Below are 72,089 nucleotides of genomic sequence, written 5' to 3'. Positions count from 1 at the left end.
GTCTAGGAGGCAAAGTTTACCTCAATTGATCGTCGTGCCTTCGGACGGATTAGTAGGGGGTTTTCCCCCATCGGGTATTTAAAATAGGCATTTCTACTTCGAGGGAGTTTTCTAGCGCGGACCCAGTTAAGACAATGTATGCTAAACCTCCCACTGTCGAATCGTGCCACGAATTTCTCAAACGAAATTCACCTTTTAGAAAAAAAACACTTACACCATTCTTGCATTTAATACCCTCTAAATAATAATTACAGCTTTAAAGTGTTTCTCTAATTCCCCATTTTACTCTTAAATCTAATATTATTTGTTTACATAATAATTAATCTACAAAAATGTTATAAGAGTCTTCCGACTACATAGCTAATGAATTCATATATCCATATAAAATAAATCATAGAGATTATAATAACAGTATATTTATTCCTATATGATAACACTAAAATATTATATAATAAACCATCTGTAGGAATAACTAATCGAAAGAAAAAATCCTCTTACCTCCTGAACAAAATAAGTCACCTTGACCCATAAGTCCATAACAACTAAAAAGTCAAAATTGACTCCTTATTAACGTTCTATTGCAAGTGAGTTCTATCCAGGTTTGATACTTTAGGCCTGTGATTACCCACCAGGATTTTGTCTTGGCTTTCGTGGAGCTTTTACCGGGTTGGGGGGGGGGGATCGGGTAGGTTCACGGTATCCAGTCCGGATACCTGGGATTCGACCCTTGTTGTTCTAAAAAAAAACACCAGATTTGACAAAATACCAAATCCATCATCTAGCAACAACCCAAAAATTGACACATATGAGTTGCTGTTCTGAATCAGACTTCATACCAACTTCGGGAATGTCTTGGTTGGAATTAGCAGGGATTCGTTCGATATAATTCGACATCTATATTCTGAAACTGATCCAAAGATTCAACTTCAGGAATTTCTTGGTTAGTATTAGCATGGAATTGGTTGATACTTCGACATCAATATTCTGAAATTGATCCTAAGGTTCAGCTTCGGGAATGTCTTGGTTGGTATTAGCAGGGATTCGCTCGATATCTTCGACATCAATATATTGAAATTGATTCAAATGTTCAATATTCGTAGTTGGTTCGATAGGTCCAACACTTAGAATTTGTTCGACGGGTTCCATATTTAGTACCCTATCACTATACTCTGTAAATAAGTCCCACATGCTACAGAAGCAAGATATGATCTCTACCAATAAACTAAAACAGGATTGTAACATTCTTTAATCGATACATGGTGTAATATTTAAAAGATACGTGTACCTTTTAAATCTATATCCTAATAATATAATTTCCTTAATCTAATCAAATAACTATTAATTATCAAATTCGAAATCTAATAATACCATGGTTGTACATGGAAAGTTGAATGCTAATATATCTCTTATATTATATGTTTTACTTTTTGTAGATGTAGATGGTAATTATTTTCTGTAAAATCAATAATTAATAACTTTAATAACCTTCTTATTTTCTTTTACGTATCATCTAAAGTTGCATACTTGCATGCCCCTTTTAATTGTAAGTTATAACTATATTTGACGAATGAATTTTTTAATGTTAAGATTTAATAAATGTTTTTAGATAGCTTAACTTTTAGATGTATTTATGAATTTGTGATTGTTTATTCTATATTAGGATTTTTAATGTGATAATGTAGGTTTCTTTAATATATGATTAGTTTTGTTTTTAGGGACTTTGAATCTCTGTTTAGTTTTCATACAATTCGAAGTTATTCGATCTATTGTGGTAATATTAATGTTGTGAATGTTCGTTACTTTTGATTGTTAGTTAAAATATATATACATGTCACTTAATGATCACAAACTTATGATAAAAACATACGAGTAATTTTTAGATAAATATTGTCAATAAAGGAAAAGTTATGCATTAAAACCCTTATATAAACCACTCATGCAAATTCTGAAAACTTTTTTTTAGAGCATATCTCCAACAGAACATCCCCTATCTTTATGTATAATAAAATATGTGGCATATTTATATTTTTTTTCAAAAAATTTTTATTTTATTTATGATGTCATATATAATGTTGAATATTTTTAAAGATAAATTGTTCATTAAATACTTATTTTAAAATTCTATTTTTATTTAAAAATATATTTATGTTTTGTTAATGCAATAAGTACCCATATATCTAGAATCCCTTATAAAGTATATTGGACTCCTTATTTTAGAAATTCAACAATCTATTCAATATCCTCATATTGCCCCTAATTCACACGTTACCTCTAATTTTATATCTCTAAACACAATCAGACAAACACCTTACCAAGATCTAACACACAGTCACTTTTTTCTCTCCTTCATATTTACACACGCATATTGATTCCCCCATTGTTTTGTATTATTATTACCGTTTAACCGTCGCAACGCGCGGACACCAACCCTCGTATATATAAACCAAGTTACAATATGTCAATAACAAAAATTACATATATTTTTTTTTTATAATTTTTTTGCTTTTAAAAGTTTTAGTTAAAATACCCGAGTTAAACCCAGGTTTATTAGCTAGTTGCATCATCCGTATCTAACTATATATACTTTAATTATAAAAAGGTAAGTTTCAATAAAAAGAATTACAAATATAATATAGTGTCAAGAAAAAGAGTAACATAAAAACTATATAAAACTAAAACCTAATATAATCAGTGATCAATAATGTAACTTCGTGCATGTATTTATAATCATACTTGAAAGTATTAACGTATATGTTTTTATAAAGATTATTCTATATAAATAATAAAGTTTAGATAAACCGTGCATCATGCACGGGTATTGATACTAGTTATTATTATATATAACAATTTAGGTCCGCTTAACTACAGTAACATTTTTGATTTTTCCATTTCTACCACAAAACTTTTCACCTTTTTATTTTTACACACAATCTTTGCTCTCTTTCCTGTGCGTAGTCTCTTCGGTTTTTCTTCTTTCTTCATATAACAACTTTCATCACGCACCACCTAAACAACCACCACCGCAAACACAAGCAAAAACGCAGCTAAAAACTATAAAGAAAGAAAAAAGCTTGGCGTGACTATTTGTTACTCCTGTTTTAACAATTCAGATGGAGGGTATTTTTGTAAGTTCACAAGCAAGCCGGCTACAACATAGCTTCAGCTACCACCCGCCGTTGACTTGACAACCCCTGCAAACTTCTAGAACCTGTTGGGGATATACAGTCAATAACGAACAAAACCGGATATATTTTTCAATCTCCGAAGGCGTGTGATCACTATCAGATTGAATCAATTTGGTGGTTCAACCCAAATTACTCAATCGGATACAATCAGAGATTAGAGAACGTTTTGTATGTTTGTGTTTGAGAGAAGTATATGAAAATGGGAGAGAATTCAATTTGAATTTGTGATTACAGAATGAATGATGCCAGACCCGTAACTGCCTTTATGTAGTTAAATTGAACTTTGCCAATTTGGCAAAATAAGTCCCTCAAGTTCTGAAAATTAATTGTTTATTTAATTTTCTGAGCCAGGGGCTCTGCCCCTTGGACCCCGCTTCGCCCCTAAGATCATAATAAATTCATATAAGTGTACACTCCGCACCACCATACTTATACGATATATTATTATGACTTAAATAAACAATTAACCCAATTACACTAAAATACCAACAATCCCCCCCTATTTTAGTGTAATCCTTGATTAACTAAAAAGTATCTCAAACATTCAAACTTTTGCATAAATGAAATGTCGCGACGATTGAATTTCACATTAGTACATTACACATTCCATATATTCAAATACCAAGGTGTCGCTAAGGATTGAACCCTGGGAACTCATTTTGAATACACGAAGATAATATACACAAAAGTTTACATACATAGTAGTTTTATCATGACATATGTTTTACTAGCCTATGTCCCTATCCTTCATAAGCATGTCAAAGCCATGTCCCAGCTTCTTGAAACGGCTAAACTTCATGCTCACATAGGTAGCTCTTTTAATCTTGCACCTGCATATGCAATTTTTCAAAAGAGCTATTAAAAATATAAACATTCAACCTCTTTAACTTGCAGGTCTGAACACATACCTTGGGATGTATACTCTAATGTGTTCCAATTTCTAAATATTAAGCCTTCCACATTGAATTCAGCATCTATTGTCATACTTTATGGGAATTGGGTATCTTAAAATCAGAGATTTTTGGCGTACTTTAATCCCATCCCCATAGCCGACTTATGCACGAGATCTCTACTTAACCCTTTGGTCAAATGATCGGCTAAATTCTGATGTGTTTTCACAAACACCGCCGATATCACACCTTTCGTGATTAATTCACGTACCATGTTGTGTCTAACACCCAAGTGTCTAGACTTACCATTATATACTTGACTATATGCCTTAGCCAACGTGGCTTGGCTATCATATCTGATAGATATAGATGATATCGGTTTAGGCCACAATGGAATTTCATAAATTAAATTCCTTAGCCATTCAGCTTCTTTACCAAATGCTGCTAATGCCACAAACTTAGATTCCATTGTTGAATTAGTGATGCAAGTTTGTTTCTTCGATGCCCAACAAATGGCACCACCTCCAAGTAAGAATACCCAGCCACTAGTAGAAGAGTGATCTTCCACATTGTTAATCCAACTTGAATCTGAATAACCTTCAAGCACATAATTGTTGGGTTATATAACTATTTATCACAACAAATCACAAAGCACGCAACGGAAGACAAGATCTATGCAGTTTAATTAATTAACCAAAGTATAGAATATGTACCTTATAATGGAGAGATTAAAACAAGAACAAGGTTTAAATTAACCTCTCTACGAATGCACACTCAACGTTGGAACGTATGTATGCTAGTACTTGATCACGAACTCACAAACCCGTTATGTATCTCCCTTAATTCGAAATCCCCATGAACCGGAATCAATATATGGTTGCTGTAAACAAACCCAAGTGTAATTAATGCTATGAAGAGCATTAAATGTATATATGATTCACATTCATGTAAATATGTCGAATGACATAAAAAACCAAATACCCCTTTGAGGGTTCGGCCGAAAAGAAAAAGGGAAGAAAGAGAGGATTTCTTATGTGTATTGATATCTAAACCCTTTGAATTAAGCCCTCTATATATAGGGAATAATTAGGGTTTTTAATATTGGTGACCAAGTAATCTCAAGGCCAAAAAGCCTTGTAATTTTTGGCCCCCATGTTTAGGGAATTAGAGTCCAACACTAATTTCCTAATTTCACATTTAATCCTCCTTCCAATTAATTTAATTACAATTAATCCTTTAACTTATTTAAATTAATTATTTCGTGATCAAATTAATTAATAAATTACATTTAATATATTAATTAATTTATAGTTACATTCACGTTGAGGTGTGACCCCGTAGGCTTAAATACTTTTCGGACATACGTTCATTTTACGTGATCATATTCTAACAGCTCCCACTTGAGCTCGTAACGAATGAAGGTAATAACATTGGTAAGCGTCTAGCAACACGCCAATGCTCCCAAAAACATTTAAGTATAGTTTTAAATGGTTAAGGCATTTATTATCCCTTTTTTCTGATACCTATGTTAAATATGAATATGGATCGAGATCATTTCATAATTTAACGATTATGTTTCTGTAACATCCCAAGATTTTTAAGGTAAAAGAAATTAACCCCTTTTTATAGTTTTAACATTAAATTAATTTCCTAGTATTTTATTTTTGGATATGGGGTTAAATTAGTTGGAACTTTAGTGGTTAGCGGGTATTTTAATACCAAGAAAGTCAAATGGGACGTGGCATCTCCAAAGAGTGCCAGCCCTCTTTTTCTTTTGAGTCACCTCCCACTTCACTCATTCTTTTTCTTCTTCTTCTTCTTCTTCTTCTTCTTCTTCACTTCATCCCATTCTTCTTGCTTTCACTAAATCAAGTTTAATCTTCCAAGCCCAAGGTAGAAATCAAAATAATAATCATCATTAACAACTCTTATCAAACAAGATTAAAAGTTAGGGTTTGTGGATTTGTGGTGGAGGTGGCCGAAATTTAAGAGGAAAAAGGGGAAGAAATTGTGTATTGAAAACCCTAAGCAATTGTCTCCTTTGTTGAGGTAAGGAATTTCCCCAATTTAGCTTTATCTTTTCTTTTGAAATTAGGGTTCATGAAGGAACCCAAATTTGGGGTTTTACTAGAAATTGGATTGTGGTTAATTTTTCCCCAATTCCTTAGTTAACCTAGTTGTCATTGAGTTATATAATGTGTTTGATTATGAAATTAATAAGTTGTTGTGATAATTTGGGTTAATGAGAAAAGATGAGTTTTTCTAGTTATTGAAATAATGATGAAAATGGTAAAATGAGCTATCTAGTGTTATTGTATGAATGAAAGTAACTCAACGACAAATGGGTTGGGTTTTGGGTTTAGAAAAGGCTAGTAATTGAGTATGACTAGGTTAAGCTAGTCAAATTGTGAGTGAAAGCTTATGCATTTTATGATATGATCATAGGTTGAGCTTGTTGAGCATTGTTGTTTAGCTTTGTTGTCTTTGTTGCGGAGGAGGTGAGTACACTTGCATACCTTTGTGTATACGTTGGGTCAATTACCATGAGATGTGAATGTTCCAAGCATGGTAATTGATTTGGCGTTTAGCCCATGTGGGGCATAGTTTATGAGGCCTAAGAACCTCCGGGGCCTAAGAACCCCGATAGTTGATCGATTGAGGCCTAAGAACCTCCGGTGGCCTAAGAACCCCGATAGATGATCATGATTATGTTGTTTAGCTTATGTGGATCCATATATGTATTTGTTAGTGTGCAAAGTGAGTATGTAAATGTGACACGACGGTGTCATAGGTTACATGTGAGAGTCTTTGCACTTGCCTTCTTTCGTATTCATAAATGTATGCAAGCATATTCACTAAGCCTTTGCTTATATTTTAGTTGTTTACCCTTTTATAGGTAGTTCCAGAAGAAGGAACTAGAATTGTGGATTGAAAAGAGTTGATTTGAGCCTGAAGTTGGACTTAGCAAGTTCTTGAAGGTAATTAGGTCATTTGCGGATGAATGACGATTTTTTTGGTAGATACTTAGAAGTCCCACGCCTTTTGGCTTTTGGTACATTGTTTGTTGTTGGTCATACTTTTATTAAACTTGTGTCTATGATCAGGTGTAAAGATTTCAATTAGTTGTGAAGTTGCAATTTTTGGTCGAAACGGTGTCAAAATGGGTAAATGACCCGTTTGAGGGGATCCATGATTTGTGAACATGTTGATGATGTGAATTTGTTTAAAATGTATCTTTATGTGTCTTGAAAGTCTTAGGAAGGTGTTGTATCAAGTTCATGTTGATATGGGAAGGTTGCCATTTGGTTTATGTGTTAAAATGGTTTTGGTTTGCTGATCAGGTAGCCCACTGCGGCGCAGTGGGGCTTTTTCCCATTATGTTCCGAGGATTCCCACTGCGGCGCAGTGGGGAGTTCTCGACCCACTGCGGCGCAGTGGGATATAAAAAAAAAATCTTGTATTTTCAGTTTATCGAGTCCAGTCCTTTCAAGTTGGTATCAGAGGCAAGGTTTAAGGGATTTAGGTTTACCCTCGATAGGAGAGTGCCTAGACTTAAACCTTAGTTGAGACTCGACCTTAGGTATCCGAAATTTTATATGGGACCGAAAGATGCGTTTGATGATGCTAGTTTATCCACTTGCTAGTATTTAAAGCACAATAAGAAACCGACCTTATTGTGGTTGAAGTACTAACAATTTATAAACTAACGGCATCAAACCTTTTGACGGTTTAGTATAAAACTATAGGCTTGGTTTTAGTTCGAGAGTGTAGAGATAGGTTACGAAATTAAATATGTTTATTCAATCTTATTATAGTATGGCTGATCAACGTAACAACGACGATGGGCACCATAGTCAAAATGAAGATGAAGGACCCTTATTTGCCGAGGACAGTATGGATATCTCAGACCAAATTGGGAGAGCCTTAGAAAAGTACACTCCTATTTTACTCAGAAGGTTGAACGCTACATTAGAAGGAGCAGTGAATAATCACATTGCTCAAATGATTAAAGAAGAAGTTGCAATCTTCTAAACATAATATTTAATAAAATCATTTGTATAGTCTTAGCAACACAAGAGAGCTCGGTAGCTCCATTTGAACGCACAAAGAAGCGCAAGGACAAAGGTATGCGATGAACGCGATTTAAAAACCCGCCCTTTTAGAAGGCTAGCGCACTCCGGCTTATACCTCTCTTAGAGTTTGTTCAAATGGGTGAGCCGGTGTATCTCAAGGTTGTAGGACTCCAGTTTTATTAAAAAATCTCTTATTTCGATATTGCTTAGTCAAGTTTATCTTTTCTCAAAACCAATTTTACATCACAATTTATATCTCAATAAATATGCAAAATCATAAACTATAAGTGTTAAACATGCAACGAGTTATGGTAGACACCTAAACATGTCACTATGGTTTATTCATGTCTAATCCGGCTCCCCCTTCAAAGAAGAGGACCACATACATCAAGTTGTCTTGATTGCGTAAGCCTTAAACATGTACATCACAAACACTTATCATATAATCACATAGTTTTCTTTCTGGAAATTCCAGTAGCTTCACGACCTGTTTAGACCTGTTTCTGATCCGATTCAGATTTCTACCAGAACTACAAAGTTTTAGCCCTATGTGTTGAGCATCTAGAGTTCAAAGAAAGACCTCTAACTCATTACGGATTAAAAGATATGAATTTTTTAGTAAACTGACGCAAAACAGAAAGTTTATACGAAAAATTCACATTGTCACACAATTAATTATACAATTATCTAGCATAATTAACCCTAATGATCAAGATTTCATATCAATATATCTAAGTAAGAATCATGAATGATTTTCATGAAAAATTCATGATTTTTACTTCTTTTTAACAATTAAAATTAAAGGTACAACACATAATTACATACAATTTATCATATAAACATGTAATTAATCAAAACTTGGATTAGGAACCCTAAAAAAAACTTTTTTTTTATTTTCTGGAAAATTTCGAACCATATATATATATTAAATAAAACTTTTTTTCATATTTAAATAATGTAATTAAATTACAAAATCAATTTAAATATATACATATATATATAGGCGAAAAATTCAATAATCAAGAACCCTAGCCCCCTTCAAGTTTTGATCTTTTGGTAATCAAAAAACATACATAGTAGGCTCGTGATACCACTGTTTGGTTATATAACTATTTATCACAACAAATCACAAAGCACGTAACGTAAGACAAGATCTATGCAGTTTAATTAATTAACCAAAGTATAGAATATGTACCTTATAATGGAGAGATTAAAACAAGAACAAGGTTTAATTAACCTCTCTACGATTGCACACTCAACGTTAGAACGTACGTATGCTAGTACTTGATCACGAACTCACAAACCCGTTGTGTATCTCTCTTAATTCGAAATCCCCATGAACCGGAATCAATATATGGTTGCCGTAAACAAACCCAAGTGTAATTAATGCTATGAAGAGCATTAAATGTATATATGATTCACATTCATGTGAATATGTCGAATGACATAAAAAACCAAATACCCCTTTGAGGGTTCGGCCGAAAAGAAAAAGGGAAGAAAGAGAGGATTTCTTATGTGTATTGATATTTAAACTCTTTGAAATAAGCCCTCTATATATTGGGAATAATTAGGGTTTTTAATCTTGGTGACCAAGTAATCTCAAGGCCAAAAAGCCTTGTAATTTTCGGCCCCCATGTTTAGGGAATTAGAGCCCAACACTAATTTCCTAATTTCACATTTAATCATCCTTCCAATTAATTTAAATACAATTAATCCTTTAACTTATTTAAATTAATTATTTCGTGATCAAATTAATTAATAAATTACATTTAATATATTAGTTAATTTATAGTTACATTCACGTTGAGGTGTGACCCCGTAGGCTTAAATACTTTTCGGACATACGTTCATTTTACGTGATCATATTCTAACAATAATGAAATCCATAATAAGTCAAACCATAATGCATAGTTCCTTTCAAATACTTAAATACTCGCTGAATCGCTTGCCAATGAATCAGACTTGGATTATGAGTGTATCTACTCAATTTCCCAACAGCAAAGCCTATATCAGGCCTAGTACTTGTCATGGCATACATGAGAGATCCAATAGCCTTTAAATATTCAAGTTGATTCACAGCACCACCCTTATTAGGAAAAAGTTTGACGCTAGGGTCCATTGGAGTACCTAATAGAGAACAATCCTTGACATTGAATTTCTCCAACATCTTCTCAATATAATGAGATTGAGAAATAGAAATTCCATGTTCCCCACGTATGATCTTAATCCCAAGAATCACATAAACCTCCCCCATGTCTTTCATATCAAACTTTGATGACGAAAATTCCTTAGTTTTATCAACTTGATTTTGGTCATTACTAAAAATCAACATGTCATCAACATACAAGCAAATGATCACTCCTTTACCTGAAGAATCAAATCTGATATAGACACATTTGTCTGCTTGGTTTAATGCAAAACATTTAGACAACACAACCTTATCAAACTTTTGATGCCACTGTTTAGGGGCTTGCTTCAAACCATAAAGAGATTTCACCAATTTACAAACCTTATGCTCATTACCAGGCATGACAAAACCTTCAGGTTGTTTCATGTAAATCTCTTCATCCAATTCACCATTCGGAAAAGCAGTCTTCACATCCATTTGGTGATTCAAAAGATTATGTATAGCGGTAAGTTCTAACAATAATCTAATGGTGGTAATCCTAGCAACAAGAGCATATGTGTCAAAGAAATCAATATCTTTCTTTTGCCTAAAGCCTTGGATAACCAATCTAGCTTTATACTTGTCTATGCTACCATCCACCTTCATATTCCTTTTGAAGATCCATTTACTACCCAATGGTTCACACCCAGGTGGTAAATCAGCCAATTTCCAAGTCTTATTGTGCATTATAGAGTCAATTTCATCCTGAATTGCCTCTTTCCAAAATGCAGCATCCCTTGAAGCCATAGCTTCACTATAAGTCTTTGGATCATCATCAACATTAAAACAATATTGAAAGTGAAAGTGAATTTCATTCCTTGATCCTTCAACCAAATATAGTTGGAAATCATCACCATAAGACTTGGGTTTTCTTACCCTTTCACTCCTCCTAGGCTCAGGAGGTGTCTCAATCACTTGGTCAGATGTACCAGTGTTACTAGAACTTGCAATCATGTATGCAGGTTTTGGCAAAGAAGTGAATCTATCCTCATTGCCAAAATCAGCATCCCTTGACTTTACAATAGAGTGCACAGATACATAGTCATTAGGTTATATGACATAGAACCTATAGCAGACCGAATTCTCAAGATAGCCAATGAAAATACAGTCTATATCTCTTTGACCAATGTTATTATAGTCAGTCTCACCACAGCTCTACAACCCAAACTCTGAGATAACTCAGTGTTGGAATCTTTTTATGCCAAAGCTCATAAGGGGTCATCTTACTCTTTTTATTAGGAACTTTATTCAAAAGATAACAGGTTGTCAACATAGCCTCACCCAAAAATCCCCCGCTTAGGCCAGAATAGCAAAACATGGAATTAACCATCTCTTTTAGTGTCCTATTCTTTCTATCAAATACACCATTTTACTATGGTGTATATGGAGCAGTGGTTTGATGTACTATTCCAGTGGATTGGAAGTACACTGGATCATAATACTCACCTCCCCTATCAGTGTGAAGAGTTTTAATCTTCACACCATGATAAAGCTCTACCTCTTCCTTATAAATCTTAAATTTATCAAAAGCTTCATCTTTTGTATGACACAAGTAAACATAGCAATATCTAGTAGCATCATCAATAAAAGTAACCACATACTTTTTATTGCCAAGTGATGGAGTTGAATGAAAATCACACAAGTCACTATGCAAGGTTCAGTAGCAACATTGTCCATCTTCAATAAAGATCCTATTCCTTTAATAGGTTCAGTAGCAACATTGTCCATCTTCAATAAAGATCCATCTTCAATTGGTTTAAAGTCCTTGAACCATCGAAGATCCTTGCAAACATGACATGTTACTCCTGAATCTGTCCACCACGAAGTGTCATCATCCTGCACATAAAATGTTTCATAGATTATTGATACATAATAAGTCTCAATAGAATGATCACATGGTACCAAAAACGAACTAGCTTGGTTTTCTGGATCCTTGGATCCACTTGTACCAGCCTCGTTTTTGCCTTTTCCTTTACCCTTATCAGACCTGCATTAACACTTCAAGTCTTCCGGTTTTCCACACTTCCAACAGGCCAGTTTTGGTTTCTTATCAGAACCTTTGTTGTTATTGCCTTGAGATTTTCGTTTCCCTTTACCAGCCTTGGAGGATTCACCCTCCTCCATCATGTTCACAAGAGAACCAGCCATGGTTTTAGTACCACTAATAGATGCCTTTTCCATATCACGTATGGATTGTTCAATTTGGAAGCAACTTCCAAGTTGAACCATATTCATCTCCTCTTTCTTATGTTTCAGATTATTTTTAAAATCTTTCCAAGAGGGGGGCAGTTTATCAATCACACTACAAACAGAAATAGATTCATCCATTTTCATATCGTATTGTGTCAACTGTCCTAGCATCCTTTGCAATTCATGATATTGTTCCATGACAGGCCTAGTATCTACCATCTTATAATTCATAAAATTACTAACAATGAATTTCTTACTAGACACATCTTCTGCCATGTATTTGGCTTCAAGGGAATCCCATAATTCTTTTGCAGACTCTACGTTTTGATAAACATCAAACAAGGAATTAGACATACCATTAAGAATATGACCACGACAGATGTAGTCAAAGTTTTCCCACTTTGAACGAGCGCGAGTTTGTTCCAGGGTCATTCTCAACGGCCTCAGGGCATGGGGTACTCAGAATATAGACCACTTTCAAATTCGTCAGATAGAAGTGCATCTTTTTCTGCCAGCGACGAAATTCCTGCCCAGTAAAGTTGTCCAATTTCTCAAAGGGTTTCATCATATCCTTCCCAGATTCGTTGTTCGTCATCTTCGAAATTTGATTTAATCTTTGTTGGGGATATAAAGTCAATAACGAACAAAACCGGATATATTATTCAATCTCCGAAGGCGTGTGATCACTATCAGATCGATTCAATTCGGTGGTTCACCCCAAATTACTCAATCGGATACAATCAGATATTAGAAAACGTTTTGTATGTTTGTGTTTGAGAGAAGTATATGAAAACGGGAGAGAGTTCAATTTGAATTCGTGATTACATAATGAATGATGTCAGGCCCGTAACTGCCTTTATGCAGTTAAATTTGACTTTACCAAATTGGCAAAATAAGTCCCTTAACTCGACCCCAGCCAGGGGCTCTGCCTTTTGGACCCCGCTCCCGGGGGCGCTGCCCCCGTCCCCCCATCCCTTAGGAGCTTCGCCCCTAAGATCATAATAATTTAATATAAGCGTGCACTCCGCACCACCTTACTTATACGATATATTATTATGACTTAAATAAACTATTAACCCAATTACACTAAAATACCAATAGAAGCGTCGTTGAGTTCTTAAATGTTAAAAGAAAATAATTAACACACCCTTCTTTCTTCAAAATTCATGAAGGGGATATCATGAAAGACGAAGAAGGTGGCTTAAGGCGATGGATAAAGATTATTCTTGTGAATGGATCCTCGATGGAGGTATGTAGCTAGGTACCTTATATCAAAAAAGTTCCTTACCAGAAAAAGGGGGTCCCTGGCAGCAACATGTGCGGTCTTTCTTCTGGTTAACCATTTTACCATCACTTACAAGAAACCAAATATTAAATAAAATACAAAATCTAGGATTTAACAAAACAAAAAAGTAAAATTTGCTCCATATGATAAAAAGAAAGAAAAAAAAAAGCGGTGCAATACACCCTCATATGAGGAAGATGAAATTGTTAAGTTAAAGCATAAAAGTGGAAAGGGAATTGCTACATCAATATTATAGAGAGAGATGAACAAAGAAAAAAAAGGTGCAAACAAAAATATTGAATACAAAGGGGAGGATTTTGAAAGATGTAAAAAAGTTAACTTAAGCCCACCGTTTCTACTTTCTAGAGTTGGTGGTATTCCTTTTTTTTTTTTTTTTTGTCTTTTAACTTTTTTTTTTTGAAAGGCATTTTGTCTTTTAACTTAGCCCACCTTTTTGTGAAATTACGTGGTATAAAAAAAAATACATACATCGCTAAGTCATGAATGATAAAGTTTCTTTTTTGTCTTTTAGTTTTACTTACAATATCATTGTTTATCTTTTGACTTTTACATAGGTTTGTTATTTAAAAACGAAATTACATTGTCTAAAAATTTAGTCTAACTCTTATAAGCATGTTGATAATAATACTAACCTTAAATATTTTACATCATAATATTTCTTTCTTTCGTGCCCCCAGCGAAGTGGGGAAAACCCCTAGTTTTGTAAGAAAATAAGTTCATCATCCTTAGCTAAATAATAATTAAAATAATAAGATAATCAATTAATAGTATAATAATACATGAATTCATAAATATTAAGATTGACAAACAGAATGGCAGTGGATTTCATTATACCATGCAATATAATAATATATATACATTTATTCAATAAAATAGTTGACAATAATATGAATATGTATTACTATAGTATTTGGGGCCCCAAAGATTGACATATGGATGGATGGTTGCGTGCAAAAGAAAAAACCAAAGTGACAGAGAAGATGAGAAAATAGGTTTGGTAATTCGAAGAATATATAAATTAGCCTTCAAAAGATATAGAGATTGTTACTGGGAATTAAGGACGGTGAATAAATATACTGATGCATTGTGATAGTTGAAATTAGCCTTCAAAAGATATGTGGTTTGGCAATTCATTAGAGAATGGTGTAAGATCTCCCCGGTATATGCGTTCTCGTGTCAAGACTTGTTAAGCCTATATAAAATGTAAAGCTAAGTTTAAATCGATCTCATGGAACCAATGGTGTAGTTTTGAGTTCTAATTGTACTTTTGTATGTTTGTACTCTTTGGTGGCTGTACTAGCGGCTTGCTAGTCATGCCTATTAATGAAATTTGTCATTCAAAAAAAAAAAAGATATGTGGTTGTTGTTCAAAAACGTTCTTATCTCCTATGAGGAGTTTTAAAAGGTTTTTATCATCACAAATAGCTTTATCCTATTCGAGTGTAAGACTTAATATGCTAAAGGAAAATAATTAATCATCTTAACCAAATAACCTAAAAATCCTTTTAATTAGGCCTGACAAAATTTACCCAAATGAGAAATTCCGGGTAACTTTGGGTAACTTTTTCCCCTCATGAGGGTATTCATGGGCACCACTAAAATCATACAGCGGGTCTAAATGGGTATTTCAAGTAAGCCTTAAACTCTTTGTGCGGGTCATGCGGGTCGATTGAGTGGGTTAACACTTGCATCCAAGAAATCAATTATGGAAAAGAAAGTATAGATCTACAAGATGACAGAGATGACGATGATGGTCGCCGGTGGCAAACCAGGCAATTGAAGTCCATTGACGGAGATGACGATGATGGTCACCGGTGGGTGGTGGAAAATCAACCAACCGAAGTTGAGTGACGGTGGCGGGGATGGCCTTTGCCGCCGGTGATGTCACCGTAAGTCACCATCTCTGAGTTTGACTTTCTAGTATTTGGTGTTGGCAATGGTGGCTAAGTTTAGTGATGGTCATGGTGATTTGACCGTCGATCCATGGTGGTTTGACCGTCAATCCATGGTGGTGATGGTGTTTAGATCGTACTCTATATTTTAGCTTGTTTAATGGTCGTGACTCGTGAATAAGAGAACATGAAAAAATAAGAATTATATTGTATTTACACATAGAGAGGGGGAGAGTTTATCTATAAAAAAGTGATTATTAAATAGTGTGGATAGAATTATAAGAGAACTCTGTGATCTTTATTAATATTTCTATTTTATGTATAAAATATAAATGTAAATATAAATATACTATTAAGTGTTATAGAATCATACAGACTACAATATAACAAGGATCACATCATTTATAGTTAGCTTAATACAAAAAATTATTATATTTTATCAAAACAAATAAAAAAAAAGTAATAATTAAAAAATGTGGGTTGACCCGTACCCGACCCGCACCCAACCCGCTTTTACCCGCACCCGCTTGACCCGCATTCCTAAAATTACCCGCTTAGACCCGCACCCAATTCGACCCGCCCCGTTTTGACCCGTTACCCAAACCCGCCCAACCCGCCCATTTTGCCAGGCCTGCTTTTAATTATAAGGTAATGTCACATGAAAAAATCAAGGAGAAAATTAAAAAAAATAATGAGTGAATTACACATGTCAAGTGTTGTTATTTTTAGAATGATCGATTATTTTCTTTTAAAAAATGCACTTTTAACCTATGTAATCGTTTGGTTAGGTCTTTTTTTTTCTTTTCTTTTTTTATATACTTTCTGGCTTGTTGCAATAAATCAACGACTCCTCTTTTATCTTTTAATAGATATACTAATAAATAACTTATTGTATAAAAGTTATAAGCTCAATGTTAAAGTAACAAAAACACAAGTCCAATACAAAAATATTAGATGATAATATACATATGGGTTATTTAGTTATTATGACCCAAATCTTTGTATGTCAGTCTAACCCACATAACAGACCATACAAACATTTGACTTGGCGTTAACCCTCGAGTAACCCATCAAAACTTAAATAAATTGACCCTAATGGGCCAAACTGATTAAAATCGAAAAGAGTTAATTTCAAAAATCGTCCTTGTGGTTTTACCAAAAAATCACGTTTCATCCTTTAAACTTCAAAATGACACTGGTAGTCCTTCATACGCGGATAATGATCACGTTTCGTCCTTTAGTCGACCATATAAAGGACGAAACGTGACCATCATCCGTTAGATCTAAGGACGAAACGTGATCATCATCCGTTAGATTAGAGGACGAAACGTGACCATTATCCGCGTATAAAGGACTACTAGTGTCATTTTGAAGTTTAAAGGATGAAACCTGATTTTTTGGTAAAACCACAAGGACGATTTTTGAAATTAACTCTTTTTTTTACCTTCCCCCAATACTTATAATACCAACAAGCTTCATTTCCTTCACTTTTAGAGACTAAGCTACAAATGCTACATGCGTATTGAATATTGATAAGAATCTTTTAAATTTAAAATTAAACTAATTTTACTAGTTTAGTTAGAATAATTATGACCTTTTGATTAAAATTAAATGTCAAAATTCAAGATAGTTTTTGAATTATGATATTTGATTTTAATCCAATGGTTAAGACAAAGTTGTTTATAACTTGAAATGATCTCAATCCATTTTATATTCCTAGCTATTACCATGTTTTACCAGTATTATTTTTTTTTGAATGGCAAAAATTAATATTTATTATTAAAAAGTTGATCGACTAGAAAGATACTAGCGATCATATACAACAGTAATCTAGAATTACAACAATATACACATTCTAGATTTATCTCAAAACTTTAACCGCAAAGGTTGCAAAAAGGTGAAAAAAGCTTATACCACTTACGGAAATCCAAGACGTAAGAAAAAACCCATCATGAAAGCCTAGCTATTACCATGTTTTACCAGTACTATTGCTTGAACCTTGAAATTGAAGTAACAATAAGACAAAATAACTGAGTTCACACGTCTACTCGACATCTCCTAATTATTTTTAGGCTATCTTTAATGGGAATGTCTTTGGGTGTCTTTAGGTACCATTGGATATCTTCTACCGTTGAAGATTGTCCAAAACTAAGGATATTTTTAAGGATGTCTTTACCTAAGGCATGCTCTTACTTATCCTTACCTAATATATTTTTGTTTTTAGTTGGAGGTAAAATGATATGTAAGGATATTTGAATGGTTGGAGATAAAGTTATAGGATTTGAAGGATATATATAAGGATTTGTAATGATATGATGTGTCAGCTTTAGGACATCTAAGGGTGTCCTTAGCATTTGGAGATAGTCTTAAATTATGTTGATCGCCAATGGAAAAACCCCGTAAAAAGTATTTCAACTAATTTAAATAGTATCATTTAAAATTAACTAGATGAATGCTCACATGATGCGACAACGATGATAGTGATGACCGTATGGAAGTGGTGGTGTTGGTGTTGGCAGTGACGGGTGGCGAGGGCAGCAGTGGGCTCGTGGCGGCGACAGGTAGTGGGGCGATGGTGGCGACAATGGTGGTGTGGTGGTGAATATATATATAATTGATCTAAAAAAGGTAGTGTAACTATTTTAAGGGTCAATAAATTTATTTGAAATTATTTATTAAGAATATTATGGATATATTAACCAGGAAAGCTTTAAATTAATAAATAAAAGAAATAAGTAAAATAGACGAGTGTTTTGATAAAAGGTGAGAAAGAGGTTTTTTTTAAGTATTAAGATAAGATAAGATAGAGATTAAAAGGGGGGGGGGGGATAATATAGTGTTACTTGATGTTTTATTAACATTTTGCATAAGGAAATAATTAATTCTCTTAAAAAAATGACGTAAAAATCCCCCTAACCATTTGATGAAGGCATGTGGCTAAATCAGGGGACAAGATTATGAAAGAAAATTAGTGGATAACACATGTTATTTTCTTATATTTTTAGAAGGATTTTTAAGCTAATCTTTAAGATAATTTATTTTTTTTATATTAATATAATTATAATTATGTTTTGATTTTCATGAATTCCATATGTGTTAAATTTAATAATCAAAACTTGATTCACCTTGAATGATCTATAAAAAAAATATTGAACTTCTATTGAGTTTGAGTTATGAGTTAGGTTATAAATTTTAAATCCTAGATATTTCGACTCAAATAACTCAAAGTCGCTTAACTTTATTGATCAACACCTTTAAAACTAAAAGTTAAAACTAAAATCAAAAATTTATTGATCAACACCTTTAAAACTAAAAGTTAAAACTAACTTTATTGATCAACACCTTTGATGGTAGTGATTCGTGAAATTAGTTTTCTCAGTTAAAACTAAAATAAAATAATAATAATGAAAAGTTTAACAAGGGTATCAAATTTTAACAATTTAATGTATAATATAAGACTAACATGGTTTCCGCGTAATGTGACGGCGACGAATGGTGATGATGATGGCGGTGTCAAATGGGGTTGGTAATTCCGTAATTGATGTAAATGTGTTTGATTTAAAGAGGTTATTAGAGATATATTTATAATATAAAGAATTGATGGTGTAATTTAATATTAATGGTTGGTGGTAATTTAATTAATGGTAGTTTAGTCAATTCACATGTCCAATTTTTCTTAAATTTTCAACATAAGGATATAATTTTTATAAAATATAAATAAGGTATAAAAGGACCAAGTCACTAAGATAGTAAGATAAGTTGGCCATCATAACGCCATATTAGAGCCCTCACAATGGGCTAGTTCTAGCTCGTTCTTCCGCTCGTCGTTGTTGGAGGACTAGTGCACACCTAGTTCTTGACTTACTCATCCACGCAAGGACTAATGAAATAAATGGTGTAAAGTGAAATAAATGGTTAAATGGAAGTGTAAAGTGAAACAAATGGTGGGTCTTAGACTAGTCTTGACATTGTTGGTGTTTTGAGGAATGAGTCATTAGTTAGTCCTTGAGCTGATGTGGTGTTGACAGAGATTAGTCCTTGAAGGATAAATGTATAAGTGCTCTTAGGAGTTTGTGTCTTATGAAAGGTAAATCTAAAAATGAAAACTAATCATGGATGAAAAAAACTCAACATGAGTGGGAGGGGATCCCAAATTATCTCCTCAATTTGAGTCAAGTTGAAGAATCTTAACTCTTGAATGAAAATCAAGGGTTATATTTAAAAAGTATATTTAAATCTTAACTCTTGAATTTCATCTAAGGGTCAAGATTATTCTAATGTGTGTCAGGTAACTTGAGAAAATCCCTTATCGGATTTTACATGAACGTACATGAAATTAAAAGGTTTCTATCAATACAAAATAAAAATGAATGTATAACAAAAAAAAAAGTTTTAAAACTATATCTGTAATAAAAAAAAATTAATGAAAATATCAATGCATTTTATCAATTAGTTTAAAAAAAAAAAAAAATCTTAAATATGCTTATGAAGATAATGAAATAAATTTATCCAAACACCAAAAAGAGATTATCTTGCCCCACATAAGCTAACAAGTCAATCAATTAAGCTAAATCCAAATCCAAAGACCCACTAAAATGCTTGTATCTACTACTGTATCTATCATCAACCATGTAAAAAAATTCATCAAAAAACAAGAATAATAAGAAATTAATGGGTTTGTGCAATAATATGAAAGGGGTTGTGATAAAGGCATGGGAAATGGGACGATCCGACCCGAGAAAAGTGGCGTTTTCAGCAAAGTTGGCTTTGACTTTAGCTTTGATATCTTTGTTCATAGTTTGGAAAGAGCCTTTTCCTGACATCAGTGCACATTATGTTTGGGCTGTTCTTACTGTTGTTATTGTCTTTGAAGTCAGCATAGGTGACCATAAACTTACTATTTACTGCTGCTCCTTATATTATTATTTTGGGTCTTGTTATTATCGTTAACGTGCATAAAATAATTGTAATTTTATAGGGTGGATTTTTAATATGGAAGGTACAATTTTTATTTTATGCACGTTAGTGAGAGCCTTAGGTGTAGACTGTAGTTAGCATTTTCCTATTAATTTTACTGTTATAAACGGTACTCGGTTAGTCGGTTTATGGGGGAAGGCGAGTCTTTTGACTCAGATTTATACGGTCTAAACGGGTATCCCGTGAACATTTCTGAACCTTCTCCCTGGCACCCCGGGATGTTTACTAAGTAAGATTCTAACATGAGACTTACTACTAAGCCGCCTAATCTGTTTTGAACATAACTGTCATTAAAAGTCATTATTGAATTTAATGAAGCTATGTAAATCATTAAAATCCGTCACTATCTGGTTACTTGAACATTTTGTGTGGATTCTTCATGTTGCAATACCGACTTTCTTTGTTTTGTATATAGGAGCAACCTTTAGCAAAGGATTTAACCGTGGACTTGGGACTTTGTCGGCTGGTGGACTTGCTGTAGCCATGGCTGAGTTAGCTCGCTTTTGTGAACGAGCTGGTGATGTATGGGATGAAGTTGCTATCATTGTTAGCATACTTACAATTGGTAACTATTAACATTTTCTTGACATGGATTTAAGGTAGAGGTGGCAAAATGCAGTCAGTCAGGTTTGCTAGTAGGTTATAATGTGTCATTTCTTTGTATGTGCTAATACAGGCCGGTTTCACGTGTATCATTTTCTTACCAGAAAAGTAATTGTTAGCATGTGTGGATGTCATAAAAAGTATGTTGTTTCTATAATCACACAAATAAATTGATTTAGGAGGTTTTATACGTTAAAATGCATTTCGGACGACATTTGACCCATTAATCTGTTTCCTTTTCATCTTATTAAGATTTTTATTAAATTCTTATAGACATAAAGTATACACCGAGTCAACCTATTTATAAGTAGATGGGCAAGCATTACCACCTCTAATTTATGGTGCTGAATTAGGTGAAATGTCTTCTGCAGGATCACTTGCAACTTTCGCAAAACTTTACCCTACATTGAAGGCCTATGAGTATGGATTTATAGTGTTCACTTTGACCTATGTGTACATAATGGCTTCTGGGTATCGTGCAAGTGACTTTATAGATACTGCCATAAGTTTTTTTTTGCTAATAGCACTGGGTGTCGTTGTTAGTGTGCTTGTGAATGTTGGCATCTATCCTATCTGGGCTGGTGAAGATCTACATAATTTGGTGGTTAAGAATTTCAACGGCGTTGCTAATTCCCTGGAAGGTTCAACACTATGTGATATTTACTCTATTTATTACTGTACTCAAAAGTTAACTGAATCATGGAGTTCATTTAATCTAGATCAAATTATTATTAAAAATGAAATTTTTTTTTTTTTAACCTTCATTTTGAGTTAAGAAATTAAGTTATACCTCTTATGTTGTTGTGAATATTGGTTTCTTATATATTTCTTTATGCTTCTTTGCAGGTTGTATTAATTGTTATCTCAATTGTGTTGAATATGTAAGGATTCCTTTGAATATTCTTACTTACCAAGCTCATGAAGATCCGCTTTACACCGGCTACAGATCGGCCGTGGAATCTAAAAGTCAAGAGGATACTTTGGTATCTTACACGTCAAGCCCTGTTTTCTGGAAAATCTTACTCTGTATTGGTTTTATTACTAAATTATCACCGAGGATACATCCCATGATCTCAACATCTATAATTTGATAAGATCTATGCTATTATAAATTTTGTCAAATCAAACTGAAGAATCAACAAGTTTTTAAAGTTTATAGTTGTTCGGTTGACTTACAATGGTCAAAACGTGTGATATATTGTCTGTTGTTTTCAGTTGGGCTTTGCTATCTGGGAGCCACCTCATGGTGCTTACAAGATGTACAAGTTTCCTTGGAGAAACTTTGTGAAAGTTAGTGGTGCTTTACGGCATTGCTCTTTTATGGTTATGGCTTTGCATGGATGCATACTTTCGGAAATACAGGTAACTGTACTTTCCATGTACTTTCAATTCCATTATTTTGGCTACCAGCACTCTCCAGGGGAGGTCTTGGGTTTGAGTCCTGCCAAAGACAAACTTGAGATAATTAGGGGATTATTAAGTGGTTGAGATTTACCTTGACACTAGCCTAACTGAGGATTAGTGGGTGCCAAATGGTGCATGGGATCAAGGGGTTTCCATCCAATTACCCTTTTTTTAAAATTGGTTAAACTGAAAAGAATAAGCTACGTGAGAAATGGGCTGAACAACTTAAAAGTCGTTCATAACAATTTTACCTAAAGGATTGGCGCTTGTTTCAAACAACAGTGTTTCTAATCATATTTAATGTATTAGTTGTTACTAATCATATTTAATGTATTAGTTGTTAGTAACCGGGAAAAATGTTTAGTTAAAAGAGAAATGGGTCAAACTGGTTTAAAGATGCACCAAAAATTTTTTGATACTATTTGCCGTCATATAATGTTTATTTTTTACTTAGGATTCTTATTCTAATAGTAGTATAGTGTTCTTTTTGTAAGTATAATAAACACACACCTTTAGTATAAAAAATTCTTATATGAACAAGTGTTGATGGGTCAATCCATCCTGACTCAGCCTGTTTCTACCCTTTGCCCAACCCCTCTGACCTACCTATTGTGCCACCTATACTTGCTGCATGTATTTCAGCGCCTCACTAAAGCTAAATGCTTGAATACCGTTAATATATGCATTATTGACCATGTTCTATGTAAAATATGCAAGGCTCCTGCAGAGAGGAGGCGAGTTTATCATGTCGAACTTCAAAGGGTAGGCACTGCTGGCGCTAATGTGTTACGTGAACTTGGTAACAAAGTTATGAAAATGGAAAAACTAGGGTTGGTAGATATTCTACTTGAAGTACACGAGGCAGCTGAAGACCTGCAAAAAAAGGTTGACAAAACGTCATATCTTCTAGTAGATTCAGACAATTGGGATACCGGGGAACCACCAAACGAAGATCCTGGAGACTTCATAAACATTGAAGATCCATATGTATATAACGAAGACAACACATTAAATGAAGCCCAACTTGAGCTTGGAACATTAAGGGGTCCCGGTAGTATAAGTAACAATTTACCTTGGGGGGGCACAAATGGTCATCACAGGTCATTAACCCAACAATTCTCGTATAAACCTGAAAGAATGGTGATTCAAGATGAACACGACATGTATCATAGCGCTAGTTTACTTTCCTTAGTAACCTTTACGAATCTTCTGATTGAATTTGTTGCGAGGCTCCAGAATTTGGTGTCGGAATTTGAAGAATTGAGTGAGAAAGCAAAGTTTAAGGATCCACTAGCAGAAGAAATAATGGAAGAGGAAATCTGTGGGGTGTGGACACGGTTATGGAGGCATCCAAAGCCTAGAAATAGAAATGAAAACTTGTTAGATTAATTAGAAAACCGAAGTTTGATAAATACTTGTTATGTTTTGTAGAAAACCGAAATTTGTGTTGTGATGCTTCAGAGTAGTAAGCCTGAATTGAATTTGGTTTTTCAGCCATGGAAAAAAAGGTTTGACCTAAACTACGATTTTCTTTTACACTATATTCTCGAGTTTAAAATGTATGGAAAAGAAATGATAGGATTAGATAGGGAAAGAAAGGGAATATATATATAGGTTTTAGGTAAAGTAAAACAAATAAAACAATAGATTTTCCTTCATTAACAATCATTGTGCATCATCAAAATCATCGTGTATCAATATATATGTGAATCTTCGTGCATCAACTTTATCATGATCTAAGGGTCAAGATCTTGTCTTATTTGTTTTACTTTAATATTTGTTTTACAATAACTAACCCCTATATATATATATATAGGTTTTAGGTAAAATAAAACAAGTATTAATGTAAAACAAATTAAACAATAGGTTTTTCTATAGTGATAATCACCATGCATCATAAAAATCATCGTACATCAATTGTTTCGTGAATCTTCGTGCATCAATTTAACCATGATTTAAGGGTCAAGATCTTTAGGTTTTTCTATAGTGATAATCACCATGCATCATAAAAATCATCGTACATCAATTGTTTTGTGAATCTCCGTGCATCAATTTAACCATGATCTAAGGGTCAAGATCTTGTCTTATTTGTTTTACTTTAATACTTATTTTACAATACCCAACCCCTATATATATATATATATATATATATATATATGCTCAAAAGCCATTCTTGAGTTAATAAAGAAAGTGAAAGAAAGTTTAAAAAAAATAAAATACATGTAAATAAAAAAAATTACTTGACAATTATATTATTCTTTTCAGCAGAAAACGGCGGGGTCCGGCGGTGTGAGGTGGCTAGGGTATGTGACGTTTTCAGCAAGAATTCATCGTGTGAAGGCGATATAACCAAAAATATATTATATCTCCACAATTTTGTATTATTATAAATGTCAATGGATTTGCTTTTTTTGTATATATCAAAAAAAAAAAATAGATCAACAAACAAATCAACTATAGATCTGTTTTTTTTATCCACGACGGCAAGGGTTCATTTCATTGAGAGTATGACTGAAAGCCTAATCTGATCTACAACCTATAAAAACAAATACACATGAAATTGAAAACTTGGAAGAAGATTACAGATGACAGATTAGTCATTTTGCAAGAATGACAAGGTTTTCCTTTGGAATTAGGCCATTTAGGCCAGAAAATTTAGTATGAAAAAAGAAGTTGATTTTCTTATCAAATCTTTTTCTTTCTATTGATAAAAGAAACTCAAGAATAGATTTTTTTTTGTTTTAATTTTCCTTTCTTCTCCTTTCTATTAGAAAAAAAAAACTCAAGAATACAGTGTTAGAGATGGCAAAAAAGTTCAGGGGTCAATGTGTATTTCTGGTTTTTGTTTTGGCTCTGATTTTATCTTTTGTCAGTTGAGAAAGTATGGTGGGTGTCTTTAAACTTAATTATTATCTATACTATATTATAAAGCAGATCTCCATTATTTACATTTTAAGTTTCAACATTTACTTTCTCAAAATATCTATATATTAATTCCATATTTACTTAACACCCTTTCTCTCTCCTCAAATCTCAACCAATCATTTTTTTTTCTCTCCCCCATAAATCATTTCTTCCTTCAATTCATTCAAAATCTTTTATCTCAAAAGCCGTACATCGATAAATTATAAAAATTATATGGGTGTTTTTAAAATTTCATGCTCTTTCATTAGAGATGTCATTCGATATACTTTCGATAAATTTTTAAATCCGAGAGCGAAACCCGTACGGCTAAGTCATTTGGCTATCACACTCTAGGACCTATCACCCTCACCTTCTCACCGCCGCAACACACGGGTACTTGCTCTCGTTATATTTTCATGTTTTTCTTTTTAGTGGAATTTATGTTTTTAAATAAAATGAAAATTGTATTAAGTGGTGAGATGCCCATAAAAAGTGGAATGGGGGTGAGTGAGTAGTGAATGAGGTGGTATATGGAAATTGGTTTCAAATGAGTAGTGTCACTCTTGGAGTTTAAAAGCTCGAATTGTTGTAAAGTGTGAGTTTCAGATATTATATATGCATACATTTCGTGGATACCTTGAATGCCCAGATAAAGCCGATCAGAGTGTATTTATGCCCCTATCCTTCCTTAAGCTTGGCCCGACTACCAGGTAGTTGTTCATATACCTTTCGCCAAAGGTATGTACCCCATGGAAACACGTTGAATGCTTCCAAATTTTCGGCCAATGATAACATATCAGGACTAACAATTTGCGTTGATTGTTTTCTAGTAAAGCCAACCTCAACAAGCAATATAACGCATAGTCGAACAAAATCAATACCACTCACCCCACCTGAACGACCTTCCTGTAACATTTTCTCGAAATCAGAAACTTTCAAACCATCACCACCCTTATTGTAGCCCGGAAGAACATTAAACACCCATAATGGGCCGCGGATATTCTGGATATATGGACCGAATGAGTCATGACACCCGAACCGTAGACCGGTCACTAAGCAAAACCCTTGAGGTCCAAAACGAACATAGTGAAATGGTAGAAAATAAAACCATAACTTTTGTTCACCACCACGTTTTACCGTAGACCGGTCACTAAGCAAAACCCTTGAGGTCCAAAACGAGCATAGTGAAATGGTAGAAAATAAAACCATAACTTTTGTTCACCACCACGTTTATACCTTGCAAGGAGTCAAAGGTGTCAACTCAAGCTCAAACTCAAACTCAAACCCATGAAGTGACACCAACACAAATACTACAGCTTGTGTATATCTTTACACATCTATGTATTTCTTTATTTCTATATATCTGATATCTCTAAATATCTCAATTGCCAGCTTATCTGTTTCTATATAACTATATCTATAGATTTCATTTTCTGTATCTAGCTACAACTACCTAGGTACTGGTAAAGTGGTAAGTTAATTAATTACTCCGTATATATATTTACTTATTGATATTTGTGATCTTTAATTACTTGTCAAGTTACAATTTTTATTAATGGGTTTTTAAATTTACATTGTTTTCAATAATCTTTGATGTTACCCAGTTCGTCTTCCAGATCATTAGCTTTTTTTTTTTCTTTTTGTTACTTTTTTTAAAATTTATAAATAAATCTGTTATTATTAATAATTATTACGAGTATTATTTAGTGAATGCTTATTGCTGCTTATGTCCCCTGACTATGGCTGCTGGCTGCTGTCAGCGGTGGTTCCGTAAACACCCCCCCCCCCCCCCCTTTTCTGGATATTTTATATTTAGTTGTGGTTGCAGAAATGGAAGAGTTCGATGGGGGATTCATGGACGGACGACACCAAGCAAAGACAGTTAAAGTAATAATCCTCTCTCTTTTTCTGTAATTGGTAGTTAAACACTAGTTAAACACTTCACTCCTTAGTTAATTTTAAACTGGAAGAGGGCCACAAACATCCGTTTTTAGTAAGATATAAATAACGATAATTCAGCTCAAATTCCTTTAATAATATATGATCATATTTAATCAAAAAGGTAATTATAAACCTTGCTTTTGCAGACAAGGATGGAGGCTGCATTAAAGAGGGATGTAGAAAAGGTATTGTCATTTTTGTATGAAACTAATTGGTAGGCCTACAAATATGTGTAAAAATTTAGAGAGTGAAATTTATAAAATTATTGTTTTCCTATCTTATTTTTAACCACTGATCACACCATATGTCAGCACCATATTTTAAGGCGTATTCGTAGTGTTGGTATGTTGGTATGTGATCACGTTATAATAAACGCATGTCCGGAAATAATTTAAGCCTACGGGGTCACACGAAATGACATGGTAACTCTATATTATTAATTAGTATATTATGTAATATATTAATTAAAATATAATCACGAATTAATTAATTATGGATATAATTAATTATAGAGGAGGTATTGGAGTGAAATAAGGAATTAGTATTTGTTTCCTTATTCCACACCATAAGGGTGAGATTACTTGGTCACCATGTTTAAAACCCTCTTAATTAAGCCTATAAATAGAGGGCTTAGGCTTAAGGGTTTTACATACATTCACAATACATTCAATTGTGAAAAACCTCTCCTCGCTCCCTCTCTTAGTTCGGCCGAAAACCCCCTCTCCAAAGGGTTTTCGGTTTTCAGTTTGTAGCAAGAAAAAGGGTTTTCGGGTTTTGCTTAGGGTTTCGACTTTGAGGGTTTAAACAAAGGGTTGTTTGGTTCATGATCGGGGTACTAGCATACGGTATAGGGGTGTTTAGTGTGCGATCGTAGAGGGGTTTTACTTTAAACCCTATATTAATAATATTGGAAGCTTTGCGCAAAGGTACACGTTTCAATTCCTTTCTTTGTTAATTAATTTGATTGCATATTCGATTCTTCCGTTGCGCTTACTCGTGAATTGTTACATGTTTATATGCTTACATTCTAATACGTAGGTCAACCAATCTAGTCATATTTATCATTTTTCTTATTTGTAAAGATACGTTCTTTTTTGCTATTGAGAAATGTACTTCACTTCGAATACATGTTCTTCTCTGTTGGGGTATTCTATGACCTTTTGCCTACTTTCTTTTTATATATAGAGATGATCACTATTTATCCTTTAATAAGATTATCTTCCAAACTTTTTAAAATAGAAAACTTTGTAAAAATCATAACAATTAAGAAGTTGATTTGCGGAAACTATTTGAAAATTTCAAATTTTTGACAAGCTCCAATTTCTCATTTGTCAAATTAGGATTAAAAGGAATCTTTTAGAAAACACAATCTTCTGCATTTCTTTATTAAAAAGATTTCTTTTGTAAAATCCACATTTTTTAGATGCTGAATTCTCTTTGAAAACCAACAAACACCATTTTTAATAACAAACTAAAATGAAGTTTATTTTGACTAAGAACTCTCAAAATATATAAATACAAAAAAAGTTATATTCAAATAATAATTGAAACTGATTTTTCTGTTGTGGTAAAAAGATGATAATCACTTGTGATTGTATTTGCCTGTATGCTAATTTGTTTCAAATCTAATATTGGAAGTCTTGTATTTTGCTTAGCAAGAATTGTTTCATTGCGTTTTTGTAACAAACTATGCCTTGATTTCGTTTCAAATTTGGTTTATTGTTTAATTAGATAGATTTGCTGATATCTCCCATTTTTGTGTTACTTAGACGCATCTTCAAAAGATATTATCCGCCACAAGCAATTTTTCTAGTGAAAATCTCATTAAGGACGATGGATCAGGAAAGTTGTACAAAGGACAACTCTTGCAAAATGGGAAGTTAATGAATATTGCAGTGTGGAGGTTAGATCGTAAGTATGGGAATACATACATTGAGTTCAAGGCTGAGATATCATTTCTTTCTAGTCTCCAGCACAAAAATATCAGCTCTATATTTGAGTATTATGACGGTGATAATGAAAAGATAATCATTTACGAGGGGGCATTTCATGGTATTTTGTACCAACACCTACATGATCCAACTCTTACATGGTCCCGTAGACTACAAATATGTTTAGGTGTTGCACGTGCGTTGAATTACATCCATTATGATGTCATACATTGTGACATCAATAGCTCTAAAATTTTTTTAGATGAAGATTGGGAACCTAGGATATTCGGTTTTGGACTTTCCACAAAATATCCTCAAAGTTGGACGCATCGCCTCCATTTTTCTTGCTACTTTGACTCCACAAGCACTATAACACCTAAATATGATATTTACTCTTACGGGGTATTATTGTTGGAAGTCCTTTGCGGGAAAAAAACATCCGTTAAAGACAATGGTGATAAGGAGAAGTTAGATGAGATCATTGATCCTAATCTAAAGAGACAAATGGACACGCAATCGTTGACACTATTTTTGAATATAGCACAAAACTGCTTGAATCAGCAACTTGTGGAGCGTCCAACTATGGATCAGATTGTCAAAGAACTTGAGGAAGTGTTTGAACTTCAACTGAATCATGAAAATCTTGTAAGATTGTCATTTTGTTTATTTTGATTTTCTTAAGCCTTCTGGCATTATTTTTATGTCTACTTATCTATTTTCCATTGTGGTTATTTGGATAAAAGGAAATTTTAGCCGATGCAGGGGATGGTGTAGCATCTAACCACTTGAAGGTAAATATTATCCTTTTAATTTACTTTTGAGGTGATTGGGGTATTTAAAACTGAGTTTTCACCATAATCAACCTAGAGCATTTAAGAGGAGAGTATTTTATCGTGGAACATTTGAAGTTATTAGAATATAAAATCTAATGCACTGAAGTGTTACTGTAATATGTTATGCTTCTAGATGGGAATGAATTAGTGTAAAAGATGCTGTTTGCTTTCTATTTCATTATTATCCTTGCTAGCATGTATGAACTGAAAAATACTCCTCTTTTCACATGACACATAATTTTGTAGATGGACCTTTTGGAGATTCCGCTAAGCGAAATAAAGTTGGCCACAAATAATTTTGATGAAGAGAATGTTGTAGGGTCAGGCGGGTATGGTATAGTATACAGAGCAAAACTTGACGTGTTAGATTTCCAAAGTTTGTCATCAATGGAAGGGAGATGTAAAGATGAGCTTCCCAGGAAAAGAAAAACTGTAGCTATAAAACGCATGTTCAGTAGATCAGATGAGCAAGGTAAAGAAGGGTTTTTGACAGAGATTGAATTACTTACAAGGTGTAATCATCCAAACATAGTTTCTCTTCTTGGATTTTGTAGAGAAGGCCATGAAATGATTCTTGTATATGAGTATGCTTTTAAAGGAAGCCTAAGTGATTATCTGGAAAGCACAAGTAAACAGATTAATTTTACTTGGTCACAAAGAATACAAATTTGTCTCGATATTGCACATGGAATTAATTACCTTCACACCAATATGGAGGGTAAACCAAGGATAATACATCGAGATATTAAGAGCCAAAATATTTTGCTGGATGAGAATTTTAAAGCAAAGGTTGCTGACTTTGGGCTCTCCAAATTCCATCCTAGCAATCAACAAGCAAGCACTATCTATACCAGAAATATTGCTGGCACAGAGGTGTACATGGATCCTGAATATCTGACTACATTTAAGTACAAAAAAGAATCAGATGTTTACTCATTTGGAGTAGTTCTATTCGAGATCCTATCAGGGAGATTAGCCTATGATTCAATTTATATGATGGAAAATAACAAAGGGCTTGCACCTATTGTGCGACGGCGGTTCAATGAAGGAACGTTAAAGGAATTGATAGATCCTCAAATAATAGAGGAAGATGATGCACAAATATTTACTCTAAATAGAGGGCCCAATCAAGATTCTTTTGACTCATTTTCGATAGTTGCATATCAATGTTTGGCAGAAACTCAAGCCAAACGTCCAACAATGGAGGCCGTCATTAAAGAACTCAAGCATGCATTAAAATTGCAAGTAAGTTAATGATTTACATCATTCACGTTTCTTTTCTTCATGTTATTGTTCACTTTCAGTAAATGGTTTGCTCTTTCATGTTATAAAAGTAGTGCAGGTTTTTTATCGACAGAAGTTTTGATTACATAAAGCACAAACTTTATTTTTTTATGTACATAAGAAGAATATAAAAAATATGAACTTTATAACTCATACAATTAAATGATATGATTGTGGCTTTTTAGACCTACTAATCTTTAATAGCTCTATGAGATCTAAAATGGGATATGTTTAGGGCAGTTTTGTATTCTCTGTGGGAGTTCCACTAAGGGAAGAGTACAATGGAAGGGGCCTAGGAAGATGTTCAACAAGCATCTCCTGTCTGCGGAGAAAGTAGTGTAGAAAAGCAAAGAATCTCTTAGGTTATTACAAGTAGTTCTTTGGCTAGTTTTGAGATTCTCGTATAATAGTTTGTAAGGTTAGAGTCAACTGTAGATAGAGTAGGCATGGGAAATGGATTTCTTGGCTGAAAAAGAGGATTGCAAATGTTCCCACATTTTCTTTGTAGTAGGGTAATTAGGAGCAATACTCAAAACATGTAGGTCCAAAGAGCCATTCTAATTCCACTGTCATCGAGTTTCCATTTCCGGGTTTAGGATCCTGAGGATCTTCACTCAAGTATGTATCCTTGTCCAAACTGTCAAGGCCAGTTTGAACAGCCATACTCCATTGTTTATCTGGTATTTTAAGAATAGAGGAATAGTTGAGTATTCCAGCAATAGTACAGTCACTTGTTGCTTCCCATTTTTTCTTAATAAAAAAAAAATAGAAGTTTTTGTTTCATAAGTCAAATAGAAGGAAACTGGAAGAACATGTGTTCCTTTTTTTTTTTTTTCATTTTTTAAATGATTTAATTGGGCGATAAATAATAAAGGTTGGGCTGGAATTAATTAAAAACTATCTTTTACTGTAAATCAGAAACGTATACAAAAGAAAGAGAAATCAGAAATCTTATTTTAAGGACATCGACAAAAAAAAGGAGAGAAATCAAGAACATAAACTGGAACTTTGTTTCAAGTAGGAAATCAAGAACTGGAACATAAGATTAGAGTGTATTTAAACATGCTCTAAAATTTAAGTTTCAACGGGTGTCTAAATGGTTTATATATAGTATAGAAAACTCACTCAACAGTCAGCACGACTTAATCAACTGTTAGGTGTTCACTACAAATTCTTATGTTGTGCTCGTTAATAACTAATGATTTTAGTTTTGCTTTTGAATACAAAGTTTGAAATTTTCTTGTTTATTTAATGCTTCTACTAAACTCAAACAAATTATCTTTTTGTGGGGTGAAGTTCATATATATCCTGGGATTTTACAAAGGCTGGGTGGTTCCCTTATACTTTTATCACCCTTATGAACATCTTTATAGACAAGAGCGTTCAAATTTTTTTTTAAATACTCGATATTGCAGGGGGAAACCATGGTACTCTCAAGGTTTAGGGTTAGTGATATAGCATTTGCAACTGAGAATTTTGCCAAAAAATATTGCTGTGGAAGAGACTCAAATGGTCTGCTGTACAAAGCAGTACTCGATCATTCTGACAAAAAAAGTTTGTTGGCGATAGAAGGGGAGAATAATGGTGTACCACTCAAGAGATGCATCAGCGTAGCTATAAAACGTTTCTTTAATAGAGAAGACGGGCGAGGAGAACAAGGGTTTTTTGAAGAAGTTGAAATGCATATTAGTTATAGGCATCCTAACATAGTCCCTATTCTTGGTTTTTGTGACGAAGGTGATGATAAGATCATTGTCTACGAGCATGCTTCTAACGGAAGCCTTGATGACTATCTGAGACGCACTGATAACATGAGTAAGCATACATGGACTCAACGTCTATATAAGTGCCTTGAGATTGCAAGTGGACTCCGTCACCTACATTACATGATGGACCGCAAGAAAGGGACGATAGACGTTGACATGAGGAGTGCCAATATTCTGCTAGGAAAAAATTGGGAGGCGAAGATTGCTTACTTTGGGATCTCGAAATTACTCTTGTCAAATCAGAAGGGAAGCACAAACATCTCCGATAATAATGTACGCACAAAAGTATACCACGGACCAGGTGAATTGAAAAATAAATCAGACATCTACTCGTTGGGAGTGATTCTCTTTGAGATCTTTTGTGGGAGGTTGGCTTACGATCCAACATATATAGTTGAAAACAAAAATGGGCTTGCACCCATTGTTTGCCGATGCTTCAGTGATGGAACAATAAAGCAAATTATGGATCCTACACTGAAGGAACACTATGATGAAGACATATTAACTTCAAATAGACTACCTATTCAAGATTCACTTGACGCATTCTTAAGTATTGCATATCAATGTTTGGCAGAAGTTCCAGCACAGCGTCCAACCATAAAAATTGTCATCAAAAGACTTGAGATAGCTCTTAACATTCAAGTAAGTAATTATTTTCAAGTAAAACATTCTTTCTTTTATTGCATATTGTTTATTTGTACTTAGGTATCATGATTAGTTCATATCAATCTAGGAAAGTATAGGAGTTATTTTCATGTTAATTCAGAGTATATTAACACTAATAACTCTATTAAATTCATAAATTGTATGGTAATGATCAATCCTCCTAATTCATAAGCCTAAAAATCCTCTTCTGTCAGAGAATGGTGACATGTGGAAAATTAAGGGGTAAGTTAGGAAAGAGATTAAGTGGAATCCAAATGTCACATTCATAAGGTTTTAGGAAGTTTTTTAGGCTAATGTTTCGGAGGATTAATCATTTTCCATGTTGTATGGATGGGTAAGATTAGGAAAGAGATTAAAAGGAATCCACATGTCACATTCATAAGGTTTTAGGAGGTTTTTTAGGCTAATGTTTAGGAGGATTAATCATTTTCCATATTGTATGGTTAATGATCAATCCTCCTAATTCATATGCCTAAAACTCCTCCTAAGTCATAGAATGGTGACATGTGGAAAATCAAGGGGTAAGATTAGGAAAGAGAAATTCACATGGTAATGATCAATCCTCCTAATTCATAAGCCTAAATATCCTCCTAAGTCATAGAATGGTGACATGTGGAAAATCGAGGAGTAAGATTAGGAAAGAGATTAAGTGGAATCCACATGTCACATTCATAAGGTTTTATGGTTTGTTGAATTATTGACCTCAAATAATAAGAAAGTTTATGACATAATATAAGGTCAAATGTAGACTACTAGTAGGATAATAGTCTTATATTTTCTTGAATTAAGTTCGGAATCAAGTAGTTATTATTAAGAGATAAAGTACTTGACTTTTGTGTGTCTTACACTAGATTAATAACAAAGTAAATTCAATGAGAAGTGTGTATATATATGCTTCAAATTATAACTCAAAAAATATACTTCGTCTCATTCTATATGTTTCATATTTGAATATCACAAAGTTTAGGAAAATATAATGATTGTGTTTTGGCTGACCAAATGACAATTTTATCCTTGAAAGTATTTGAATATAATTACTTCGGATATGACAGTTATCTAATTAGAGAAACTAATATTTAAATGTTGGCACTTATTATAGGACGGAGTCAGTATTTCACAGGTCGGGGAACAAATATAAGTAAAAGTAAATAACCCTCTCGATAGATGAATTAATTTAGACAATTAGAAAGTTAGTATGATTGCTACTTTTGTGTCATAACATAAATGAATACAACATATATATTGGATAATTAGTACCAAGAGGTTCGCATGAGTTTGCTTTTTGGGAGTTTAAATCAAAGATCTTGGCTTAATGAAAGATTGAAATCTTAGACATAGTACAAACAACAATAAATCAACCCAGTCTTCCACAAGGTATGGGGGAGGTGTACCCCTACCAAAGGTAGAGAGACTTCTTCCACAAGATTTTTCGGCCATTTTGATGGAAGTGAGGATCGAACCCTTGACCTTTGTTTCCAATTTTGTTATTGAAATCTTACATGAATTTCATATTCTTATTGAATTATGAAGTTGATTGAAGCCACATGCTTCACAGGAAAACCTCGTTAAAAGCCTCAAAATTTCACTTAAAGCTGTTGAATCAGCCACAGAAAACTTTTGTTTAAAGAATTGTTTTGGGAGCGGAAGATATTGGATGGCCTATAAAGGAGTGGTTCCATGTGCCGATGCCTGTGCCGATGCCAGTGCCAGTGCTAGTGCTACCGCTAGTGGGAGTTCCAACACGGATGGCATTGTTGCAAAACGGTGGGATACCAAGTTTAGTCAAGCACATCATCAGTTTCAGACGGAACTTAATATTATTTTCAAGCATAAGCACGAGAATATCATCGGTCTTGCAGGCTATTGTAACGAAATGGATGAAAGGATCATCGTCTATGAGAATGCATCTAATGGAAGTCTTGATATGCATTTGGATGACGCTAGTCTAACATGGATTATTAGACTCAAGATATGCATTGGTGTTGCATGCGGATTGAATTTCCTCCATGAGGGTGCTGTAATGCTAAAGAAGGTGGTACATAGGAATATCCAAAGCCATGCCATTCTGCTACATGATGATTGGAAGGCAAAAATTTCAAATTTGGAGTTGTCATCATTGGATTCATTGCCGCAGGACATGGAACATGTTAGCAATAATGCTTATGGTGCAAACGGCTATTTTGACCCAGATAACAAACAAGGTTTCTTAACTGGAAAATCTGATGTATATTCATTTGGTGTGGTTTTATTTGAGATCTTGTGTGGAAGATTGGCATGGGCTGAGGGCTGTAAGGATCATCCTCAATCTTTCTCCTCGTTATGTAAAAGGCAATATCTAGAAGGGAAAGTTGAAGAAATGGTGCTCGATGGTATAAAAGAACAAATTGGTCCAGAATCATTGGCTACATTTGCAAATATTGCCTATCGATGCTTACATGACAAGAGAGAAGAGCGGCCTACGGCAGGCGATGTATTAGTACAACTAAAGAAAGCGTTGGAGGTGCAAGTAAGTTCTCATTTCTTTTCTTTTGATGAAAAATTGGCCATCTTTTACTTATGCATGTATACCAAATAAAAAAAATCAACAGAGGTAGCAAGAAAAATACACAATAAAGGTTGTGAAATTGGATACGAACAATACTAAACAATTGGTTTCATGTATAATTCTTCTCATATTATAAAAAATTATATAAAATCATTGCTGACGTTTTTATTTAAACCTCACCTTTTATAAATATATTGTTATTTTATTTCTCATTGTAAAAACTGTTGACTTTCATGATCAAAATGAATCAACTTATTTCTTTTATGCTTTATTTATATATAGGAAGATTATGAAAAATGGGAAGCGGGACTGCCTAAAGAATACAAGGAAATAATCCAGATGTCAGAAATTCCCGAGGTCTACTCTACCACAAAGGGGAAGGATCTTTATGACATACTCTCCAAGGGAATCCTTACTCATGAGGGCAAAGTGGTACTTATCATGTTCCTCTATCACATGTATCTTCTCCATTTTTTCTCCCATACATGTTTTACTATGAACAAAGATTTAAAACCACAAACACCTCTTGTTTATTTATCTATTCGTGTGAATAAAACTTCAGTTGCGATTCTCAGATCTTGCTATAATATATATCAATGCTCTTACAAAAATTAGTGTTTATACTTTATACAACAGTTATAACAATGGCGAATGTAGGATTTAAAACTACGAGGGCCTTAACTTAGCTTGAATATTGATAATTCACCAGATAAAAGTTTCATGCATGTCGAAATGGGCCTGGTTGCTGATTGATAAAAGAACCATGAGAAGTTAAACACGGAAAAAAACATGGGGAAAATGGCTCAAAATCAGATCCAACAATTAAAGGATCTGATGAGGTGAGGTGGATGAACAAAAAATTCTAAGATAGCTCCTAACAAATAAAAATCTAAGGTAGTTCCCAAAGAGTTACTAATCTTTCTAAACCATATTCCCTAAATGAGTTAAGCATATTAAAATGATAAAATCTAAGGTGGGTCCTAGGACCTACCTAGTTATTAATGAGATCAGCCCCTGGTTTATACTTTAGTTGCTATTTTCTTAACTGTTAGTGTGAAGTCATTAATGTATTTAAGCAAACAGGTTTGATTTGTTTGTTTTGTGTGTAACAGTGGTTTGCACTTGGAAGCAATGGAATAAGAAACGAAATGGTATCAGCAAGCCAATTTTCATATGAAAATCATGGCTCACTTAAGTGGTTATCTATTCCAGAGTCAAGGTTCCTTTCTTTCTCTTTGTGTGCGCATACACGATGAAATTTATTAGATGTAATTACAATTCATATCCCTCTCATATGAAAAAGTTATATATGAAGTTTGAGTTCTTTTAGTTTTAGAGATGACAAGTTTTGAGGAACCCATAAACTAACTACATGAAAATTGTCATATGTTAGACATGTCCAAAAATTGTTTCTAAAAGTAAAAAACCAGCATAAGTCGCTCGAAGTCCAAGTTTACCTACACACAGATGAGTAAGAGTAAAAGTACTACCTACCTATTTTACTTAGTTTGATCAGAAAAAGAAAGTCAATAGGGAAGTAGAAGTGTGTGATGCCAGGGACAGATTTAGCATGGAGAAGTAGGTGCTCGCCCCCACAAAGTTTTTAGCCCATAATGTGTATTTTACAGAATTCTTGTTTTTCCTTTATAAACATATATAACAAATTTGAGCTGTAGTATATAACTTATGCCATCTGTGGCCTAATGGAAATCCCGTTTTGTTTGATGTCATAGGTTGCTTGATCAATCCCCCATATTTGTTACTTTTGTTGGTTACATTTTGCAACTCAAAGACAATATTAACATAAAATTAGATTACAATGAAGTAACTTTTCTCACTATTATTTATATATTCACTTTGTTATTTTCAGTTTTATTTGTGTGTTTTTACTCAACTTGGCGTCATAAGAGAACAATTTTTTCTTTATACTTCAAAAATTTTATTTTTTTTATTTCTAGGGCAACATATATATTGATTCAAACTTGCTGGTTGAAATCGAAACCAAATGAATCAACTTAAGGAACCAAAAAAAACCTTCACCCTAGAGTCCCAGACTTCAATATGTAGGGTTGTAAATGAAGTAAACAAACATGAATGGGGCCTTGTCATGTTCGTTTGTTTAGTTTCACGAATGGTTCATGATGGACCAACGAACATAAAAGTATGTTCATGTTCTTTCATTAAGAAATTTGGCTTGCTAATGTTCGTTCATTTGTGTTCATGAAGAATGCAAACGAACGCAACCGAACTAACACAAACTAAGAAACATAGATTAGAAGTATTTGGATTCAAATTAAACATTACAAAGTATCCATTTGTTGAAAATAGTTAGCTGACATGCATAATTGTGATTTTAGTATTTAACATTCAGCTATGTAAGTACAAGCATACACACACATAAAAGAACATTAATGAGTGAACGAGAAGTATGTTCATTTGACTAAACGTGTATTTATGTTCATGTTCTATATGATCAAACTTCTAGTCGAACGATTTGTCAAACTTGTGTTCGTTTACGGCCCTAACAATGTGTATCTTGTAACATGTGCAGGTTTAGTAAAATAGCGGAGATATCAGATATTTCGAATTTGAAAATCAAAATAAAGATAAGAACCCGATCTTTATCTGTGGGTGTCAATTATAGCGTTCATCTTGTCCTCAAATTTTGTGGTGCCAGAAAGTCTCCAACTAAACAAATGTATGTGAACCTAACATACAAAATGGGGAATGAAACCTTACATGCATATTTCGCAACATGGAGCGAAGATGGGTGGATGCGGATTGAATTGTATCGGTTCTTGAATAACAAGGAAGATACTGACTTTGAGTTTCTACTAGAGAGCTTTTCAAAATGCTATTGTGAAAGTGATGTCATCTATGTTGAAGGCCTCGAGTGTCGAGCAAATGACAATGCAAGTTTTAGAATACGCTTTGGTTCCTAATACAGATTATTTTGTCTATGTTTATATATTTATATCTGGTTGTCATCAACTCATCATATTTCTACAGGAGAAGCATGACGAAAACAACAACTTAAAGGAAGCCCAACTAGTCCTTGCTCCAACCTCGAACATAGATCCAATTCAACGTTTCGTAGCTAGTATTCCTTTTGATATTTGTAGTACTTTGACTCACACATGTCTAAAGTTGTTCAACCCAAGCAACAAGGAAAAATATTATAGGGTTTCAGCAATGGATGCCATTTTCGATCCTTCAAATGTGAAGCTTTTTAATTCGAAACTCGAGACTCAATACAGGTTAGTTTTTCGAACCAACTTTAGTTACATTCTAATCATAAATCTTCCCTTTTTTTCATTTCATTTCCCCTTCTCATGTAAATTAAGTAGGCTTACTTTTCCCTCAACTTTGCTAACTTAAATAACTGAAAGCCTGAAACATCCTTATTTAGCTTCACTTTGCACAAAAGAATTGCTTTCATAATATAAGAAAGTTTGTTATATGTAAATTTGCTTAATATGTACATATTTACATTGTGGAATAGTTTCCTAGATTTTGAAGGCAGTTTTTTTCTCCAAATTTACATCCAGATTCCAAAAGGCGATTGAGATTCTATCAACGCAAGTATTTCGTATCAAGTACATCATTCAAAGCAACAGATTGTTACCAAATACAGAATATACGTGTTACCTTGTATTCAAGCTATCAGAAAATCATTGTAGGTTGCATTGTCCGGTTATAGTACAAGATCTACGGCAGCCCGAAAACACACCGACCCGAATTCTTTATTTTAAAACCCCACACTCATGGAATTTAAACGACTTTACTCAATGTCCAGAGGAGCGGGATGATGGATGGATGGAGGTTGAGGTTTGGAAATTCAAATCAAAGCCTCATCAAGCGGATATTAATAGTATCTATTGGGACGATATCAATTTGAAACTTAAAATATATGAAGGAACTATGTACGGCCTTATTGTATGGGGCCTAGAGTTTCGTCCGATGGAAGAATATATATGATAGAATTTGTATCATGTTTTGTACATTTTAGTGTATATAAAATGAGTTACCTCATGTCTTTGTTTGGAAATGGGCAACACTAAAATCACTTCATCAGAATGATTTAGCTACACGACATTACGTCACAAATTAAACGGGCAGGAATGTAGTTTATTGCAATGTTTGTGTAAAGATTTTATTTTTGCATTAAATTGTCTGATTAAGGCTGTGAATTTAGATTTATGTGATAATCTCAAGATTGATTAAAATTATAGGTTGGTTTTATCGTGACTAATTTAGGTGGTGGTAAAGCATGGTGTTCTAGTTTGTAGGTGTTCGTTTTTTGTATGTTTTCATGGTTAACATTCATTTTTACATTAGGAATGTCCGAATGTAAACGAGTGAAACTTTTAACAAACTGCCCTTTCATTTGTTGGTATACAAAAATATATATATATAGCAAAAATGAGGAACAAACAGGGAATTATAATCCGATATAGGTGGCTTTTCAATCTCATACTAAACTAAAAAACAATACATCATCTTGGGAAAAAAAATTAAAATAACAAAAACTGCAAATACAATACAAAACTTTTTCCATGTACAAACAAAGTTAGTCTTGTTTATTTTGACCACATGACCATCAAACGGGTTCAAGCTCGACACCCAAAAGCCCGGTTTAGAATTAGATGCGACACCATTTTCTAAAAAAATTGGAAATGCAAAATGAAAAAATATTTCCTACAAATGCAACCTTGGTGAGTGAGGTTGGCTTGAGATAATTCAACCCACAAGCCTGAATACATCAAATTGAACCTAAGAAGCTGTGTAGTTGCTTTTCAAGAGGTGATGGTTGGCTTCTGTTTCAACATGGTCGTAAAAATGGTCACGTTTTCCGGTAGTAAATGCTGGAGTGGGTTTATTACTTGGTTCAGGTTATGAGGTTATGCTTATCTTTGTTCATGATCCATCTACAGCAATAAAGTATATTTGGTTATAAGTCGTACTTTTGTGATTGCCACACCTTAAATGTTCAATCTAAGTAGTATATACATATATTTTCCAAGAGATGTTCCCTCTTACCCCAAAAAACTGTATTCGTACAATCTACAAATATGTGAAACCAGCTGAGAATATTAAAGAGGTGTATATTTACATGATGCACAATACAAAAACGTTCACAGGAGGAAGTGGTCAAAAATAGACAAGTTACAATATTTACAATCATAACATTTTACCATGGGAATGAAGAGTGTCATGTCTCAAAATGATGGAAGATATTTGCTGAATTGCTTTGGATCGGCACATTCTGATCTCATCCAACCAATTTTCTGCCTCACGTTATCATAGACGATTAGATTCCCACGCATTGAGATGTCTGAATAGCGAGCATAAGAAAACTATGTTATTTGAAAAGACCTCTTGGGGGAGAGTTTGAGTTGCTAATACCATAAAAATATGTCTTGTATTAATATAAAGTTGTCGAGTTTCACAAGTATTTGACTAAAGTAACAATATTAACCATTTTTGCATAGTCGCATGTAGGAAGTATGCATGAATGTATTACTTTTGTTCCACAAGATTAAACTACCAAAAACATTTGAGCAAGGGGCTGTTTGGATATGCATATCTACAGGCACTATTACTCAAGAAAATATCTTTTCATATGCTAATACAAGTAATGAAATTATACCTCCAAGAACGATATGTGATCCATCAAGTAAATCACTACCATCAAGGACGCCCAGGCACACATTGCCCTTGTTCTACATACACAAAAAATTATTTTATGTCATGTGGCTTTTATAAATGAAACTGGATGAAACTTAACAATACAATTCTTACACTCATGGTCAAGTAGCCCTCTGGAGGTATCTGTAAATTTGTTGAAATAGTCCACCACTTCCTCCCAAACTGAAGAGTGAGTGGCTTGAAGAATTTGTTAACATCTTTGATGGATCTGTTAGCAAATTAGAATTTGTAAGTTTCTAACATAGGAAATACAACAATAGGTACCTCAAGCTGGAACCTAGAACATCTTTGTATTATGACACAATACACATAAACATATATCTACTACAGAGGACAAATTATCTAAAGCTAAACAGTGCCTGTCTTAATGGGCCATTAGCGCCTCAGGCAGAATGTGATACAGAGTTGTCCCCAATGTCCATCCCATAAAATGGGTATCCCGCAAAATTTTCAGTAAATATAACGACACAAACACCAGCTAACTCAGGACAGCCATGAACAATAGAATCAATCATCTTGGAAAATATACAATAGACTGTAAGCTATACTACCCTTTACTACTTTTACACCACACAGTTGCTTTGATGCAATACAACTTCATAAATCACTTTTTACTCGCATATTTAGATTACTATTACTATATAAAAACAAAAACTTTTTAATTATAACTAACATATTAACTAATAAAAATGGAAAAAAAAAATACAATATTTGCAGGTTAACTCAGTCCCATCTCGCATTCTGACTTGTACTATGAAACGCCAGGTCCCCAATCCACCCCGTTGCCACTTCTATCGTAATTCTACTCTAGTGTAGAGTTTTTACAGTACCTTATTGGAGTTTTGGGTCGCCAACAAATGGGAAGTGTTGTATCTGAAGTGTCTTGTATAAAGCCATCACGTGAGATATCTTTAAGCTGCAATATGTACATAAAAATGTTACAAAAGAACAAACGTGACAAAATTATATCTACCCTATTTTATGTGAGTAAGGTCCTTACCGTATTAGTTAAATCAGAATAAGCTTGTTTCGTGAAGTATGTATAAGAACTCCCGCTATCAAAGACTACTCGTCCATTTCCCTTTGTTTGACGATCCAAACCAAGTTGTTTCGATCCATAAGTCACTTTAGAAACTTCAGCAAGATAATTCCTAAACAAAGAAAGGTAGATATCAGAGAATGAAGAAATGAAACAGAACACAAATGATACTTTGGACATTTCACAATTTAGATGGTATTTTGTACGTGTATGAGGGGGTGTTTGAGTCTCTAAAGAGATAATCAGATTATCATTTGCTTGCAACTATGGATAATTATAAATTTTGGGTTTGTCTCTGATAAGATTTCTTACAAGAACTCCACACATTATACACATCTAACAAAATTGACCTTCTATAAACAGAAAATCAAAATTAAACAGCCCTATATGTTTTTCCTCGTTAAAAGGTAAAGTTCGTATAATAATAGCAGATGAAAAACACTCCCTTTGACATAAGTAATACACTATCTTTCATAGAGATGATTATTGATAAACAACTTTGTGTAAGGGACAAACATCCATGATATATTTGCTAGATTTTCCAATTTGTAATAAACACAGCTTTATCAGATATTCAAAAAGAGCTTCGTCAATTGCTTCAACATATTTCTATAGGTAAATAATTATGTACGTTTTAGGATACCCTATTGTAGGGTGTTTAAAGTTTGAAGACCCATTTACCTACGTATGTGAAAATCAGGGTTATAATTCATCTCTAAAGCTTTTCGTAGTAAAAAACATAAAGAAAAGGTCAAAAGTGTTCTAATACATAATCTCCAAATTTTATTTATTAGAAGAAATTAATTTAATATTGCAATCATATAACTTCTGCAATCACATTTAAAACATCAATCATATAAATAGAAGTATGTCAACCCAATCCACTGGTACTAAAAAATTACTCATTTTGACCCAAACGAATTAAACAATTACATAGGCACCTATTTTGCCACCTCTAGATGAAGGGTAAGGGGAGAAAGACCATGTATATTTTTTCATCCTAATTATGATATTTAATAGTCATGCCCACTAAGGTAATGACTAAACAGGTTCAATATAACCGAAACTAGTTGCACATAAACAGAAATCAAAGAATAACTGCTCACATGGAAGCATCATTGAGCATTGGAACCCAAAACATCTTAGCTTGTGGCACCAATTCACCTCCTAAGAACATGTATCCGCCACTTACGGAATCAGAAGTGAGACAATGGCCGATCACATTATCAATAATACCTTGTTTTGCTAATTGAGAAGGCAGGCTCACTTTAGCTCTGCTAAGACCAAGAATACCATCTGTTTTTGCCAAAGAGTTCAAAAGTATGCCTTGCTGATCATATGCACACCTATGGCATAACATAGACAGATTTTAGTTATGAATATATAAAACAATTATCATCAAGAAAGTTTTAAGTTAAAAGACTAGAGGTGGCATAATTCGGGTTGGTAAACTATTCATAACAGTTTCAAGTAAATCTCATAAATTGTGTCCAGGTCAAATCAGGAAGGCTGGCCCGAAATACTTTAGCCCAAACCTTTTACAGTTTAAAAAAAGGAATAATGTCTTAGGATAAAAATTACAGAAAGTACATTTTTAGTAATCTAAATTTCTAAATGAAATGATTTAGAAAGTTTCATGCATTTTGATAAAAAATTTGGACACTTTCAAGCTGTCTGAGCTGTTTTCATTATAACTTATTAAATTGATGTTACCCGTTCATATGTTAGAGACGGAACATAACCCTAGTCAGCCCATTCATAAGTGCACGGGTCGAAATAGCACAATTATTCAGGATAATCAAGAGAAGAATAGTACCCTATGATAACTTTAGAATTAATTTGTGACTCGTTTACATCTACTAGACGAAGATCATCTCTTGAAAGGACTCCCAGTGAGGAGCTATGATCAGCATACTCTATTTCATAATCACACTGGCTGCAAGACGCACAAGATCCAGAATTGCTGTTTTGCTGGAAATCATAACAGAAAGAATCTTTCGAAGATATGATATTTGCTCTAGCTGGCTTGTAATACGGGTGTGCTCCCTGCAATCAGAATTCTTGTTATAGCGCTGGATTATCGTATAGCTGTTCAATAAAGATTGAAAAAGATTACAGAGCATGTTTTCTTCTTAAGGAGTGTTTGGTTTTATTGTCTAAATGTAGAGCCTAACTACTTAAAAACCTTATTTTACACTAGATGATCAAATGCTATTATTACAATTTCAAGCACCAGAAACACATACAATTATTTTTCCTGCACCATGTTAAACACCTTCATTTTAGTGGTTTCTTTCCATTGTTGACATTAAATATTAATCCCTCCATCTGATAAAAGCATGGCATGTTCCCTTTTGGCTTCTCACCAAGAACCAATTAACAACTCCTTTTGGTCGTTTACAGTCGAAGTTGGTATTGATTACTTTGATCCCTGTCCACTATATACTTTGTTATGTCCTTATTATGAGGCCACTCGATAGTAAAAACATTTTTTCATAAAAGAGTCGAGCAAAAAGTGTCTTCAATTGGGATGGATGATTACAGATTTATATATGAAACTATTTACCTCCTTATTTCTTTGTATGTAGAGTATGCAACTTTAAAACACTACTTATAAATGGATCAATTTAGGTTATGTTATATTTATAACGAACAAACATTTTGGCCTGTTACCCGACCCACGGATTTTTGCCATTTGTATTCTTAAATCCGGATAACAGTCAAAATCTTCATGCAAATCACTTGATTATGGTTCAGCATTACCTTGGCACAGCTAGTGCATGGGGCATCACATTGAATCCATGTCAAGTCACTACCAGTATCTACGTCAAGGAAATACGGTCTTGGAGGGCTTCCGACATTAATCTGTGTGTAATAAAGCCTGCATCGTTTTCAAATGACCAAATAAACATAGCACGTTATAAAAATAGTTTCAGGGCAACATATAAAATTTTAGAATATTAAGTAGAAGTGGTGACTGAAAACAAAACATCAATTCAAGAAAATTTTAATAGGAACATCACAATATTATGAGATGTATTTAGAAATAACCAATTTTAGTCCTGTGCTTGACTCAAAACATACGAAACTTATAACTTTCAAAGTCATAAACAGAAGCTAGAATAAAAAAGTGAACTTCGGATATATTGATCAGAAAACAGAAAATGCAACTGTAGAAGTAGAGATTTTGTTAAAGTCATAAGTTTATACACAAACCACAGAGAAACAAAAGCATTATAGAACTCAGATTTCAGTGTTTGTTTAAATAACAAACGTGCGCGTGTTCAGATGTGCATTTACAAAGTGATGATTGTTTATTGTATGATCAGATAATGACTTCATTACGGCTATGAATAGTTAGGGCTTTATCATGGCAACTCGTCACATGCATTTCCATTTTCAATACTAATATACTAATATCCAATCCATACAATTTAATATGGAGTGGTCTTTTTCACTTAAACATCATGTACATACACAATCACACCCCAACTATGTTCAACAACAAAAACGATACACAATCCCGTTAAAGGCCAGGTATGGGACCCGGCCGGCGACCAGGTTTGGGACACCCCTCCTATGTTCATTTCAATTAAACCCAAAAAATATCAAGAATTACATGTATGGGAAATAATTCTTCAAAAGTTTCATACTTTAAACTAAAAACTTCATCTACTAACTATATATATACATATATATACACATAAAAATATTAGAATCCATAATAAGCATAGTAAAAAAAGTGTGACATACCCATCTCTAAGCTCATCTCCATTAACAGGCAAAACTGCACTACTCCTAACTGTCACCTTATTAGGCAACCCTCCATCATCAACAGGCAAAATCGAACTTTTCGAAGAACCAAACATCGAAAATTTACCTAACTTAACCTCCATATCTCTACTTCCTCCCACCAATTCACCAAACCCCAATTTCGAATACAATGGAAAAACAAAACAACTAGTATTATTCTTATTATCATCTTTATCTTTATTATTTTGGTCAACTTGAGTTAAAGGCCCTAAAGTTGACTTAAAAAGATTTTGTGGGGATTGTATTGAACAAAAAGTTAGTAATCCAAAAACAAGAATTCCCAAAAGGGTCCAAGAAATCTTTCTTCTTGGGTGATCAAAAACTGGTCTTCTTGAATCTTGGAATGAAATTGGTAATGGTGTGTTTGGATTTGGGTTTTGATTTGGGTATGGGTTTTGGTTTGGGATAGTGAAAGCAGTGATGGTTTTGCCTAAAGATGGATTATTTGGAGGTGGGAGTGTGATTACAACAACCCCTTTTAAGTGAGAAAGATCTTCACTATCATTAGAAGCCATATATGTGTGTGTGTGTGTGTTTTTGTTAGAATAGATTTGGCAGAATGAATGAATGAATGAAAATTGTTTTGTTTTGTGTTTGTGTTTGTGTATGTATGACTTGGCTCTGTTTTTTTTAGTGGATGTAAAACAGGGGAAGGTGCAAAGAAGTTTCTGTGCTGTTTGACAATTGGACTTTTGGTTACCAAATTATGATAGGGATATTGGTACATTCGTTTTCATGGGACCCGGGCCATTGAAAAAGGCCAAAGTACCAAATTATGAGAATTACACTTTTGTATGGTTTTTAAACAGCCAAATAACTTTTTATGTGAACAATTTGAAGGGTGTTTTCGTAAAAACAGGTATTATGGCTATTAATGATAAACAGATAAAGACTTGGTCAACTTTCAATAGTAAACCTTTTTTTTTTATTTACATTTTATTAACGGGATCATATTAAATTAGTAATTTACAGTAGTACACATAAAGATAAATAGTGTAATAGTTTTATTTTTAGCTTTTGTCAGTACAGATCAGCATCTCAGTCTCATTATCCCTCATTTGTCAGCTTTGTTCTTCACGCGACTTTGGCAAGTGAAATCGGCATCATGCAGCCGATGTAAATGAATGTTAAGAGCGTGTGAGACCTCGATTTTTGAAACTTTTTGTTAAATCTAAACGTTGAGAGTTTGTTGGATTTTTTTATATTGTTTTTACCCTTTCAATATATATATCACTTTACACAATTAATTTTAACACATTCATATTAGAAGTATCATTTTTTTGAAATTAGGATTAGTCATAACATTTACAACTTCTGAACTATGATATAGGTTATGAACTTATGCATTCTGATAGAAAAAAAAACAGATATACATAAAAGTATATTGTTGGTTAGCCATATTAATGAATTGCACATATGGCTAAGGTAATATATTTCACATACCTAGACACTAAAGTATATTAACTATAAACACTTATTCACACTAAAAGTAGATAACCGAGTGACTTGAAGAAAAATAAAACTATAGAGTAAAAATACAATTCTACCTTGCCAAAGGAGGTGTGTGAGGGTTTGGCCTAGAAAAGTGGCTTAGCTACGCTACAGAGGACTTTGACGTGACAGGAAGAGTGGTAGGTAGATGGAGGTGGAAATACGGAATTCCGAATGCGTTAGAGGAGCTTCCAGGTAGAGGTAATGGAATGCGAGAGTAAGGCATATGGGTTTTAGATTAAGTAGACTTTTTTATTTAGACATTGGTTCTCTGTGACCTTTCGTAGGGGTTTTTGGCCTTGAGTCTCGAAAGGCCTAAACCGAGGGGGGAGGTTACTCTTGTGTTTGTTTCCCCCAAGATAGCTGTCGGAGGACATGACCAATTAGAGTTTATCTAGAGGACTAGGGATTTAGGACTAGTTTATTGGTTTAGAAGAGCATGTGAGAGGATTAGGATTAGGATAGCTAGGTGGCCTATGGTCCTTTTTTCTAGAGGTTGTTTAGAGGTAGTTATTGTCTTGGCTCAATCGGGATCTTTTCAGGTTTTGTCATTTCTTATTTATTTGTATGTTTGTCTTGTTGTTTCCCACTACTTGTTCGAGTTACGTATTAGTTTGCTACTTTTATGTTGTTTAATATGCCCAATATGGTTGCTTTCGTATTTGTATTTGTATTTGTATTGTCAAACATGTTTCTAAGATATCGGTAGGACGCATGAGTGATAAACGTTCAACCCGCATAGTAGCCGGACCCAGCAGACAGGTATGTCTTCTTTTCAGATTCGCGACAGACAAGTATGATTTTCTAAACATTTCTCATTTTCCGCCTTGCACTTCTTTTATGGCCGGAGGTCCATATGGAAGCAGTCTCTCTACCTTTGTGTAGAGGTAAGACTGTCTACAGCTTACCTCCCCCATACCCCGCGCAAGGATTGGGTCATGTTGTTGTTGTTGTTGTTGTACTCTAAATTTGTAATAATGCAAAATTACCTAGTGACTCAAAGAATTAAGTGTATTTGGGGAGCTAATAGGAACATCCTTTAGATGTATGCATATTATTATTTTTATGTGATATAATATATGGGTCGGATATACTGATTTCAGGTATACGGTTGGGTAATGCACGTTTCTATAAAAACATCCTTGGACCTGAACCCGCTAAAAAAAGTTAAAATCCTCTCCATACCCGCCCTAAATCCGCATACCCAAACTCGTCCATAACGTGTCTGGTTTTGAATTTTCTTATCGGATACGAGTTTGTTTGTCGTTGGAGAATTGAGAGACTGTTTTTGGAATCATCGACCCAATCAGCCACCCTGAAAAAGGGCCATTAGTACATGGGCCGCAATTAGAAGCCCAATATAAACCTTACAAAATCACACTTGGGCTACTCTACTTTCTAGCCCAATCCCATTCATCTCTTCCCGGACCTAAGTCAAGCCTCCCCTAAGATCACACACCTTCATTTAATCTCAGCTCGCCTGTGACCCACCCGGCCACCCCCCAAACACACACACAATTTTTTTCATTTCATCCTAAAATATTCCGATGAGGGTTTTTCAGTCACACTTTTGCATTTCTTCAATACCCTTTTTATAAATTACATACTATAGGATTATATATTAATTAACAATGCTATTAAGGTTAATTAATCATACCCAGAAAACCCATGTAATCATATCTAAGATCCAAAAATATTCATCAATATCAAACTCACAAGGTAAGTTTCAAAGACCCACTACTAACATGTCTGTTTGGTTTGTTAAATTAGTATGCACATTAACTGTTCGACGAAAGTCCTCAGTGAAAGAATTCCGTGTTTCCGATTATTTGAGAAAGAATATGACTTCCTCTATTGCCTTTAGTGTAATACATCATATGAATTGTTATTGGAATGACCCACATTTAGCTTTTGGGTTTTTAGAATATAGTAAGAATGTGTTGAATATTGGTCATACTGTTGATACTTATAGTTTTCTTTTGGATTCGTTTTGTCGTCTGGGTGTTTTTGATTTAGCGAAAAAGGTTTATGATTTGATGAGGGTTGATGGGTTTTTGTTGCCGGATTGTGTTCTTTTGGGATTTGTTGTTACGTCGTTTGTGAACGCGGGTAACTTTGAAGTTGCCAAAGAGTTGATTTTTGATTATTGTCGGGAAGGGGTGGGAAACGGTGGGGTGCTTAGTTTCGTTGTGATTAATAGGTTTTTGAGGTTGTTAGTGAACAGTAACCGCGTGAATGAGGCATTTGAGTATTTGGAAAACGTTATTTTGAGATCAAAATGTTGTTCGGTTGATGCGTGCTCCTTTAATATAGTCATCAATGGACTTTGCGGAGTTAGGGAGGTTGATAAGGCTTTTGGGTTTCTCGATAAAATGAGGGAGTTTGGTTGTATGCCTGATTTAGTTACGTATAATACTCTTATGAAAGGATTTTGTCTTGTTGGGAATGTCGATAAAGCACATAAGTTGTTGAAAGATGTTTGTAGTGTAGAAGGATGTTCACCTGATGTCGTGACTTTTACTTCTGTTATAAAAGGTTATTGCAAGCTAGGTAAAATGGAAGAGGCAATGGTTTTATTTGATGATATGATGGACCAGGGAATTAGACCTAACACTGTTACGTTTAATGTCATGATTGATGGGTTTGGTAAGATTGGCAATATGGTCTCTGCCTTAAATATGTATGAAAGAATGCTTAGTCTTGGTTGTAATCCTGACGTTATCACCTTTACATCAATAATTGATGGCCATTGTCTTGTAGGAGAACTCCCGCGGGGCTTAAAGGTTTGGGATGAGATGAATAGAAGAAATATATCTCCTAATCTGCACACATTTTCCATTCTCATCCGTTCTTTGTGTAGAGAAAGTAGACTAAATGAGGCTCGTGACCTCTTAAGACAATTGAAAAGGAGAGATGATATTGTTTCTAAAGCTTTTGTTTACAACTTCGTAATTGACGGTTTTTGCAAAGCGGGGAATGTGGATGAGGCTAATGTGATTGTTAAGGAAATGGAAGAGAAAAGGTGCAAACCCGATAAAATGACATTTACCATCTTAATCATTGGGCATTGTATGAAAGGGCGAATGATTGAGGCTATAAGTCTATTTGACAACATGCTAATAGTTGGCTGTGCCCCAGATTCTCTTACTGTAAATTCATTGGTTTCACGTCTTCTAAAGGCTGGGATGCCCAAAGAAGCGTCTAAAATAAGGAAAGCTGCATCGGCCACACGGGTCCCACAAGGAGATGCTTCAAATTGCAAAAACATAGATATCCCCGTGGCTGTGTAAATGAATCGGCTTACTGATGTTGCACTTGCGCTTGGCAGTCCTTAAGGCCATCGGTGCATGCAAAACGGCTCATTGCTTGCTGTTATCAGGTGTGCATCATTAGTATTATACTATGACACTTTACTTATTGGACATATATTCAGTTATTACGTTGTTTTGAATTTGTTATTAGCCACGGGCTAAATGTAGTTACAATTTTGAAAACCTAACATGACTTTTTGCAAAGAGTTCTTTAGTCAATATGTTGACATAGTATACTTTGAGTTCTGATCATGTATGTAGATTCGAGCAGTCTCATGCATATGCGATATTGCAAGCACTTTCTAGTTTCTATGTATGATTAATAAATACTCAAAAGATAGGATTTTGGACAAGGAAAACTTTAAAATGATGGCAATTCTGGTGCAAGAGTATGTGACATTGTAACATGAATATGCCTTCTATATACTTTATTAACTAATATAGCATCCAACAAAAATGAATTAACTGGTCTAATGAATCTTAAGAGGACGGGAGTTATGTGGTGTTTCCAATCTGGCCATCGAACGTGTGTGTATCTAACTATATATATGAAATACCCAATATATATAAATCATGTGCACATGATTGAACACCTGATAGAAATGAAGTTTTGTGGCTTTTTATATCTTGATTTCTGACCAGGCTAATGTATGCCTAGCCTAGAGCAGATCCTTTGGTAGCATTAGACTTCAAGTATTACAGTATACCTGAAGAATACTTTATGTTCAAGCTACTTTTTTGGTGTCCTTCATTATTTACTTGAACAATGTGATGTATTTCTGATGCTATTCTTTTGGTGAAACTATTATGCCGTTATTCTGATGTGTATGTTAAGAGGGGAGCTTTTGATTTTAATATAGTTTGTTGGACGGATTGTTTGGGTGTTTATTGCTCACTTTTGACTTGTTTACATTGACATATTTTTTTTTTTTTTTTTTTTTTTGCCTTGTACTTTTCTCTCACTTCTTAAAAGTGTACCCATTGATCAGGAGCTTTTCTATCGTTTTGCCAAGTTCAAGGATTCTCTGTAGTATTATGCTTTAAGAGTTTTTGTTTTTTTTTTGGATTTGTCGAATTTGTTTGAATTGCTTTATTTCTATTTAAATGACTTGTTGAATTTGATATGTTCTCCCTTTGCCTGGTTTAAACCTTCTGGAGTATTGGAATATGATTTTTTCTGTCTTTGATACAATCATATTCTGGTTTCTTTGTGATAAGAGGATTCCTGTCATAGTATTGAGGTTTCTGCATCTTGGCAATCAATGAACTCTGTATGTTTAAAGTTCTAATGAGTAATAAATGTTATTCAACAAGTAACGTTAACAAGACCCAGAAACACATGTAGATTAGTCACTAGAGAACTCATATTCTGATTGTTTATGCATGATAGCCTTAAGAAAATGACTTATCATTACAGAATGCACTGGACAATGGAATACTAGTAGGAGGTCTATTACTTAAGTTGCGGGATGATGATAAGGTTGAGAATCTGGCTAAAGCCTAAACGGTAAACATTAATATGTAGATATGAGATACTAGTAGAAATTAAGATCTAGGTCAACAGGGATGGGCCGTAGTAAAGGAATATTGTCTGTCTAACTAGGGTAAACTGTCTTGAACTAAAGTTAAAATGAAATGCGGGAACATCTATGGTATAGTGTTCTAGGTAACTACTTTACTTGATGGAGTGACGGTTAAAGGAAGATTGCTTCTCTGAGAAGTGTAATTAATATCTGAAACAGATTACATTTAAATATGCAAGATCAATGGTTTAATTTTTAGTTTGCTGTCTGATGCATGGAGGGGCGATTTAGGTTGTAATTATGATGATTTGATAGTTGCTAATCTGTTCTTTTTGAACTCATATGGTCTGGTTCTCTACTTTACTATTTGACTCATGGAGGTGCAAGTTAGGTTAAAATCATGATGATGCATTATAATCAGATTGTGAAAGCTCATACAAATGACATAAGTTAGATGGTAGAGTTATGCGGAAATAAAGTCCGTAGGTTGCTTCGTTGGTGAGCTTTGGACCTTGCGAGAGTGTAATTAGTGTTTTTCATTAGAAGCTCATGTGTTGTGTGAAAACCTATTTAATGGCATATGAATGATATAGACTACTAACTCATGCTATTCAGCTTCTCTTCATGCCTCTTCAACCTTATGCTTAAGGTCTTGTTCGCTATACTAACTGAACCATGTACCTATCAATAACTCGGAAATGAGAAGGCCTGCAGCATGATCCTTTAGAGAACCATTTGGTTCATATCTGATAGAACCCTAGCCAACAGTTGAGTGCACAGGGAACAATCAAATGACTAAACATATTTGTTAGGAAATCCTTAGAGACAAACAATTATGATTCGTGTAATTAACTTGTCTACACGGAGTCAAAGTTGTATTCAACACCGTATGTGACAATCAGTGGTGGCAGAATAAGTGGGTCAGGTAGGGTATAACTGGTCAAGTCAGGATGGGTCAAAAAGGGCCTAGCTGGGCTGACCTGAAGCATTCTTATACTTGCATGGAATGTAATTTAGATTGAGTAGTGTATCGAATATGATTATAAGTTTTTTAAATATTATGATCTAGGATATTTGCAATGAATCTACACTTTAGGCAACTTCTGGACAAGTTTTTTCTGTCTGTTATCTATATTTTACCCACTTTAACTCGTTAGAAACGAAGCATAACCTGAATCAACCCAATTTTACTTAGATGGCCTGAAATTGCTTTGGAGAGAATATTAGAAGATAACTTCTAAACTTCTTGAGCAACAAGTAGGGATACAGATCGACTTGTCTAGCCCTTTGAATTTCACATCTATTTGAAAGAATCTATGTAGTATTTTCTATCGTTGCCACTCCCTTGTACTTCACTTTTCATCAACTTTATCTTTTTGGGCAGTTTACTTTCTTGTAATCCCTTTTCTGTATACCTTGGTTTAAAACAGCACATCTAGGAAATAGGTGTTTTTAAAAGCTCTTGAGTGTGTGTCGAGGTGGTAAAAGGAAGCGATTCTAGAAACAGTGTATAACGACGCCTCAGAGCTGCTTCTATTAAGGCACATTTTAGCACTTTTCAAGGCCTTCTGGATTTTCAGTATACATGAGCTATTAAGTGGTTGCTTTAATGGAGTTTTAGTTAGCTATTTTTAAAGAAGTTGAAAGTAACATAACATTCTTCTCTTAAGTTGGAACTGGTAATCCTTTTTTGAAGCTAAGTAGGAAATTGAAAGCTCTTTATTTGTTCTCTCATAAGTGATAATAACCTTATTTTGGTGCAAAAGTAATCAAGCCGGTATGTAAATGAAATTATTTTATAAGTTTTTACAAGGTAGCAAAGGCTATGAATGAGTAATTATTACAAGCCTAGCAGATGGGAAATTTTCGTTGCTGAACTATTGTAACCTCCGAATCTTTTTGGCAGGTTGAGTCTGACAAATGTTTCCGTTTTCTTGGTAATCCGAGTCTCTTTTGAGTTCACTATAAAGATGCTGGATGTTGTTAACTATGCAAATCAGCATTATCAGGATATATTTTATCAAGAGACCTTATGCTGAGTGGGATCAGAATCAGGGGCCCAACAGATGATTTTTTGAACCTACTGTTGATAGCCTATATGATTTATGTAGGCTGGGGTAATACGGAGGTTGAGTGGGATTAGGTGTTTGATTTGAGGAGACTTGTGTTGATGGACTACGGCTACACTGCTCGAGTTGTCCAGGTAATACACCAAAGAATTTAAATAATTTTTAGTAGATTTTGTTAATCTGTGCTAACATTTTAAAAACTTTCAAAATGTTAATGTTGCAGGTGATATATGAGTTTACTCAAGGTTTTTAATATGTTATACACTGGCTTGAAAATGATCTAGAGGTGGATGGGTTACAATAACCACAAGCTCACCATACCGCCAATCCTTTCAAGCAAGAAAACAATTGCGTTGATGGGTTTTTTCATTTTTCCCTAGTTCTTTTTTATAAGAACTTTATTTTTGGCTCAATTTTATTAGTTATATATATTTTTCCCTTAATGTGGTATTAAGGTATTTGATATCTTTGGCCTAACAAGGATGTCATTTTAAGGGATAAAGAATTACCTCATACGTTTTAGGAAAACTAGTATACTTATGTAAACACCACGACATGTCAATACATGTATATAGAGAGGCGCGGTAGCATAGTTCCATTTTTGTAGTTGATTATCATTTATCAACATGTAAGGTTTCATAATAAATGACCCAGAAGGATACTATTATCATTGAAAGTGTGGTCAATTGTTATATCGCTTAAAAAATGCTTGGAGACCCTCGACTGTACGTTTATTTTCAGTATTATGCTAGCTCCAGGGAATCCCAGTCATGTCTAACCAACCTTTTAATGGGGGAAAGCGTTCAGGATCAAATCTGTGCCAATCATTCGATTTTAAAAAAAGGTGAGCTTGTGGGGTTGGACTGTTAAAAGATGACAATGGGGCCTATCAAATACGGTTTGGGTCATGTTAAAATGATTGTTTTTAGAAGCATTACACTATTTTCTACCATGTGTGATGACAAAAAATTAGCTAAATAAAATATGATAGCAGTCAATGTTTGTGATAAAGATTGCCTGTTTTGTTTAACAAAATTGTGTGTGTAAACACGGTCTAAAACAAGATGTTACAAAAGCTTTTGTTTTCTTTACATTCACAGGCCACAACAATCATTCTCATTTGTTGGCATTGTGACACAATCACAAGCATAGCAACAGAAATAAAATAGATGAAGAAATCACACAACACAACCTCTCAATATTTGACCACCCAATACCTTCTTGCCAAATTGCCACCCAGCTTGTGTTTTGTAAATTATATGTTGACTTAGTGAACCAGCAACCCACCAAAGCCACCACAGTAACTCTTTGTTTTCCTCCAATTGATACGTCATCTAACTCAATTACCATAGTGACCACCACTTTTTGTAACATATAATATACATGACTAGTGATAAATTGCTTTAATTCAAAGGTTGATGACACCAATTATAATTGGAAATGTTCATTTACATGATTCTTCGTCTACCAAATTAACCATCCGCTTAATTACCTTAATCGACTTTTAAGGCTACATTATATCGATAGGTTTTAGGTAAAATAAAACAAATATCAAAGTAAAACAAATAAAATTTTTCTTTAGTGAAACTAATCGTTCATCATGAAACTCATTGTGCATCGATTGTTTCGTTTACTATATTAATAACCCAAAGGCCAAAGCACACATTAAACTAAAAACATACCATGATCAAATGCGAAAATTTAAAAAATAAAGCAAATAGTCGGGTCAATTTGTGTATATTTAAAGGTTTGACCTCCAACCAAACCTCTCCTTGACTAAAGCTTTTAGCTTATTGAGTTACAAAACATGTTTTCCGAAAATCCTTGAAATCGTCTAATTAAGGCTTTGATCTTAGGGAACTAGCTTGAGAGTCGACAGCAGGGCGCTCGAGTCCTCCTCCTCCTCTTCCTTGTTCCGCTTTTGCTTTGGAAGCATCTGTACGCCAGTAATTATAAGACAAAAGACGATAAAAGGAGCGGATTCGAACAAAATAAAAAAACGAAACAAAAAGATTGGGTTGTTGATAAATACCTTCCCCTAGGGAGAGCACATATCGCGTATAGTTACGGGCTGATTCTATATCTGCTGGTGTACGCCTCTTAGCTTAATAAGAATTAAACAAACCAAAAATATAAATAACAAGATTTACGTACTATTATTAGTAGGAGTATTATATTAATTAATGATAAAGATAATAATAATTACACAAGAAACAAAGATTTATATTTATATATAGATATATATACATAAAGAAGTAATTTATTTAATCAAATAAGGATGGAAAAATTAAGAAATAGAGAGTGTATGTACCCAGAATAGCATATGGATCGATGACTTTGACGTTATGAAGCTCACAATAACGACGATGATCATCCAACGAATAACGTTTACAACGATTACGCCAAACATTATCTTCGAAGTCTGTTAAATAGCGGCGGTCTGCCATCTTCCTTCGTCCAAGATCCTCTCTTTCTAGCGTTTCCTTCCTTTCTTTCGATATCTTTTCTATCTATCTCGGTATATATATACTTTTTATATTCTTATTTAATTAGGGCTATTTCTTTCCGTATATCTTTTCTTCCTATCTTTTCGGTAAAAAACAATATTGTGTAATTTACACGAGATATAAAAGATTTTAGTTTGTCGTATTTCAGCAATTATCTAGCACGGTACCCGTGCAATGCAGCGGTGACCGTAGAGGCGACGGTGTGGTGGTGAGAGCGACCGTTGGTGGCGGAGGCGGCGTCAAATGATGTAGATAATTGATTAAACACAATTGATTTAAAATGTTAATGAAGATATTTTAAAAGATAAAAGTCTGGTACGTAGTGTAATTTAATCATTAATGTTATTTAAAATGAGTGTTGTATTTTTATTAGATAGTATAAAAGTATAGATTAAGTGTATATGGTAATTAGAATTAAGAAATAGGAGTATTTTGGGTATAAAAAAATCCTTAAATAGAAGAATTTAATATGTTTTATAAGGGTTTATAGATTATAGATATAGATATAGATAATGCTTGAAAAAATTAAAAAAAATATACTGTATATATATAATTCTTCATTCTCAAAAGACTATCTAAGAAAACCTATTTTAAATACTACTCGTATTATATACCTTACTCCATATCTCATTATCTCATAGTCTTCTTGACTATTATTATCTTTTTAAAGAATAACCACCTATCGTTTTTTTTATATTTACTTAATTACTTGTTGACACTTCTTTTTTTGGACCAAAGAACCCTTTAATTTTTTCTTAAAAATATAATGGAATGGAATTGAGCAATTTTCTAATAAAACATGATAAATAATGGCAATAGCTAGATATAGATGAAATTTTCTAATGAGCTCATAAATAGTATTGTAAATTTGTTGAAACCTTTAAAATGGACTCAAAAACATATTCTAAATGGATTAATATAACATTTAGAGTAATTAGCTCATACGTTTTAGGAAAAATAGTATATTTCTGTAACACTACGACATGTTGATACATGTATTATGTATATAGTCATATAGAGATGCACGATATAATCGTTCCATTTTTTAAACTAGTTATCAACTGTTAGCTTTCATGATAAATGACCCGGCCAGAAGGATATTAGTATCACTGGAAAGTGTGTTCAATGGGTTATATCGTTTAAATTATGCTTGAAGACCTTCTATTGAACGTCTATTTTCGGTACCTTGACGCTGGCCAGGAAAGCCGAGCCATGTATGTTTAACGAACATCTCAACTGGTTAATTAGGGAAAGCGTTCGGAACCAAACATGTAGTCATTCAATATTGACAAATGACAAAGGTGATATTATGGGCCGGGGATGGACAATGTTAAACAATGACAATGGGGCCTGTCAAATACAGTTTTGGTGATGTCAAAATGATTGTCTTGACTCCTGTTGTCTTGTGTAGGCCCAAATAAGTTGGGCCGATTATTATTTTTGTTAACAGAAGGGTTACACTATTTTTTCCAATGTGTGATGATAGAAAAAAAACATAACAAAATAAAGAAGAAGTGATATTTATCATTATTTTTTTATTAATATGTAACAGTTATGCGTTGTTTGTTTGTACATCAGTTCTAACTTCTAAGCTCTTTAAATTGTGATACATTTATCAAAAATGATGGGATTAATATCTTATAATTAAAAGTTAACCTAAAGAAAAGTGTAAACATGTTCAAACCAGCTAACCCAACCCCAAATTAAAATGCTAATGATGGTGTTGACGGTGGGATGAATATTATTTTGGAGATTACTAAAATCTTTCCATGACTCTAGAATTATACAAAGCTTTTGAAGACGTATTTATGAAATGAAAGCATGAATGTATTAAAACGAATAATGAAAATGGTTTGTTTTTGTTTTAAATTGTAAGATAGGAGTGATTGTTTTTTTCTTTTTCTTATAAATAATCAACTTTTAATTTGTGATAATTTAGATTAGAAACTTGCAACATTTTATTACCACTTTATTTTTACAGTTATTTTTTTAAAATTAATTTTCTATACAGCTTATAAAATCGTTTGTCACCTGTTTCTAACATTGCATTAATTTAGTGCCGCATATGATCACTTTATTGACCGTCCTCTATAATTGGCAACATGCCAAACTTAACACATACAGAGTCCGAGTTATTTATTTTTATTATTGGATCGAGCTGTAATTGTACATAAAATGTATTTTTGTAGTAAAATATTGAGGTTGAGTTTTTGATACACTTTTTGATATAATTTGTTAAAAAATTTCTAAATACAACCTTAAACAAGATCCTCACTCATATATGTTATAAACATAACCTTAAACTATAAATATATTACCTCCAATTCCTCATATTTAAAATTTGTATTTAATTTTCAGTTCCTACTTTGTAGTTAGTCAAAATACAGATCCTACAATTATGGATGCATAGACGTGTATAAATTACTCTCTTTACAATGAATGAAAGTTAAGATTTGCTTTCTGCAATTTATATGGTATCATACGCCTAAAGATCCTCTTGTCTTTCTAAAATCTACAACCCTACCTCTGCAATCATGTCAACAGAGAGTAGTCAAAACAGTTCATCTGTGAATTCAATCCCCGTTACATCTTCCACTCTAACTCTCGTAACTCTTCCTTCTTCCCTAAAACTCACATCAACAAATTACTTAACATGGAAGACTCAGATTGAGGCTCTCCTCCATGGTCTTGACCTTTACAAATTTATTGATGGCTCTCACCCTACTCCTAAAACAATCACCACTAGCAACGCCACTGGCAACACTACAAACCCCAATCCAGCATACAACATATGGTTTCGACAGGATAGACTCTTATTTGGTGCCCTCGTGGGCAGCTTATGATCGCCTCTTGTACCCCTTATTTCTAATGCTTCATCTTCTCTTGAAGCTTGGACTATTCTTAACAACACCTATGCGAAACCCTCCAGAGGCCATATTAAACAACTACAACACAAACTCAAGATGTGTATTAAAACACAAGATCAATCCATTACAGAGTTCATGCAAACCGTTAAAACAATTGTTGATTAACTCGGCATCCTCGGCAAAAAGACTGACCCTGAAGACCTTACTGATCTCATTCTCGTCGATCTTGACGCTGAAACCTACAAACCCGTCATAGATGCAGTACATGCTCGTGACACACCCATATCATATAATGAATTACACGAAAAGCTAATCAACCAAGAATTGACCTTCCTTCAATAAAAACCCGTTGCTGCGTCTTTGCACCAACCAGTCACTGCCTTTGCTGCTCAAGTTCGACATCCTTCTAAACCGTGGCATTCAAAGTCACCCACTACAGCACCTGGCATCCTCCCAACGCCCTCTTTCACACCTTCCGCTTGCCCGTTTCTTGGATAATGTCAGTGGTGCTTTACCAAAGGCCACTCCCTACATTCTTGTTCTAGCTTTCGTAAGCTACACCCCCAAATCACACCACCCCAATACCCAAAACTAACAGCCTCTAGACCACAATTCGACATGGCTAGCGTTTCTCCTGCACAACAATCTGTCACTCCGACAACACCTTACAACCCGAATATGCCTTGGGATTCAAGCATGTGGGACAGTGGTGCTTCACACCATTTTACCGAAGACCTCAACGCCATGTCTCTGCATGTTCCATATGACGGTACTGACGAGTTGATCATCGGTGATGGTTCGTCCCTAATAATTACTCATATTGGTTCTCACACACTTAAATTTCCCAATCTTACTCTTAAATTAAATAATATCTTATGTGTTCCTTCCATCACTCACACAATTATTTCTATTTCTCGTTTATGCATTGATAACCCTATATTAATTGAATTTTCCTCTTATCGTTTTCTTCTCAAGGACTTTCGAACCCGCCTGCCACTTCTTCAAGGCCAAGTTAATCATGGGGTTTACAAGCTTCGTTCAACCAAGTCGCCACATGCCTTTTCTTTCCAAGTAAATAAAGGATCACCTTGGCATCATTGCTTAGGCCATCCACATTCTCAGATTTTGAATACTCCGTCTTCTCGTTTTCCTTTTATTTCGAAAGTTTCTGATTATTGTAATGCATGTTGCATCTATAAAAGCCATAAACTTCCTTTTCATGTATCAACTATTACTTCCAATGAACCATTGCAACTGTTATATTCTAATGTATGGTCGTCACCCGTCCCTTCGTTTGATGGTTTCAAATACTATATTATTTTTGTCGATCATTATACAAAATATACCTGGATTTATCCATTTAAACGTAAATCTGATTCACTCCTTACTTTTATTCCTTTTCAAAAATTAGTTGAAAATTATTTTCAAACTAAAATCAAACAATTCATCTCAGACAACGGTGGAGAATATCTCAAACTTGCTGCTCATTTTGCCACTTGTGGCATCACCCATCTCACTTTATCTCCTCCCCACACACCCGAACATAACGGCTATGCTGAACGATGTCATTGTCACATAGTCGAAACGGGTCTATCTCTCCTCTCCCACGCAATCCTGTCACTTATTTTTTGGCCTTTCGCATTCACTACCGCCACTTATCTCATAAATCGTCTTCCCACACCCACGCTCCAGAACGACTCCCCTTATTCTCGTCTTTTTCACAAATTACCTAATTATGACAAACTTAGAAGCTTCGGTTGTCTCGCTTACCCATGGCTTCGTCCCTATTCACCTCATAAATTAATCGCGAGATCTAAACCTTACATCTTTGTAGGCTACTCTGATGGGTCTAGTGTTTATTGGGTCTGTTTGTTTTGGTCTTGGGTCAGTCCAGCCCAATTGAATAATGGGTCTTATACCCACGTGCAGTCATAGTCAGTTGAGTCTGTTCCGTTTTGAACGAGTCTTTTTTAGTAGTGTAGTAGTGGAATGCGAGTTTTAGGGGTTAGTTACCTATTTTTGATGAACGTGGAGTCTGTAAGCTATTATAAATAGCTGGTCTTTGATTGAATGAAGTATCGTGAGTTATTGTGTTAATTGTGATATCCTTCATAGTGGTATCAGAGCAAACAACACAAAAGAGAGGGAGAGAGAATTCACGAGAGTTCAAAACAAAAACAAAACAATACAAAAAAAAGAGAGAATTCAACGTCACTTTATTTGTAAAGTTATTTTTTTAAAATTAATTTTCTATACAGCTTATAAAATCGTTTGTCACTTGTTTCTAACATTGCATTAATTTAGTGCCGCATATGATCACTTTATTGACCGTCCTCTATAATTGGCAACATGCCAAACTTAACACATACAGAGTCACAGTTATTTTTTTTATTATTGGATCGAGCTGTTATTGTACATAACATGTATTTTTATAGTAAAATATTGAGGTTGAGTTTTTGATACACTTTTTGATATAATTTGTTAAAAAATTTCTAATTACAACCTTAAACAAGATCCTCATTCATATATGTTATAAACATAACCTTAAACTGGTTGCTTGTCCTCCGTTTAATGAAAGTTTTTTCATATCTTGGACATCCTATAATTGGTGTAAGTTTTTTTTACCTTTTTTGTATCCCTGCAGTTTTAGTCCCGTTATGTATATAGGATCGAGTGGTTTTTTGTTACATCTCACATAGTACAATTATATTTGTATTGTACTCGGTTTTTAGTTTTGCTAGACCCTTCTTATTAATTTAATATAGGGATAACTACAAAAAATAAAAAGCACATTTCAACCAATTCACGAAAATAGCAGTGATCTTTAAAATTTTTGTTTTTTAGAAATGAACTTTCATTTATTACCGAAAATAGCAACATTTGACACGTGGACATGGTGACAAGAACATTCTTTTATTACGTGGCATTTTTTAATGACGTGACATCATTCTTTATTTATTACTATTTAAATTTTTATCAGTCATGTCATTTCCCAATAATAAAAATAATATGGTTCCGTTTCAGTTTCAGTTCCGGCAAGGTATTTTTTCTCGTCACTATATTCTGAAGCTGATTTCAGTTTCTTTCATTGATTTTTGTTGAGTCTCTTCCATTTTCAAGCATTGAGAAGCCGTGTATGAAGATCATAAAGGAGACATAGATCTATATCGTCTTCGTCTATTTCGAGATTTAAAATCTCTAAAATTAGATGCCAAAACATCTTTGTTTTCGTCAGAGAGATATCCTGGGGATATTTAGGTAAGACGAGAGTTTCATAGGCCAGATTTGGTTCGTTTAAGAAGAGTTTGTCTGCGGATGAGATAGATCCAGATGACGAAGGTCCAGAGGTGTTCTCGAACTCGAACAAATTGTCGATGGTTACTAAGTTAGTTGAAGAAAATGAAGAAAAAACCATCTCTGCATCCAACACTGACAAGGTGTGGAAATAATCCGACTATAAATTAGAGTTCATTGCTATTTTCATAAATTGTTCGAAAGGTCCTTTCTATTTTCTGTGTTATAAAGAATGTCATGTCATTGAAAAATGTCACGTAATCAAAAGATGTCCACGTCACCATGTCCACGTGTCAAATGTTTCTACTTCCGGTAATAAATGAAAGTTTATTTCTAAAAAACAAAACTTTTAAAGGTCACTACTATTTTCGTGAATTGGTCGAAAGGTGTTTTCTATTTTCTGCAGTTATCCCTTTAATATACTTAAATGATTTTTTAAAAAGAAAAGGAAAAAACTTTGGGTTATGGTCACTTACTATGACATTATTTATAGAAAATTTCTATCTTGAATATAGTCACCTCTGATAACACGTCATATATAATCGAAGTACAATTTTATTTATAACTAAACTAGTTAAACATAATCCCGAAATATATATTTATCATTTCTTGTATATTATATAACACACGAAAGAGATTATAAGATCACAATCTTCTTGGTGACATCTGGAAAGCAAAAGTGGGAACACTCGTTGAAATTTTACTTGTAAGCCTGAATGGTGGTGGAGATGTTTTCATATCATATTGAAATAGTAATGTAAAAAGTTCCTCAACAATCAACATTAATGTCACTTCTTGGAAAAAAAAACAAAATTTTATCTTTTCATTGATAAATTTTATGCAAATTTAGTACAGGCTGAATTTCATCAGCGAAGACTTTTAGCATGCATATTCACACTCAAACAATAAACGGGATATAATAAAATAAAGAAAAAAATAAACTTAAACGGCAAAAATAAAATAATATATAACCAGTTATTATTAAATAAATTGGCCGGTTATATTAGGGGGGAGCAAAGGTCACTAATACAATGAAAGTATCCTAACTAATCAATCTATATCAAAATTAACCATTCGATTTGGTATGTTTGATAAAAATAGTTTGAATAAACATTTTTTTAAAGAAAAATAGTATTACGTAGTATGGATTATTGACCCGGAAGGTAAAGGATATCAAGATTCCACTGCAATAAGTTTGCCATAAAAATTTTGTTGGGTAGTTTACTACCATGTTGGTGGAGGGTGTATATATATGTATAATGCAGATTTATTAGGAATATCTCGTACAAATAAAAAGATATAAGCATGTATAACCCAATATATCGCATATCATGTATATCTATATCTATATTTATATTTATAATCCCTATATACATAAACTGACCATTTTTTTCTCAACATATCTACCTTTGAAATACCAAATTTAACCTTCACATTTATACTACCATAGCCCTGAATTACCCTAACTACACTTTTGAAATATTTATAAAATCACACATCTCCTTTGTCGCTTTGATTATTATTATTATTATTGTACCTTTTATAGTTTGCATAATTGTCATTTAATTTATGATTCCACCCAGTCATATATTACAACTATAGATAGATATAGATATTGTTAGACAAAAAGGCTAGAATTGATGTTTCTTCGTGATTGATCTTGATGATTTTTTTTTTGGTAAATTGCTAAGTTACTGTTTGACATAAGTTATTTTTGGTAAACATATTTATATCAATATTTTTGGTAAATTGCTTTAATTAGGTTTGACATAACTTATACAGTAGAACCTCTATAAGTTAATACTCGATAAAATAATACTTCGATAAAATTATAAATTTCTCAAGTCCCAACTTAAGAGAAGTATTGTAAATTTATACTTGATAAATTAATAACTCGTTAAATTAATAAGATATATCAGTCCTAACACTATTAATTTATAAAGGTTATACTGTATTTACCTTTATTTGAATACCTATGTAAGTAAAAGTCACCCTTATATAATTTATCCATATTCTCAACACATCAACCTACCCTATATGGCCCGATAATTCTTTCTCTTAAATCTAACTTTTGTTTAGGTTGTTCCTCCAACCATGTTCGAAACAGGTGATGACACCCCTTTTACCAACAATTCGATTGGAGTTGCTGAATCACATGTAGCAAATATGGCCCCTTATTCTTCTGCCTCCCGAGTAATACAGGTCATAGATGAGACCTTTTGATACATAATCTCCAACTTCTCTTTCCTTTTTGCTCCATCCCCCAATATGGCTGTCCATTCAGCTAATGCAGATGCTACAAACCAGCCTTCCGGTGTTACTGCTATCAATTTAACCCCCATTCTCCTCAATCTCGTACCTGTTTTTATGTTTATAAGTAGCAAATGTTTTTGCGCTTTCTAGAATATTGCAATGTGTTGTGGCCATTTTCGAGTTTAGATTGTCTACCCATTTCGATCCGTTACTGTACGTAAACCATAGTCCAAAATTCATTGACTATACATAAATGCTTAAAGTTGCAGCCTTTAGTCATTGTGATCAAATTTGTATTTTAGACTCGCATCCAGATTTCTTAGCTTGCAACACCAAAAGTAAATGTTTGGTATTTTTACTTGCATCATCTGATTCTTAATTCCTGAATTTGCATTCAACAGGTACACTTAGTTGAGTTCTATTCTATTATTGTCTAGACGACCTACCCAATGTGTCATGTACAACAGCAGAACGACTAACACATGAGCAGTAATGTAGAAGATAACACGAGCAGCCATGAAGCTCCTAAAGTGTGAAGTCAGTCTATGTCTTCTCTATTTATATACCTCCGTTGGAGTTTTTTACATTGCATTCTAACGTGTTAAAATGATACATTGTTGTTTTTGATACATTCCAGTCCAACACTTAGTATTTAGTTCTTGGGAGTTGCATTTACTTCTCATTTCTTAAAGTGTTTAAGTGTAATCTAGGTTGTTTTCAATGTTGTTATTGATGCTTGCTTTGTATTTCCATATGTAATAAAATTCATTTGTACTAGGCGTTCAATATGTGAGAATGTGAAAATGGCAACCTACTAAATATTAGTTGATACTCAATATTAGTTGGCTTAATGTGGTGATACCAAAAATAAAAAAAGCTGGCTTAATGTGGTGATACCAAAATTGGTTACTATATGTTACCGTAAAACACCTAACTTCAAACGTACAATCACTGTACCGTTACTTAACCACCGCCTTTTTGAAGATACTGGGCAACGTGCGAGTGCTTTTTTGAAAACTTTACGTTGAATAATGCGATTCGTTGGTGATTAAATATATGTCGTTAAATGTAATGGGTTTTTGGAGAAAGTTGGTTATTAAAGTTGGGTTTTGCATAATGAATGAATGGCGGGCTTTATATATAGACATATAATTGTCAAACATGGAAACAAATCTATACTCCTTATATAAACAAACTATCCCTCCAAATTCAACACTCTACCTTTAAATTCTCTATTTTACCTTTTTAATTTACACTACCACCAAACACTCTAATCCTGAAATATCGAAAATACCCTTAAGAAAACCTTACGCCCAATTTGTTTCTCTTCCCTTCCCCTAAAGCTGCTCACATATTATATAAAAAAAAAACACTCATACATCCCCCGAGAACAAAACACACACATACATCCCCTCAGAACCGCCTCCCTCTAAAACACACATAGCCACCACCCCCCCCCCCCCCATAATTGTCGCCATCTCCACCATCAAAAACACCCACAACCATACGTACGGTGATCCAGTAATCACGCGGGTACTGCTACTTAACCAGCGTTTTTTCCTATGCCCCGCCGTATCGCACGGGTACAAGGCTAGTTATCTATACTTTATATTAAAGAAAATACCCCCATGTTGAAAGTTACATGGGGGAAATGTCTAAAATGCCCTCCTATGTAATATTTTCACCTACAAGGCTACAACCCTTTAAAATATTTTCACATACACTATTTTCTCAACATTAATAATTAAATTACACTATTAATCCTTTATTTTTCGAAAATATCTTCATTAACCTTTTAAATCAATTACTTTTATATGAATTATCTACGGCACTCGACGTCGCATCCACCACCAACACTCGCCTCCACCACCACACCGTTGCCGTCACGACCACAGCTGCATCGCGCGGGTACAATGCTAGTATTATATATAAGATATATAAAATTTTTAAATATCACAAAGATGTTAGTTATTTAATATTGGTAACAAATAACTCTAGAGATATTTTGGAATCCTCGACTTTGTTATTTCACCAAGCTGCTTTTAATGTACGTGGAGTTGTACATAAGAATTATCTGGTGGATAAGATAATAATGTTAAAAGATAAAAAATTTTTTATATATATGTTAATAAAAAAAAAAAACCATATATACTTGCAAATAGATAAGATTTCGTATTCTCATAAAGTATACTATGTAGATTTCATTTATTGCTTGTTAAGCCTTATATGCTATTTGAATTAGCAGTAAGTAAGAAGGCTATGAAAATGGTAGAAAAAACGGTTGTGTCTCACGCATCTCTTATGTTTACGGATATATAAGAACATTATTTTAGTTGTGTATATTATTAATCATACCTCATGATGAAAATATGTTAGAATTTTGCAATATAATCCTCATGCATTTTGATGTTTTATAGAGAAACACTTCACTAATTAATCAATGGTGAAATATATGCAACTTGATTTGTATGCACACTTTATCTATAAACCCTTTTAAAGGTATTGAGATTCAATTTTAAACACTTTTTTTTATTCTCATACTACCCTTCTTAATTACATTATATTTTACATCCTATCCTTTAAATGTCAAAATTACCCCTATCAAAATTTAAACCCTTAAATGTCAAATTAAGTGAAACACTTAAATGTAAAATTCTTAAATATTTTATTATCAAATATGGTCGTGTTTATAGTCATTCGAAAACTATTTAAAAGTTACAAATAACTATGTTGTCAAAGTAAATTAATTAGTCTCGGGTTTTCTTTAATTGTCTGGTCAAATGAGTTTTCTTAAAGGTCAAAGAAGTCAGAATTTGGGTCAAATGAGTTTTCTTTAATTGGCTTGGAGGGGACTATAAAAGCCCCAAGTTCTCCAAAATAAACTCGTTACTCACAAATTCTCTCTTCTTTTTCTCCCTCATTGCTGCCGCCTCCTTCCTCCTATTTTTCTTTGAAATATGCGATCATTATCTACATCAATAATCAACAAATCTTTCTCAATTGTTGTTAAGGTAATCAAAGGGTTTTCATTCTAAATTGTTTATCGTACATAAAGTTCATCTTGTATGCATATATATCTTACGTTTTATATATATATATGTTTTTCGAAAATAATATCTAAAATATATATACATATCAATATATATATATATATATATGCATATATATTGATTTTTAGGAAATTGATAATGATCTAGACTAGATCCAAGTGGTGTTGTGTTATGAATCTTAAAAACAAATTGTCATGTTCTTCTTTGAATTCGTCCAGATTGGGGTTAGGGTTTCTTAATTCTATGGATAAGTTCTCCAAATAAATTTTCCAAATAAGTTCTCCTAACAAAGTCTCTTTCTTGATTTTTCCTTCCTGAATCGTTCATGCTAGGGTTTGGCTAAAATCTCTACTTAAGTTCAGTACTTAAATTCTCTACTTAAGTTCAGTACTTAAATTCTCTGCTTGTGGAGTCTGTGAAATAAACTCTCTGGATAAACTTGAAGTAAACTCTCTGGATAAACTTTTCTCAAATTAAACTCTCTAAACAAACTCTCCAGATAAGTTCTTCAAAATAAGTTATTTCTCTAAAAGTTATTCAAATAAATTCTCTGAACAAGTTCTTTAAATAAACTCTTCAAACAAGTTCTCTATATACGTTCTCTTATAAGTTCTTTGGATAAGTTCTCTAGACAAGTTCTTTGAAGTAAGTTCTCTGAAATTAAGTTCTCCAAAATTAAGTTCTCTAAATTAAACTCTTTAAAGTTCATTAAACTCTCTGAAAGACTAAATTCTCTGGAACCTAAACTTTTTGACTAAACTCTTTGGAAGTTAAACTCTCCGATGTATATAAATATACGTATAAGTTCTTTGCTTCAATGGTCGAAGACTAAACTTTAAGTCATCGACATTTCAAAGTGTTTCAAGAACAACTAAGTTAGTATATATACAATACGACATTACACAAGACATAATGGCATTTCCTAAGACACTGGCATAGGATTTGGACGTGTGCTATTAAGTAAGTACTTATTGAATGACTTGTGGACAATGTAGGACTGTTGGACAGCTTATTTCAGGTATATCTGACTGCTCGTGTTCTTAACATTGATCTAGAATACTTATACTTGTGCTGCTTTCAGGTGAGTTTTGTAGCCCCTCTTTTTACATGTTTTGGGGTGAAAAATATAATTATTTTTCAAACAGTTTTGTCGATTTCTATTTATGTTCAATATTGAGCCGGTTCTTATAGAGTTACTGATGTCATGTGACGTGGTTGTTCTTGTTTGTATGTGTGTGATTATGTGCTTGATGATTGTGATTGTTTGACGTGCTTATTGTATGTGTGGAGACTTGGACTAAGGCAGGTACCGTAAGATCAGACTTTGAGACTTTGACGTGCTTGTGATGTACTAGTACCAAGGCAGGTTGTTTAACAGTAAGGCCACCAAGGCAAGTTGTTTAACTGTAAGGCCACATATCATTACTAAAGGCAGGTTGTTGAACCGTAAGGCCACACTTTGAGTACTTCGGACTTTACGTGCTTGAGACTTGAGTACCTTGACTTATGGCGTAACTCTGCTCGTTATATATTGAACAACTACTTCTTTTGTACTTAAAGAATCGACACAAAACTTATTTCTTTACTAGACTTTTTGACTAAAACTTACGAACTCACAAACCTTTGTGTTGACACATTTTATTATACTTTTCAGGTACTCAAGCAAATCAGGGATAATGAATTGCATGCTAGGACTGGACTTCGGAGATTAATGCTCCTTTCCCTTGTTAGACTTTAAGGCTGTATGCCTTGGCTTAATTACTGTTATGGACGTACTTGTAATAAGCTTTCCAAGCATTGTTTTGACTTTGAACTCATGTTTTGGGAATATATATATATATTATATTCTATCTCATTTATCATTATCTATGTAATTCCATGTCGTGCTGTACTTTTCATGACACCTCATGTTTCCGTCAACGGTGGGGTGTTACATTATGAGATTTATTGCTTGAAAAACAAGTCAATATTGTATTATAAATATGAGCCTCTGTATGAGATGAATAATAGAATTCTCCATTCTCTATATATTCTTGTCTTCCTTATTATTCTATTTCTTTAGTTTTACAACACTATTATTTTTTCTTTATACCAACCTTTATGATGATGTACCCCTCCGGAGCTCAGTCTCCAGAGGTAAATCTGCCAGAATGGAGGTCCGCCAAATATGGAGGAAATTTCTTATTATCTTCCTCATAAAGCAAAGGTATGCTTCCTTATCTTTGATTATTATAATATATCTATGATGTGGCATGTAAATCCCATAAACATGTCATACCATATCTTGTACCCACATAACACGAGGGTATCCCCCTAAAACCCTAACTTATCCCCTAAGGTAAGTTAGTCCTATAAATAGAGGTATCCCCTCACGAATAGGCATAAGTTCTTTCTACGAAATACTAAGTCATTCACCCGAACACCAAAGGTGGTCGTCTCTTCTACGAAGCCGACTCCACCGCCCACACAAACGCACCCGATCTTGTGGCGTTAAGATTCATCAAGCTTTACACCGATAGGGAATCTCCAACGAATCGGTTAAAAACCCTCACCTTGTTGGATCGGAGGACCGTACGGTTCTTTGATTCATCAAATTGGCGCCATCC

At 33.8% G+C, this 72,089-nt stretch overlaps 5 protein-coding genes across 5 annotated transcripts; 3 read left to right on the top strand and 2 right to left on the bottom strand.

Annotated features, from left to right (window-relative positions):
• The first annotated feature begins 20,242 nt into the window (after window positions 1-20,242).
• On the top strand, window positions 20,243-24,207 carry LOC122603262 (aluminum-activated malate transporter 9-like). Its single transcript, XM_043775925.1, has 6 exons — window positions 20,243-20,585; window positions 21,096-21,245; window positions 21,655-21,924; window positions 22,130-22,266; window positions 22,499-22,645; window positions 23,405-24,207. The coding sequence occupies exons 1-6, from the start codon at window positions 20,375-20,377 to the stop codon at window positions 24,074-24,076; spliced, it is 1,587 nt and encodes a 528-aa protein (XP_043631860.1). The 5' UTR covers window positions 20,243-20,374; the 3' UTR covers window positions 24,077-24,207.
• Window positions 24,208-26,893: 2,686 nt separating this feature from the next.
• Window positions 26,894-40,589, top strand: LOC122605002. The gene is made up of 13 exons (XM_043777864.1): window positions 26,894-27,062; window positions 27,420-27,478; window positions 27,679-27,717; window positions 29,302-30,108; window positions 30,207-30,254; window positions 30,543-31,541; window positions 32,996-33,988; window positions 35,568-36,518; window positions 36,840-36,989; window positions 37,670-37,776; window positions 39,109-39,469; window positions 39,567-39,814; window positions 40,106-40,589. Exons 2-13 carry the CDS (start codon window positions 27,422-27,424, stop codon window positions 40,533-40,535), a joined length of 5,190 nt encoding a protein of 1,729 aa, XP_043633799.1. The 5' UTR covers window positions 26,894-27,062; window positions 27,420-27,421; the 3' UTR covers window positions 40,536-40,589.
• Window positions 40,590-41,645: 1,056 nt separating this feature from the next.
• On the bottom strand, window positions 41,646-47,713 carry LOC122603629 (aspartyl protease APCB1). The gene is made up of 9 exons (XM_043776384.1): window positions 47,059-47,713; window positions 46,069-46,186; window positions 45,122-45,351; window positions 44,412-44,651; window positions 43,267-43,417; window positions 43,097-43,182; window positions 42,360-42,474; window positions 42,208-42,280; window positions 41,646-41,892 (listed from the first exon to the last, which is right to left on the bottom strand). Exons 1-9 carry the CDS (start codon window positions 47,631-47,633, stop codon window positions 41,777-41,779), a joined length of 1,704 nt encoding a protein of 567 aa, XP_043632319.1. The 5' UTR covers window positions 47,634-47,713; the 3' UTR covers window positions 41,646-41,776.
• A 2,382-nt stretch (window positions 47,714-50,095) lies between these two features.
• Window positions 50,096-56,240, top strand: LOC122605206 (pentatricopeptide repeat-containing protein At2g06000-like). The gene is made up of 3 exons (XM_043778107.1): window positions 50,096-51,988; window positions 55,350-55,646; window positions 55,736-56,240. The coding sequence occupies exon 1, from the start codon at window positions 50,241-50,243 to the stop codon at window positions 51,897-51,899; it is 1,659 nt and encodes a 552-aa protein (XP_043634042.1). The 5' UTR covers window positions 50,096-50,240; the 3' UTR covers window positions 51,900-51,988; window positions 55,350-55,646; window positions 55,736-56,240.
• Window positions 56,241-57,196: 956 nt separating this feature from the next.
• On the bottom strand, window positions 57,197-58,012 carry LOC122606258. Its single transcript, XM_043779222.1, has 3 exons — window positions 57,824-58,012; window positions 57,545-57,616; window positions 57,197-57,448 (listed from the first exon to the last, which is right to left on the bottom strand). The coding sequence occupies exons 1-3, from the start codon at window positions 57,957-57,959 to the stop codon at window positions 57,351-57,353; spliced, it is 306 nt and encodes a 101-aa protein (XP_043635157.1). The 5' UTR covers window positions 57,960-58,012; the 3' UTR covers window positions 57,197-57,350.
• Between the last annotated feature and the right edge of the window lie 14,077 nt (window positions 58,013-72,089).

The sequence above is a fragment of the Erigeron canadensis genome, chromosome 6 (genome assembly GCF_010389155.1).
Source record: "Erigeron canadensis isolate Cc75 chromosome 6, C_canadensis_v1, whole genome shotgun sequence".
In the NCBI taxonomy this organism is placed as follows: domain Eukaryota; kingdom Viridiplantae; phylum Streptophyta; class Magnoliopsida; order Asterales; family Asteraceae; genus Erigeron; species Erigeron canadensis.
The sequence above is the reverse complement of the archived record's forward strand: the minus strand, read 5'-3'. Positions and strand labels throughout refer to the sequence as shown.

Bases quoted from the DNA above. Each gene is read 5' to 3' on its own strand.
- LOC122605002 (XM_043777864.1), top strand. From the start codon at position 27,422: ATGGAAGAGTTCGATGGGGGATTCATGGACGGACGACACCAAGCAAAG. The intron at 27,718-29,301 runs GTATTGTCATTT...TGTGTTACTTAG, and splicing joins TAAAGAGGGATGTAGAAAAG to ACGCATCTTCAAAAGATATT. The intron at 30,255-30,542 runs GTAAATATTATC...ATAATTTTGTAG, and splicing joins TAGCATCTAACCACTTGAAG to ATGGACCTTTTGGAGATTCC.
- LOC122606258 (XM_043779222.1), bottom strand. From the start codon at position 57,959: ATGGCAGACCGCCGCTATTTAACAGACTTCGAAGATAATGTTTGGCGT. The intron at 57,617-57,823 runs GTACATACACTC...ATTCTTATTAAG, and splicing joins CGATCCATATGCTATTCTGG to CTAAGAGGCGTACACCAGCA. The intron at 57,449-57,544 runs GTATTTATCAAC...ACTGGCGTACAG, and splicing joins TGTGCTCTCCCTAGGGGAAG to ATGCTTCCAAAGCAAAAGCG.
- LOC122603629 (XM_043776384.1), bottom strand. From the start codon at position 47,633: ATGGCTTCTAATGATAGTGAAGATCTTTCTCACTTAAAAGGGGTTGTT. The intron at 46,187-47,058 runs GTATGTCACACT...AAAACGATGCAG, and splicing joins GGAGATGAGCTTAGAGATGG to GCTTTATTACACACAGATTA. The intron at 41,893-42,207 runs GTATAATTTCAT...CTCGCTATTCAG, and splicing joins ATCACATATCGTTCTTGGAG to ACATCTCAATGCGTGGGAAT.
- LOC122603262 (XM_043775925.1), top strand. From the start codon at position 20,375: ATGGGTTTGTGCAATAATATGAAAGGGGTTGTGATAAAGGCATGGGAA. The intron at 21,246-21,654 runs GTAACTATTAAC...TGTCTTCTGCAG, and splicing joins TGTTAGCATACTTACAATTG to GATCACTTGCAACTTTCGCA. The intron at 21,925-22,129 runs GTTCAACACTAT...GCTTCTTTGCAG, and splicing joins CGTTGCTAATTCCCTGGAAG to GTTGTATTAATTGTTATCTC.
- LOC122605206 (XM_043778107.1), top strand. From the start codon at position 50,241: ATGCTATTAAGGTTAATTAATCATACCCAGAAAACCCATGTAATCATA.